Source organism: Triticum aestivum, chromosome 6B, assembly GCF_018294505.1.
Source record: "Triticum aestivum cultivar Chinese Spring chromosome 6B, IWGSC CS RefSeq v2.1, whole genome shotgun sequence".
Classification (NCBI taxonomy): Eukaryota; Viridiplantae; Streptophyta; class Magnoliopsida; order Poales; family Poaceae; genus Triticum; species Triticum aestivum.
In genome coordinates, this window is record NC_057810.1 from 183,771,407 (window position 1) to 183,843,495 (window position 72,089).

The 72,089-nt window shown below is 44.2% G+C and overlaps 1 protein-coding gene and 1 long non-coding RNA gene across 2 annotated transcripts; one reads left to right on the forward strand and one right to left on the reverse strand.

The window, feature by feature from the left end:
* Positions 1-41,157: 41,157 nt before the first annotated feature.
* Positions 41,158-42,343, reverse strand: LOC123133910 (uncharacterized). Its single transcript, XM_044553294.1, has 3 exons — positions 42,149-42,343; positions 41,734-42,047; positions 41,158-41,633 (listed from the first exon to the last, which is right to left on the reverse strand). Exons 1-3 carry the CDS (start codon positions 42,226-42,228, stop codon positions 41,359-41,361), a joined length of 669 nt encoding a protein of 222 aa, XP_044409229.1. The 5' UTR covers positions 42,229-42,343; the 3' UTR covers positions 41,158-41,358.
* Positions 42,344-43,666: 1,323 nt separating this feature from the next.
* On the forward strand, positions 43,667-47,542 carry LOC123133911 (uncharacterized). The gene is made up of 3 exons (XR_006465430.1): positions 43,667-44,163; positions 44,231-44,285; positions 44,653-47,542. It is a non-coding gene; the product is annotated as an uncharacterized lncRNA (long non-coding RNA).
* The last annotated feature ends 24,547 nt before the right edge of the window (positions 47,543-72,089 follow it).

A 72,089-nucleotide genomic window follows, 5' to 3' on the forward strand; every position in this document is an offset into this window, starting at 1 on the left:
GGGGTTGGTCGTGAGGGCATTGAGGGTGAAGCACTTGGCTTGTGAGTAGGCTTCTTAGCCATGGCCTTCTTCGGCTTGCTTGCAGAGGCCTCAGCAGCGGTAGCAGCAGCAGCAGAGTCTTCATTGAATTTCCTCACTGCTTCTTTTGCCTGTTTGGCCAGTTTGGCCTGGCGCTTTGCCCATTCATCAAGATAATCCTCACTGCGCTTGAGGCTGGTGGGATCGGCCAATTGTCCAGGTGCCAACGGAGGTCTTGGGCATGGAGGGTTGAGAGCGAATTTCTTCATATACTTGGGAGTAACATATCTGTACTCCCTCCATTCCCGTGCCCATCTCCTCTCTAACCTTTGTATGCGCACCTTGCGCTGATTTTTGTCCTCCTTGCCAAATTTGTCCTCATCAGGAGTGCAATAATCCTTGTATATGTCATCAGGGATCTCGAAAGCAGTATTGACCTCAGGCCTCTTTCCACCCTTCTATGGCTTCTTACCATCAGCCATTTTCTTCAGCTGAGGAATTTGAACAATGGAATTCTCTGAAGATGTAGGCAACTTTTCTTCGAGGAACGCTGCAAATGAGTTAAGCTGATGAGAACCTAGTGATTCGGCAGCAGACATGAGTACCTGTGAACAGAGTATAGTTGCAAGGAATTTGGAGAGGTCTTATGCGTTCTCAGAAGGTTTTTCAAAAAAATAAGTTTGAGGAATTTGTATGAGTCTTGAAGAATTTCACTAAGCGTTCTTTGTCTTAGGTTCCAGAGTTGTACAGATCGAAGATCCACACAATTGAGGAATCTTGGAGAAAAATTATTGGTTAGAGAAATGAATCAAGAGCAGATGACATGTGAGGTGTTCAGTGTGTGAAGATTTGAAGAATAAACACCTTTGAAGATTTTTAAGAAAACATTTGAATCAAAGAAGGCAGTAAAAGTAACTTTTAATTACCCTTGATGAAGAACATGATGAACTGAGAAGTGTAGATGTGAAGCTCGTCAGTTTAGATCTTCCACGCCCTAACTCGGCAGAGGAAGACAGCTACGGCGGCGGCAGAGTGAATAAATCCACATTCGGCGCGAGTACGACGGTGACGAGGTCGAGGCAGTGAAGCTCTTCCTCACCAGCGATGATGAAGTAGCGGCGGCGCTAGGGTTTGAGAAGCTCGAGCGGGAGTGAGAACGAGCAGAGTAAAAACGAAGTGAGGAAGGGGAGGGGGTATTTATAGTCGGAGTGAAAAACTGTACGCCCGAGGAAATTGGACGAACGTGCCCCTGACCCTTCTCATTCGCTTGACATGTGTCACCCATGTACTGAGAGCTGGAGATCGTGTGAGATCGTGGGTGAATAGATAAGTATTATCGTGGGATGCGGAACGGTTTGAGCGGCAAAGCCGAAAATTTAGATAAGATAAGTTAAAAGTTCCGTTCGCAAATTCTTCAGTTGTCAAGGACACAGTGAAGATTTTGAACAAGTTTCAAATAGAATGCACATGAAGAATTTGTGAAAGGATTGGGTTGAGTTTAGCATAGAGGGGGAAGGGTCCGATCACATTCACTTAGCAGAAAAAGACAGCTTGAAGAAATAGCAATAAGTGAATGTTGTAGAGGACATAAACTCATATATATATATAGAGAGAGAGAGAGACAATGAAGAAAAATGATGGACACAGGGAAGACAATGCAAAGTTGAAGAATTTGAACAACTGAGGAATTTCAAAAACTGAGGAAAAACTCAAATTGAAGATTTTCAACTTTTGGTGGCATGACCCACCGTATAAGAATGATGATTTCAGACACCGCATACAATTGTTGTAGGGCTCTGAGAACCAAATTCTTCGTTAATTTCTTCACACTTAGAGTGTTAGTCTTCATTGATTGAATAAAAACTTTTCTTCGTATGTTGCACATCTAAGTCATCAATTTTGCATAAGTGTTAGGATGAGTGTCCTTCTCAAAGAACATTCAAAGATTCTAGGATATTTAGCTCACACCTCAACTTGCTAAATCTCTTCTTGTCCAAGGGCTTTGTGAAGATATCGGCTAGCTGTTATTCAGTCCGTACATGCTCAATAGAGATGTCGCCCTTCCACACATGATCACGAAGAAAATGATGATGAATTTGGATGTGCTTTGTCTTCGAGTGCTGAACTGGGTTTTGAGCAATCTTGATTGCACTCTCATTGTCACAGTAGAGAGGCACATTCTTCATGTTGACGCTGTAGTCCTTGAGAGTTTGCTTCATCCACAACAATTGAGCACAGCAAGAACCAGCAGCAATGTACTCAGCTTCAGCTATAGATAGTGATACGCAGTTCTGTTTCTTCGAGGACTGTCGGTGTCAAAACCGGCGGATCTCGGGTAGGGGTCCCAAACTGTGCATCTAGGCAGATGGTAACAGGAGACAAGGGACACAATGTTTTACCCAGGTTCGGGCCCTCTTGATGGAGGTAAAACCCTACGTCCTGCTTGATTGATATTGATGACGTGGGTATTATAAGAGTAGATCTACCACGAGATCAAGGAGGCTAAACCCTAGAAGCTAGCCTATGGTATGATTGTTGTTCGTCCTATGGACTAAAGCCATCCGGTTTATATAGACACCAGAGAGGGCTAGGGTTACACAGAGTTAGTTACAATGGTAGGAGATCTACATATCCGTATTGCCAAGCTTGCCTTCCACGCTAAGGAAAGTCCCATCCGGACACGGGACGAAGTCTTCAATCTTGTATCTTCATAGTCTTGGAGTCCGGCCGATGATGATAGTTCGGCTATCTGGACACCCCCTAGTCTAGGACTACCTCAGTAGCCCCTGAACCAGGCTTCAATGACGACGAGTCCGGCGCGCATATTGTCTTCGGCGTTGCAAGGCGGGTTCCTCCTCCGAATAATTTATAGAAGATTGTGAACACCAGGATAGAGTCCGGCTCTGCAAAATAAATTCCACATACCACCGTAGAGAGAATAATATGTACACAAGTTCAATCTGCTGACGTATTTTGTGGCGTGACATCACACCACAACCAAGCCTTTACTTGAATCGTTTTTATTATACCACCTCCGCGCGTCCAGCGAAGTGGTTTCCTTGGCACGTCTTGTCGAAGCAGAGATCGTGTTCCCCTTATCCCAGGATTCTCATCAATACGGACGTGGGTAACCCAACCGCGCCATTGATTGCGGCGCTTGGGAGATAAGCGAGTTTTATCAGGCTGGTGGGGACGCATGGTTTCGTCCGCCCATATAAGGGGATAAAGATCTACCCTTTTACCTACGCCTTCTTCCTCCTTTGCCTATCCATCTCTGCGAACTCGAGCTCCAGCGCCCAAGTCCGCACATCTCACCTCAACCTTCTCCAACTATGTCCGGAGCGGGAGGCAAGTGGATGGCCTCCTCCGTTACGGAGGGGCACATCCAGAAGCTGCGCAGCGCTGGATACCTGTCCAACGGCATTGCGCACCAGCTCTCCGACGAGGGGGAGCTCATCCCCACCCCCAGGCCCCATGAGAGGGTAGTATTTCTTTCCTATTTCCTCCGCGGACTGGGCTTCCCAATCCATCCCTTTGTCCGGGGGCTCATGTTCTACTACGGCTTGGATTTCCATGATCTGGCCCCGAATTTCATCCTCAATATCTCGGCATTTATCGTCGTGTGTGAGGCCTTCCTCTGCATTAAGCCCACTTCGGCTTGTGGCTCAAGACCTTCAGTGTCAAGCCGAAGGTTGTGAAGGGCAGCCAAGCGGAGTGCGGAGGCGCCATGGTGGGCAAGATGCCCAACGTTACTTGGCTTGAGGGCACCTTCGTGGAAACCATTAAGGGGTGGCAATCGGGGTGGTTCTACATCACCGAGCCGCGTGACCCTGAATGGGCAGCGGCCCCCGAATTCAGATCTGGCATCCCCATACGGCTCACCTCCTGGAAGGAGAGTGGCCAGATATGGGGCGATTCGGAGGAGCTGACCAGACTTCAAGCCTGCATCCAAAAGCTAGTGAAAAGGAAGCTCAAGCTTGTCAACATAGTCCAGGTCATGCTCATCCGCCGGATTCTCCCGTGCCAACAACGGGACTTCAATATGTGGGAGTTCGATCCGGCGCAGCACCAGACTTTGAGCGGGCTCTTCGACACTACGTACGAAGAGGCCTGGAGGGTGTTGTTTAAGGGCGCCGAGGCTCCCGCATCCGCCACCAAAGATCGTGGATTCAGCTCGCAGCGTCCGGCTAGCGAGGTAAGCGATTTTTCCCTTTACGGGACGCTTGTTTTCCATAATTTGACTCTATGCGGGATCTAAACTCCCTCTCCTTTGACAGGACAGGATGAAGAAGGCCGAGCAGACTATTTGTCCGGCCCCTTTGCCAGAAGACCCAGCGGATGCCCGCTTAACGGGGCTGCTGGCTCCGGCACCCCATGTGGTGCCGGAGAAGAAGGCCAAGAAGAAGCCCACGGGCACTCGAAAGAGTTCCCGTTTTCAGGTGTCATTGGATGATCACACTGAGGCGGACTCCTCCCACGAAGGCGAGGAGGAGAAGAAAGAGGCATCTCCCCCAGCAGGGCGAGGGAAGAAAAGGAAGGCCTCCCCAACGAGGGAGGCCGAAGGGTCCAAGAAGGGAAGGACTCTTCCCCCGGACTGCTCTGCCCATGCCAATGACGACGAGGAGGATTGGCCTCCAAGGGCCAAGCCCCTGGCGAGATCGTAAGTATCCGGACTTTAGAATAACTTCATGATTTTTATTTTTGCCACATGGAGTCTTTCTAATGCCGCATACAATCCTGCAGTCTGCCCAAGGAGGATCTTCCCGCTTCGTCGAGCGGGTCCTTGGGTGCGTCGGATATGGATTCCCTTCCGACCGCCTCCTCCCCTCGTGATGCGGACGATGCCGAGGTGGGATCCCGGGAAGGGACCCGCCAGGAGGAGGAGGCCCTGGAGGTGCCGCAGGGCAACCTCCCAGACTTTGCACCGGACTCCGCACCGGAACCTGTAGTGGCTCCGGAGTCCGGCGGGTGGCCCCATCGTAAGAAGGGCAAGACCGTGACGCCGGTGGCCTCCGTCTAACCGGAGGCGCCGGATAGCTTGCTGGAGGCACTCAACGGCGCTTCCATTGAAGAGAAACACCGCACCGTCATGGGTGCGGTGATTCAGAAGGTTCAGCTCGCCAAGAGCAGGCTGACCGAAGCCTGCAGCAGCCTTCTAACAGGCTTTGAGGTAAGAATTGTGATGTGTGTAAAATAGTACTGCATAGACATTAGCCCCTGATGCTCGGTTCGGTGTTCGGAAAGAAAAACCGGACTAAGGATCTAAAAAGATATACGCAGGAGTCATAAAAATTATGTCAATATGGGATTGTAGGTTGTGCTGCTGACCTCTGCCGCACTGACTGCGGAGGTCAAAAATTTGAAGCAAAGCCTCGAGCGGTCCGAGTACGAACTTGCCCGTGCCAAGAAGCAGCTCGAGGACAAGGAAGGTGACTAACACCTTATTAAAATTGTACCTTACAGAAAAGGATTTGGTTGCAAGAAAAATGACAAGGATAACGTGGGTATTGCAGGGGCCACGAACGAGGTGGCAACCCTGAAGGAGGCGGTGTCCGTGGCCGAACGTAATGCGGCCGCGGAGCACACCGAGCGAGAGAAGCAGGAGGCGCGGCTGGCGGAGGTACAGCAAGAGCTCCAGGCTCTCGTGGAAAAACATGAGAGTTTGGAGCGCGACTCGAAGACTCGAGAGTCCGAGCTTGCATCGGCTCTTGAGAGTGCCAAAGCCGCTAAGGCCGAAGCCTACAAGGCCCTCCAGAAAATCTAGGCGTTGAAGAAAATAGCGGCGGGTAAGGCATTTTTCATGCAGAGTAAGCATGTGAGTGTGAATTACCTGTCACTTACCCGAATTCGGAGCTCTCCAGGAGCGTTCGCAGATCTGCCCCGCAGCGTGTCCGATGCTGTCGCTTTCTATAGGGCCGAGGAGGGGAGCTCGACGGAGAAGGTCTTCTGGTCTCAGTATGTTGAGGCCGGACATCCGGTGCCCCTTAGCGACCAGCTGAAGCAGCTGGTCGAGCTCCACAAGGTGGCCGAACAGGCCATGAAGGGCCTCATAGTTCGGCTATGGCCTAAGGAGGCCATGCCTGGGAGCTACTTCGGCCTGGTGCAGCGGCTGGTGGATGCGTGTCCATGGGTTGAAGTCATCAAGCACTCCGCCTGCATTGAAGGTGCCAGTCGGGCCCTTGCCCGCGCTAAGGTGGACTGGGGCAAGATGGATGCTCAGAAGCTTGTGACGGACGCGCCACCGCTGGGCAAGGAGTATCGCACGCCCGAGATGTATTATAAGAGTGTCCTGAAGGGTGCCCGCATTATTGCGGGTGAGTGCTCCAAAGATGTAATATTTGATTAGACTCGCATTTTGTTATCCTGTGCGCTGAAAACTTTGTTCATATGCGCTAAGAAACGCTTGTTAATTTAAAATATTACCTTCTATGCAGCTGTTTATCAAATCTGAGAGATGGCAAGTCGTCGGCTTCAGCCCCCATGCCACGAGTGCTGGGGTGTTCGGGATAAATTTGAGCACTCTTGTTCCCATTTTTGGGTCCATCCAGGGAGGCGCTCAACACAACGAACAAGGCAACCGGACTTATAATGCTTGAACACTCTCACTTAGCCATAGAATTCTATAATTTTAAATTTCGGCGAAGCCCCTAGTGTTCGGAAGGCCGAATTTGGGGCGCTATCCACGCCTAGGCCGGACAAAGCCGGCTCCTCGCTCTAAGCGGCATAAGTCTTTAGGGACTCGCAAAAAACCTCTCGAACAGCGACCGGCTCTCGCCTCATCATGATGGTTAGTTTTAGCTTTCTCCACTGAGGCGCTCGCCCAGCTCAACTGGGGCGCAATCGCAGTGGTTCTCCCAGTGCTACCTTAGCCGATACAACGGAACATAAGGTACCAAAACATGGGAGCCGGGCAAACCCAACTATTGGCCCAAGACATGATTCGGAGCCGATGCATATAATGCTATAAGTTCGGGGTGCCGCACTGGTGAAAGTGTTCGGACTTATCACACCATGATGCGGGAAACATAAGCCCCTGGTGTTTTTAGCCGTACCAAAGTGTATGTATGCAACATGTCATAAATGAACATATGTATAAGAAAGAAATGCAATTGTAAGCAAAAAGGTGCTGCATTGTTTATTCAAGAGATACTGCTGTGAATGCAGAACGATACAAATGGTGCGATAAGCAAGGGATGGGACTATTAAACATGTCCCCCTCCAGGGGTAGGCTGCGGAATGGTGTATAAAACAGATTTAATGCTCGTAATGGAGACCACCTGGATATTCGTCGTAGCCTTTCTCCTTCCCTGGCTGTTGCGTCGTGAGTTCGGCAGGTCTGCTGCCGGACAGGGCCTCTGATGAACGGAGTCCTCTGGGTAAAAATAAGAAAAAAAAAGAAAGACACACTTGAGAGCCCCTGGTGTGGTTAAGCCGCATTCTGGGCCTATCATGGTCGTGCCCCTCCCCCCATGCCCATGGTATCTCCAGAGCGTAATGATGTATGCAAAGGACCTATCTTGAAATTTTGCAGGGGCTGGGGTTGGGACCGCACTGCTACACGTGCTCGGAACGTGCCAGGTGGTCTTGTTGTAGGTTACTCCGGGCGCGTTTAGCCGTATCCGGTCGCTTAACGGCCAGACTCGAGAATTGCCTTAAGAGGCTGCACTATACTTCTGCCGCGAGAGCCGCTGTATGTTCCTCTGTTTGGAGAGAGCGTTCCGTGTTTCCGTTGACCGTGATGACTCCTCGAGGGCCTGGCATCTTGAGCTTGAGGTATGCGTAGTGCGGCACCGCGTTGAACTTTGCAAACGCGGTACGTTCGAGCAGAGCATGATAGCCGCTGCAGAACGGAACTATGTCGAAGATTAACTCCTCGCTTCGGAAGTTATCCGGGGATCCGAAGACCACTTCCAGTGTAACTGAGCCTGTATAATTGGCCTCTACACCTGGTATGACACCTTTAAAGGTCATCTTTGTGGGTTTAATCCTTGAGGGGTCTATGCCCATTTTGTGCACTGTATCCTGATAAAGCAGGTTCAGGCTGCTGCCGCCGTCCATCGGGACTCTGGTGAGGTGAAATCCATTGATGATTGGGTCTAGCACCAATGCGGCGAATCCGCTGTGGCGGATGCTGGTGGGGTGGTCCCTTCGATCAAAAGTGATCGGGCAAGAGGACCATGGGTTGAACTTCGGGGCGACTGGCTCCATCGCGTATACATCCCTAAGTGCGCGCTTCCGCTTCCTCTTGGGTATGTGGGTTGCGTATATCATGTTCACCGTCCGCACTTGTGGGGGGAAACCCTTCTGTCCTCTATTGTTCGGCGGTCGGGTCTCTTCCTCGTCATCGCTATGCAGCCCCTTGTCATTGTTTTTGGCAATTAACTTGCCTGCCTGCTTGAATACCCAACAGTCCCTGTTGGTGTGGTTAGCTGGTTTGTCGGGGGTGCCGTGTATCTGGCACGAGCGATCGAGTATTCGGTCCAAATTGGACGGACCCGGAGTAGTTCTTTTGAATGGCTTTTTCCGCTGACCGGATTTAGAGCCTCTGAATCCGGCATTGACTGTCGTATCCTCGTTATTGTTGCTGTTAATGCGGCGTTTGTTCTTGTTGCGACGTGACCTGCCATTGTGGTCCTTGATATCCGGACTGCCAGAATTTTTGCTGAGGTTGTTGCTGCGGGCTAGCCAGCTGTCTTCTCCCGCGCAGAAGCGGGTCATGAGTGATGTGAGGGCTGCCATGGATTTCGGCTTTTCCTGCCCTAGGTGCCGGGCAAGCCACTCGTCACGGATGTTATGTTTGAAGGTCGCGAGGGCCTCTGCATCCGGACAGTCGACGATTTGATTTTTCTTAGTTAAGAACCGTGTCCAGAATTATCTGGCCGATTCGTCTGGCTGCTGAATTATGTGGCTTAGGTCGTCAGCGTCTGGTGGTCGCACATACGTGCCCTGGAAGTTATCAAGGAATGCGGCTTCCAGGTCCTCCAAACTCCCAATTGATTCTACTGGTAAGCTGTTAAGCCAATGCCGAGCTGGTCCTTTAAGCTTGAGTGGGAGGTATTTGATGGCGTGGAGATCATCACCGCGGGCCATGTGGATATGAAGGAGATAGTCTTCGATCAAACCGCAGGGTCCGTTGTGCCATCATAAGATTCAATATTCACGGGTTTAAACCCTTCGGGGATTTGATGATCCATTACTTCATCTATGAAGCATAGTGGGTGTGCGGCACCTCTGTATTGGGCTATATCACGATGAAGCTCAAAAGAGTTTTGTCTACTGTGTTCGGCCCGGCCGGACTTGCTGTGTCTGGCGCGACGGTTGTCGTCACGTATCATGGGGCGCCCCCGCGATCCGTAGATCGATCTTGATTGTCTTGCCTTATCCTCCAGTATGTCTCGCAAGTCCGGAGCGTTCCCCTGTGGTCTTGTGCTTTTCGAGCGACACCGAGGTACGGTTCTAATGGAGGGCCTAGAGGCCTCTCTGTCGCGTCCACGGGGTGGCCGGTCAGCCGTATCCTGCTCTGGTGATGCGGGTTTATATGCCTCCTCCTCTAATCGGGGTAGCAGCTTGCGTTTGGGGTAGCTTTTGGAGGGGCGTTCGAGCTCATGCTCTTCGGCCGCAAGGACTTCAGTCCATCTGTCGGCTAGCAGATCTTGATCAGCTCTAAGTTGTTGCTGCTTTTTCTTGAGGCTGTTTGCCGTGGCCATAAGCCTGCGTTTAAAACGCTCTTGTTCGGCGGGATCCTCAGGCACGACAAATTCGTCGTTGTCGTCGAGGCTTTCCTCGTCTCCGGAGGGAGGCATGTAATTATCATCCTCTACCTCTTCGTCTGCCGCTCTCTTGTGAGGGCTGGCGTCTCCATCCTCCTGTGCTGAATCTTGCTGCAGGGGGTTGTCTTCGGCACTGTCTGGGGTGTTATTATCTCTGGTGCCGGAATCTCCATTCTTGCTTTGGCGGGATTTAGAGCGGCGCCACTGACGCCGGCGTTTGGGCTGTTTCTTGGAGGGGTCATCCTCCTCCGTTCCTCCATCGTTCCCATTCTTTGGGATATCCACCATGTATATGTCATATGATGAGGTGGCTTTCCAGTGCCCGGTAGGCGCTGGTTCTTGGTCGTCTCCGGCATCGTCGTCCATACCGTCGATGTCTTCGGAGTCGAAGTCTAGCATGCCGGTTAGATCGTCGACAGTGGCTACTAAGTGGGTGGTGGGTGGGCTTTGAATTTCTTCGTCGTCCGCATCCCAACCGTCCTGACCGCAGTCCGGCCAGGGCTCTCCTGATAACGAGAGATACTTTAGAGAACTCAAGATGTTGCCGAAAGGTGAGTGTTGAAAGATGTCCGCAGCGGTGAACTCCATGATCGGCGCCCAATCAGATTCCATTGGAGGGGGCGCGGGAGGTTCGGAGTTCGGCGAGGAGTCCGGCACCTCGGAGTCATGAGCTTCATGAGGGACAAGGTCAGTGTTCAGCTCTATCACCGTAGAGGTTGCAGCCCCCGAGGCGGTGTCTAGCCACCCGTCCTCGATCTGCGCATCCGGCTCCAAATTGAAGATCGGAGCGGACTCATGTGCGGCCTCCAGGGTACTGTCCGGCTGCAGAGCTAAATCATGCCCGTCGTGACAGTGCGGCGCGCTCGGCTGTGGCTTGAATCCATCGAAGATCAAGTCCCCGCGGATGTCAGCCGTGAAGTTCAAACTTCCAAATCTGACCTGACGGCCAGGGGCGTAGCTTTCGATCTGCTCCAGATGGCCAAGCGGATTGGCCCGCAGTGCAAAGCCGCCGAATACGAAGATCTGTCCGGGGAGAAAGGTCTCACCCTGGACTGCGTCGTTGTTGATGATCAAAGAAGCCATCGAGCCTATCGGTGACGACACAGAGGAACTCTCAATGAAAGCACCAATGTCGGTGTCAAAACCGGTGGATCTCGGGTAGGGGGTCCTGAACTGTGCGTCTAGGCGGATGGTAACAGGAGACAAGGGACACAATGTTTTACCCAGGTTCGGGCCCTCTTGATGGAGGTAAAACCCTACGTCCTGCTTGATTGATATTGTTGATGTGGGTATTACAAGAGTAGATCTACCACGAGATCAAGGAGGCTAAACCCTAGAAGATAGCCTATGGTATGATTGTTGTTCGTCCTATGGACTAAAGCCATCCGGTTTATATAGACACCGGAGAGTGCTAGGGTTACACAGAGTCGGTTACAATGGTAGGAGATCTACATATCCGTATTGCCAAGCTTGCCTTCCATGCCAAGGAAAGTCCCATCCGGACACGGGACGAAGTCTTCAATCTTGTATCTTCATAGTCTTGGAGTCCGGCCGATGATGATAGTTCGGCTATCCGGACACCCCCTAGTCCGGGACTCCCTCAAGGACCAACAGACCCAAAGATTGTCCGAGGAAATGGCATGTGCCAGATGTTGACTTGTGGTCCACACGATCACCAGCATAGTCAGAGTCTGAATATCCAATGAGATCAAAAGCCGAGCCCTTGGGGTACCATAATCCAAGTGTTGGTGTGTGAGCTAGATATCGAAGAATATGCTTCACATCCTTATGGTGTGATTCCTTCGGTGTAGCTTGAAATCGGGCACACATGCAAACACTAAGCATAATATCTGGCCTAGATGCACATAAATACAATAAAGAACCAATCATGGAGCGGTATACCTTTTGATCGAAGTCGATACCATTTTCATCAGTTCATAGATGGACACTTGTGGGCATAGGAATTTTGACCCCTTTGCAATCTTGCATGCCGAATTTCCTCAATACATCTTTGAGGTATTTCTCCTGAGATATGAATATGCCATTGCGTTGTTGACGAATTTGAAGACCTAAAAAGAATTTCAATTCTCCCATCATAGACATTTGGTATTCTTCACTCATCATATAGGCAAATTCATCACTGTAACATTGGTCAGTACAGCCAAAAATGGTATCATCAACATAAATTTGGCACACAAACAATTCACCATCATAAGATTTAGTGAAAAGAGTTGGGTCGAGTGAACCGGGTTTGAAGCCTTTCTTCATGGGGAATTCCTTCAAAGTATCATACCACGCCCGAGGGGCCTGCTTGAGACCATACAGGGCTTTATTGAGTCTGAAGATTTTGTCAGGATGCTTTGGATCTTCAAAACCTGGGGGTTGAGCAACATATACTTCTTCCTAAAGCTTACCATTGAGGAATGCACTTTTCACATCCATTTGTTATAAAGTGATATCATGATGGTTAGCATAAGCAAGTAATATGTGAATAGCCTCAAGTCTAGCAATAGGTGCAAAAGTTTCATCGTAATCAATTCCTTCAACATGTGTGTAGCCTTGAGGTACAAGTCGTGCCTTATTCCTCACCACAATGCCATTTTCATCTTGCTTGTTGCGGTAGATCCACTTTGTGCCAATGATATTTTGCTTGCGAGGATATGGATGTTTGACCAGTTCCCAGATGTTGTTGAGCTTGAACTGATGTAATTCTTCTTGCATAGCTTGAATCCACTCAGGCTCCAGAAATGTTTCATCTACCTTAGTGAGCTCTGTGATAGAGACAAAAGCAAAGTGCCCACAAAAGTTAGACAAATGTGAAGCTTTTGAGCGTGTGAGAGGACCTGGTGCTTCAATGCCATCGATGATTCTCTCAATTTGCACTTCATTTGCAACGCGAGGATGAGTGGGTTGTCGTCGAGGAATTTGATCCGCATTTTCTTCAGGAGCATTTTCCTCAGCACCATTTTCTTCAGGTGCACTAGCTTGGCGTTCTTCACATTCTGGAATGAATTCTTCAGCAGATCCTTCGGTAGGAATGACATCCTCAGTAGCCTTGAACTTGATAGATTCCTCAGGTGTTGGTTCATTTATCACAGAAGGTAGGTGCTCTCTTTGCGAGCCATTAGTTTCATCGAACCACGCATCTACAGTTTTAACAACTTTGTGAAGAACGTTGTTGAAGACTCTGTAGGTGTGTGAGTCCTTTCCATAACCAAGCATAAAACCCTCATGTGCTTTTGGTGCGAATTTAGAATTGTGAAGAGGATCTCTAAGCCAACATTTAGCACCGAAGACTTTGAAATAACTCACGTTGGGCTTTTTGTCAGTGAGGAGTTCATAAGCAGTCATCTTGAAGAATTTGTGAAGATATACTCTGTTGATGATGTGGCACGTAGTATCAATTGCCTCAATCCAGAAACGACGAGGCATCTTATATTCATCAAGCATAGTGCGAGCCATCTCAACAAGAGTTCTGTTCTTCCGCTCCACGACGCCATTCTGCTGAGGAGTATAAGGAGTAGATAACTCATGAGTAATACCAAGTTAATCAAGATAGTCATCAAGACCGGAATTCTTGAACTCAGTGCCATTGTCACTTCTGATGTGCTTGATCTTCAAACCAAAGTTGGTTGAAGCCCTCGAGGAAAATCGTTTGAAGACTTCCTGCACCTCATGTTTGTAAGTGATAATGTGCACCCATGTGTAACGAGAATAATCATCAACAATAATGAAGCCATATAGAGATGCATCATTTGTAACTGCAGAATAATGATTAGGACCAAAGAGATCCATGTGAAGCAATTCAAATGGTCGAGTGGTAGTCATTATAGTCTTCGCTAGATGTTTGGCCTTGGTCATCTTTCCACCTTCACAAGCTCCGCACAAATGATCCTTGATGAATTTGACATTATCAATGCCAATGACATGCTTCTTCTTCGAAAGCGTATGCAGATTCCTCATGCCAGCATGACCAAGTCATCGATGCCATAGCGAGCCTTCTGAAGCTTTTGCAAGTAGGCATACGGCCGGTTGTGGTCCTGTAGAGAAATCAACAATATACAGATCTCCTCTCCTAAAGCCTTCGAAGACTTTGGAATTTTTAGCTTCCATGATCATAACACAATGATATTTTCCAAAGACAACAACCATATCGAGATCACAAAGCATTGAGGCAGACATGAGGTTGTATCCTAAGGACTCGACAAGCATGACTTTGTCCATGTGTCGATCCTTTGAGATCACAACCTTACCCAGACCCAATACCTGACTTTTGCCTTTGTCAGCGAAGATGATATGCTTCAGATGCGATGGTTATAAGGGAGCATACATCAATAGATTCTTGTCACCGGTCATGTGGTTCGTACATCCACTATCGAGGACCCACTCATTGGCTTTGGGCTGATCATCCTGTAGATGAATTAGTTCACCTTACAAACTCATATACTTCATCAGTGAAGAATATGACATCAATATCATCAGATCAATTTCATCAAGCAATAGAACAGATAAAACAGTATGAGGACGTCAAAAATGATAGTTCATTTCTTCATGATTAGCTTGCGTCCTTTCAGGCATTCTTCAGGTCTCCAGCAAATTCTTCAGACGTTTTGAGCATGTCTGGAGACCTGACCCTGCATAAGAGATAGTTCCTTTTCTTCACCACCCACATCTAAAGGGGTGGCAAAGAATTCCTCACTTTGCGAGCACCATACGAGAAAGGTGGCATAGAAGCCAGTCCACTTTGTTTCACATAAGAGGAGCTAGGATAAGCATATGAATAAGCAGAGAAATTCTTCGAGGACATATGAACATAATGGTTAGAAGAATAATGCTCATATTCATAGCCCTTAGATCTTCCCTGTGAAACAGAGGGGTTAGCACGATGATGATCATATGAGGATTTTGATCCTTTTGAGGAATTTGATCCATGTGAGGAATTTGGTCAGTATGAGGACTTGGATCCATATGAAGAATTTGATCTGGAGTTCCTATTCTTCACAGGTTGTGTCATGAGGACATTCACCTGAAGACTTTCAAGGAAACTTTTAGGAACCTAGATTTTCTTCATAGGGGAACCGTTCCTGCAGTTAGTGCCAACATATCTAGCAAATACTTCACCATTCTGATTTTTGAACAGTTTATAGTTGGAGTTAAATGACTCATCAGAAGAATGAGGAGATTCACATGTAAAGATAGATAAATTGGATGGATCAACTGGAGGTCCCTTTGCATCCACCCATGAGATTTTGGGGTACTGCTCAGGCTTCCAATATGTTCCATCAGCATTGAGTTTCCTCTCAAAGGCAATACCCTCTTTCCTAGGGTTCCTGTTGAGGATCTGCTTTTTAAGCACATCACAAAGAGTCTGATGCCCTTTGAGGCTTTTGTACATGCCTGTCATGTACAATTCCTTCAGCCCTGCATCATCAGTGATACTAGCAATGTCCTTAGATGAGGAATTAGTGATAGCAGAGACATATGAAGAATTTGTAGCATTAGAAGCATTTGAGCATTCAGGTGAAGAATTAGCAGATTCACGTTCAATGCACTTCAAACATGGAGGAACAAATTATTCCTGAATAGCGTTGATTTGTTGAGCAAGTAATGAATCGTGATCCTTCAGAAGATCTTCATAACTCACTCTTAGCTTCTCAAGATCTTGCTTCCTTTGAAGAAATTCATAAGAAAGCTTCTCGTGATCAGATAAGAGAGTGTTATGATGACCTTGAAGGTTGTCAAACCGAGACTGAAGTCTCTGAAGATTTTCAGACAAGGTTTTAGTGCGATCCATTTCTTCACCCAACATATCATCACTTTTGTCTAGCATGTTTTGAACCTTTTCAAAAGCCTTTTGTTGTTTCACAGCAATCTTAGCAAGTTTAGAGTAGCTAGGCTTGAGGTTTTCATCAGATTCATCCTCACTAGATTTAGAGGAGGCGTATTTAGTTACCTTGGCACCCTTTGCCATGAAGCAATAGGTGGGAGCGTAGTCATCATTGCCTTCATCAGCCTTGTTGGTGATGACATTTTCTTCAGAGTTGAAGACAGACTTGCTGACGAATGCAGTAGCGAGAGCTAGGCTCGCCACACCAGACTCGGACTCCTCAGATGCCTCCTCATCCTCATGTTCCTCAGATTCATCCTCAGAGTCTATTTCCTTGCCAATGAATGCCCGAGCCTTCTTGGGGCTACTCTTCTTGTGAGATGAAGATTTTGAGGATTTTGATGATGAATACTTTGAAGATTTCTTCTTCTTCTTCGCATCATCAGAACTGTAATCCTTGTACTTCTTCTTCTTTGATTCCTTATCCCACTGAGGACAATCTTGAATGTAGTGACCAGGTTTCTTGCATTTGTGGCATAGCCTCTTCTTGTAGTCACTGGATGAGGAATCATTACTCCTTGAGGATTTTCCAAAGCGACCATGTCTTGAGAACTTCTGAAATTTCTTCACGGGCAGTGCTAGTTCCTGACTCAGTTCATCAGGATCACCAAGGCTGCTATCAGAGTCTTCATCTTCAGACTCAGAGACTGCATTGGCCTTCAGAGCATGTGATCTGCCATAGCTCGAACCATAAAGATCTCTCTTCTCAGCAAGCTGGAACTCATGAGTGTTTAGCCTCTCGAGGATATCAGCGGGATCAAGTGACTTGTAATCAGCATGTTCTTATCAGTGCCAGAGTATCAAATGAAGAATCAAGCGATCTCAGCAATTTCTTCACCACCTCATGGTCGGTGATGTCAGTGGCACCAAGTGCTTGAAGCTCATTTGAGATGTCAGTGAGGCGATCGAAGGTTTGCTGAACATTTTCATTGTCGAGTCTTTTGAAGCGGTTGAAGAGATTGCAAAGAACGTCAACACGAGAGTCATGTTGAGTTGAGACTCCTTCATTTACTTTGGACAGCCTATCCCAGATAAGCTTAGCAGTTTCCAAAGCACTCACTCTTCCATACTGCCCTTTGCTCAGATGGCCACATATGATGTTCTTCGCTTGAGAATCGAGTTGCTTGAATCTCTTCACATTAGTAGCGTTCAGAGAAGGTGTGACTGAGGGAACACCGTTTTCCACAACATACCAGAGATCGTTATCAATTGCCTCAAGATGCATTCGCATCTAATTCCAGTAGGGGTAGTCCGTTCCATCGAAGGTAGGACACCCAGCAGATACCTTGATCATACCTGCGGTCGACATAACTAAAACTCCAGGCGATTAAACCAAAATCACACAGAACAAGGGAGTACATTGCTCTGATACCAATTGAAAGTGCATTATATCGACTAGAGGGGGTGAATAGGCGATTTTTATGAATTCTTCACTTAGGAATTTGCTGGTGAGGAAATTCCTTAGCGAAGAACTACTTGCAGCGGAATAAGTATTCAAAAGTAAACATAACAGAACACAAGCATAGTCATCATGATGAAATGAAGACAAGCACAGAGTACAGAAAGTGTAAACACAGGATAGCACAGGATGAAGACGGACAAACTGAAGAAATTGAAATGAGGAAATTGAGAAAGTCTTCAGTCAAAGTCTTCAAACAGATATGAACAAGCACACGACAACTGAAATGAGGAAATGAAAGAGTTGAGGAAATAGAACCAGTAAGCTTGGTGAAGACAATGATCTGATAGACCAGTTCTAACTGTTGTCTTAGTTGTACGTCTGGTTGGAGTGGCTAGGTATTTAAACCTGAGGACACACAGTCCTCACCGTATTCTCCTTGAGCTAAGGTCACACAGACCTCGCCCAATCACTTGTGGTAAGTCTTCAGGTGACTTCCAAACCTTCATAGACTCGGTCACTCGGCGATACACAATTCCTCTTGGATGCTCTAGACCATGACGCCTAACCGTCTGGAAGAAGCACAGTCTTCAAAGGTAACAAGCGTCGGATCCACGCAGGATCAATCTCTTCAGTGATGCTCAATCACTTTGGGTTTGAAGGTGTTTGGGTTTGGGTTTTCCTCACTCGATGATTTTCGCTCAGAGTCCTCGGAGGATGGGATGCTCTCAAATGACAAGTGTCAGTTTCTCTCAGAGCAGACAACCAGCTAGTCGTTGTAGGGGGCGGCTATTTATAGCCTAGGGAGCAGCCCGACATGATAAGACATAAATGCCCTTCAATGATATGACCGTTAGGTGGGTAGATATTTTGGGACAGCTGGCGCATGGCACAGCAACGGTCGGAATTTTGACTCTCAAATTCCTCAGGGCTATCATGTTCCTCACTGTGTAGGAAATCCGCACTGGCGAACTCCTAACTCCTCAGTCAGAACAAATTCCTCAGCGACCAGAAGAACTTCGTCTCTGTCACTGAAGAAATTGACTGAACTGTATGAGATTTCCAATGGCTTCACTCGAAGGGATTGGTAGGTGTAGGATTTTGAGTTGAGCATCACATGGAAATTTTTCCTTAGTATTTCCTCGACCCCCTTTAATAGTACGGTATTTCCTATGAGTCAAGAAAGAGAAAATGAAATTATGAAAACAAAAGTCTTCATGCTTCATGTTCCTCGAATGAATTCCAAGTCTTCAAGGTCACACCTATTTCTTCACTTTCAAAGTCTTCAGAAAGTCTTCAGAAATCCAAAGTCTTCAGTAGAAGAACCTCATTTTTAGGGGTCGACTTTCTCTGTAAATATCGAACTCCTCATAGACTTATAGACCTGTGTACACTCACAAACGCATCAGTCCCTTAACCTATAAGTCTTCAATACACCAAAATCACTAAGGGGCACTAGATGCACTTACAGCATCTCACGATGGAATTGGACAAACTGTTCAAACATGGCCGGTTCTTGGTGCAGGGACTCAACATTTTCACCTTGATAATCAAATCCTTGGTCGAAGATATTGTCATCATGCTCGTCCTCGACGATCATGTTGTGCATGATCACACAAGCAGTCATCACCTCCCAAAGCTTCCTTTCATCCCATGACAGTGCAGGGTTTCGAATGATACCCCATCGGGATTGAAGCACACCAAAAGCACGTTCCACATCCTTTCTAACACTTTCTTGCATTTGGGCAAATCTCTTTCTCTTCTCACCTTGGGGGTTCGAGATTGTCTTCACAAAAGTTGACCACTGAGGAAATATGCCATCAGCTAGATAGTATCCCTTGTTGTACTAGTGGCCATTGATCTCAAAGTTGACAGGTGGGGAGTGGCCTTCTGCAAGCCTTGCGAAGACTAGAGAACGCTGCAGCATGTTGATATCATTGTGAGAACCTGCCATGCCGAAGAAAGAATGACATATCCAAAGATCCTGCGAAGCCACCACTTCTAATATGACAGTGCATGCTTTGACATGCCCCTTGTACTGGCCCTGCCAAACAAATGGACAGTTCTTCCACTCCCAGTGCATCAATCTATGCTGCCAAGCATGCCTGGAAAGCCTCTAGCTGCGTTGGTCGCCAATAATCTCTCTGTATCAGAGGCAGTTGGCTGCCTCAAGTACTCAGGGCCAAACACCTCGATCACAGCCTGGCAGAACTTGTACATTGACATCAGACATGTTGTCTCACTCATATGCACATACTCATCCATCAGATCGCCTGGAATTCCATATGCAAGCATGCGGATGGCCGTGGTGCATTTTTTGTAAGAGAAGAATCCAAGCTTGCCAAGGGCATCTGTCTTGCACTCGAAGTATGGGTCATGAGCAACCACTCCCTCTCGGATACGATTGAACACATGCCTTACCATACGAAAACGGCGACGGAATTTATCTGGTTTGAAGAGCGGGGTGTTCGCAAAGTAATCAGCATAGAGCAGGGCGTGGCCTCTCTCCCTGTTGCGGTTCAGGTTGGGAGCACGGCCAGGGAGTGACCCCCTGTACCGAGGAAGCTGTCGTTGAATGTGGTCGTGAACCACCAGTGCAACCACCACAAGATCTTCATCATCCGACGATGAATCGTCCAATGAACAAATGAAATGGTGGAAGAAAAACTCATCTCCACTGTCCATACCTTTGTGGGCAAAGTGTCGAACACCTTGCGGTCGTGGTGGCAAAGAGGCCGTGATGATCACCTCGATGCAGGGGTGGTTGGTGGCCGGCTACTGGCCGCTCTGGAGCACTCGTCGGAAGCTGCCGTGGCCGCTGTGGTACGTCACTGGCGGTTGTATCCCCTCTACCGCCGGCTACGACGGCGACGGCCAAACCTCCTCCGATCGACGACCAAAACTACGGCGAAAGCGCGGGCGTGGTGGCGGCCATGTCGAGACGTGGTTTGCTATGGACGGTCGGGGGCTGCGTGGTGAGGAGGCGGCCGGAGAATAGCAGCGGCGCTAGCGGCGGGGCGGGGCGGGAGAGGGGGTGGAGGCATTGGAATCGAATGGGACTACTAGTGTCCCTGACAAGCGGGCCACGGGGGGACAAGGGCGTGCAGCGAGCCCATCGCGCGATGTCCGTTTTACCCCAAACTCGGTGCAAGTTTGGGCCGGGGATGGGTCAAAAACGGACAGAATCCGGACATTTGTCCGTTTAGAAACGCGTGTTGGGTCGCGCTATTCGTTCGTTCTACCTCAAACGGACGCTCCCGGATAAAATGGGGTCGCGTTGTGGAGTTGGCCTAAGCCTGCTATTGTACTTGCTCTGCTCGGTCTATTGAAAAGTTCTCTTTTATTTTCTTAATCTCCACACTCAGATAAAGCCTGAGCACAGCCCCTCGTGTGATTCTTAACCCATCATCACATGTAGCTCCAGAGCGTGAGCACGCGTGGAGGGGCGCAGCTATGTTTCGACTTTAGCAACATGGAAGCCGGGCTCGCCTACAAGAGCCAACAGTGAGCAGGCCTAGTAGCCATGTGGTTTTCATATGATGTTACACACATATTTTTCTTACATTTGTTTATATTTTGAAAAACAATAAATACATATATTACAAAAAATAAATTTTTTAAAATAAAGTGGTCATCACATGTTTAAAAAATGTTCATGCAATGTAAAGAAATTCCAAGTTTTATATTTTTTGTACCATTCAAAAAGAATGTATGTGACATTCAAAAATGTTCACGTGTTTCACAAAATGTACATGACACTTTCAAAAAATATGATATAATGTAAAAAAAATACATTTATAATTCAAAAAAGTGTTTAGTACCATTCAAAAATTACACGTTACATTTGAAAAATGTCCACGAATTTCAAAATTATGTTTGCGTTATTTATTTAAATGTTCCCATAGTTCAAAAAACTAATCCACATTTTTCCAAAAAATCAACATGTTTAACACATATTCGAAAATTTGTTCAAAACAAGGGTTAACATGGATTAGAGAAAATGTTAATAATTTATTTAGAAAATAGTAAATGTATATAAAAATTGTTTTAGATGTATACAAAAAATAAAAAAAATTAGGAAAAATGTAGACATCAAAACATATACTTAAAACAATATTAATCATGTATTTGAACAATGTTAAACACGTATAGACAAATGTTCCTGATGTATACTAATAGTGTACATCATGTATGAAAATATCAGACATGTACTACAAGAAGTTACAAATTAAAGAAAACCAAAGAAAGAAAAAAGGAAACGGAAAAAAATAAGAAAGAAAAATCAAAGAAAGCCACACAAAAACGAAAAAAAACGTTGTAAAACAATGAAAATAACAGATAAAAACAACAAAAATAAAACTCTCGCGCAAATATAGTACTGGGCCGTCTCGGAAGCACTGCTGCAGGCTAGATATATTATGCCCACGAGAGCAATGCCTTTATAGCGAGACAATAGCTGCTCTCTCCTAAGGAATTGTTCTTGTTTTGCGAATCGGCCGGACCAGTTTCTTCTCCTCACTCGCTTGTTCGGTCCGATTTTTTTTCTTTGTTTCTTTTTTGTTTTCTTTTGTTTTTATTAAAGGTTTTATTCGCTTTTATTTTTTTTCTTTCTTTTTTTCATCAGTTATTTTTATTTTTACAGGATTCTTACCTGTTTTCTTTGCTTCTTATGATTTACTTTGGTTTTTTTGTTTTCCTTGTTCTTTCGTCAATTTTCTTCATTTATTTCTTGTTTTCAGTATTTTTTTCCTTTTCTTCCTTTTTACTTAAGTTTTGCTATTTTTATCGATTTTCTTCGGGTTTTCTTGTTTCTTTTTTTCCTTTTCTTTTTTTTACTGGTTTTCTCCGGCTTTCTTGTTTTCATTTCTATTTTTCTTGGTTTTTCTTTTTTTTCCTCATGGAGTTTCATGTTTGGGGGGGGGGGGGGGGGTCATTTTTCTTCGTTTTTCAGGTGTTCCTTTATTATTTTTCTTTGATTTTCAACATTTTTTCTTTGGTTTTGCTTGTTCTTTGTCTTTTTTCATTGGGATTTTTTTTCTCTTGGTTTCACTATTTTTCTATACACAAATTTGGTATATAACGGATACACTTTTATAATACAAGTTTTTAAAAAATCAAGAAAAGATCAAGTTTTTTTGAAGACATGGCCAAGATTTTTTTCTATACACATTTAAGGCCTAGTTTGGCACTACAATTTTTTAAAACTGTGGTAATCCAAAACTTCAGTTTTCTAAAGTGTGCCCAGTGAATACTTTGGTTTCTCAAAACTGTAGTTTTTCTCTATTTTGCCGAAACCAGCAATTCGTTTGGCAAATGATGTTTTACCGTAGTTTGACTGGCTGCACCTAAGGCACCTTACTCAAGGAACCGATCTACATGTAAAAAAGGATGGCTCAATGCATGCCTACAATTACCTCTTGTACAGCAGCCATGCAATGCGAAGTGCAAGCTAATCACCTTGCTCGAAACTCCTAATAATCAGGAGATAGATTGCATCTCTTTTATAATACATATAATAGGCATGGGACGAGTCGGAGGAGGCTGTTGCAATTTCTATCCATTCAATTTAGAAATAAGAGGTGGGACCACTTTTGTAGATACAAAAAAAAGGACATACGAGAGATACCATGGTATCTTAAATTTCAATAGTTCTTTCATCCAAACATCCCAAAGTTTTTTTTAGAAACCGCGGTATTCCACAAAAAACCTGCAAAAATACTTTACATCCAAACGCACTCTAGCATTTTAAAAATGCTTGACTAACATGTTTCAAATATAAGATAAATATTTTTTGTTAAACATGGTTAACATTTTTTCTATGCACATTTAACAATTTGCAAATGTTTGATTATTTTTTATTAAATAAAATTTTCACATTTTCTGAGTACATGGTCAACATTTTTTCTTTATACATTTAACATTTTAAAAATGCTAGATCAACATTTTCAAAAACAAGTGTAACCTTTTTTCAGTACATTGCCAACATTTTATATATACACACATTTGTAATACTTAATTAACGTTTTTCAAATTCTAGATTAACAATTTTTAATAGGTGGTCGACATTCTTTTTATACATATTTTTACATTTAAAAATACTTTATCAACATTTTTCAAATACAAGATTAACATTTTTAATACATAATCAACATTTCTCCTATACACATTTAGTTTTCAAATACATGTTTAACATATTTTGAATACACGGTGAACATTTTTTCTATGCAAATTTAATATTTTTCAAATGTTTGCTTAACATTTTTCTAAAACTTGTTTAACATTTTTTTTCAAATTTTTGGTGAACATTTTTAAAATACATGATTAACTTTTATCCACGCATATAGTATATGTCTGTATACATGAGAAATATTTTAATGTTTTCTGCATTATAGTAATTTAGAATATTTGGATGAATAAACGAAAGTAAGAAAAAAAATAAAAAAACATCAAAAAAAAGGCCGTGGCCTCCCCTACGCCTGGGCCAGCCTATTTAGGGAGGCACCAGACCCTAGAGTGTAGATTGCTTGTTAAAGCAATTTAAAAATGTTGATGGCCACAAAACAAATGTTACGTGTCTAAAAAATGAATGTGATATTTTTCAAAAAAAATCAAAATTTATAAAAAGGTTTTATTAGTTTGAAAAATATATGTGACATTTGAAAAATGTTCAAACATTTCAAAACTATGTACATAACAGTTTCAAGAAATACTATATAATTTCGAAACATAACTCCCAAGCGGGTGGAGGCTGCTACCTTCTCTCACCCGCCAAACCATGTCTCGCCTCAAGGGGGAGCTCCTGTATGGCGCTGCAGGCGCCCCTTGGCGCTACCGGCGCTCGCTAGCGACGCTTAGTGGGCCGGCCCACCAACTAAATCAATAGGGAAAACGCGAAAAAAAACATCAAAAAACAATGCCGTGTCCTCCCCTACGCCTGGGCCAGCCTATTTAGGGAGGCACCAGACCCTAGAGTGTAGATTGCTTGTTAAAGTAATTTAAAAATGTTGATGGCCACAAAACAAATGTTACGTGTCTAAAAAATGAATGTGATATTTTTCAAAAAAAATCAAAATTTGTAAAAAGGTTTTATTAGTTTGAAAAATATATGTGATATTTGAAAAATGTTCAAACATTTCAAAACTATTCACATAACAGTTTCAAGAAATACTATATAATTTCGAAACATAACTCCCAAGTGGGTGGAGGCTGCTACCTTCTCTCACCCGCCAAACCATGTCTCGCCTCAAGGGGGAGCTCCTGTATGGCGCTGCAGGCGCCCCTTGGCGCTACCGGCGCTCGCTAGCCACGCCTAGTGGGCCGGCCCACCAACTGAATCAATAGGGAAAATGCGAAGAAAAAAACGGACACTAATAATAGTATAGCGATGCTAGGAGTCAAACCCTGCACCTAACGTTCACGGTTTAACGCTATAACCACCAGACCATTCTCCCTCATCTGCATATGAAAATATAACCGTACTACTCAATGTTTACTTTAGTAAAACATTAATTATTTGGAAAAATGCAAATTATAAATCGAGATCATCGATTTTTAGAAGAAAAAATCGTAAAATTTTAAAAGTTCACCGAATTTAAAAAATATTTCATTGATTTCGGAAAAAAAATGTTATTAAAAAAGTTCACTGATTTACAAAAAGTTTATCGACAATGAGAAGAGTTCATCGATTATGAAAAAAGTTCATCGGTTTTAAAAAAGTTCATCTGTTTTAGAAAAAAGTTCATCTATTTTACAAAAGGGTTCATCGATTATGAAAAGAGTTCATCGATTATGAAAAGAGTTCATCGATTATGAAAAGAGTTCATCAGTTCTGAAAGACAGTTCATCGATTTACAAAAAAAATTATCTATTTTACATAGAAGTTCACCGATTTTGAAAAGAGTTCATCGATTTTACGAAAAGAGTTCATCAATTTTGAAAAAAGTTCATCGATTATGAAAAGAGTTCATCGGTTTTGAAAAAAAGTTCATCGGTTTAGAAAAAAGTTTATTGATTATGAAAAGAGTGCATCGGTTTACAAAAAAGTTCATCAATTTTACAAAAAAGTTCATTGATTATGAAAAGAGTTCATCGGTTTTGGAAAAAAGTTCATCGATATACAAAAAAGTTCATCGATTATGAAAAGGGACTCATCCAAATTAGCAAAGGAGAAAAAGAAAAAGAATAAAAAACAAAAAAAAACCGTTCCAAATAAAAAATAAAAAATAAAAAGTGAAAAAACAGATCAAAACACTTCTGAATAAAAAAAGAAAGACGAAAAAGGGAAAAGAAAAAGAAATAGAAATAGAAAAAGGAAAAAAAGAAAAAGACGGATAAGTAGAAAAAGACGAAGAAGCACTAGCTGAACAATAGTAGTTAGACGGCTCCACTGGTTATTGCATAGCGTGAATAATCGGGAGGTTGCTGGATCGAACCCTGCTGGACGCGATCTTCTTTTTTTCTGTTTATTACAATAGAAAGGGGAAGATAAGATGGGCCGAGCCCAGCTAGCGCGGCTGCAGGCGCCGGTTTGCAAAAAACAATAATAACCGGCGCCTGCAGCGCCAAATAGGGATTGCCGCCTCAAGGCGCCCTTCCGTCGCCACTTATTGGGCTAGGCCTAGTAGCTTCTTCTCTGCTTCTAAATTTGTACGTGTTTCTTTCTTTTACGATTGGGCCGACCCAGTAATGAAACTCCATGAGGTGACGCTATCTTTCATGTCACGGTAAGATATTTTTAAGGGTCACCGCCACACTTTACTTAGATATTAATAGGGAAATGCTAACGCCCACACGTGTGGGCGTTCACCATCTCGACCACACGCAGGCATCACTGTTGCCAACTTCGTGCATGAATCTTGGCACAATTCGGTCGGTTTTCTGCGCCACGTAGGATGAGGCGCGTGTGCGGTGTGCGAGACGGTTCGCCCGCACGTTGGTTGCCCTCCCGCGGTCAGCGGTTGCCACTCGGGCGTGCGGTGGAACTGCAATGCGCCCGCACGCCACGCTCCGATCGCGGTTGACGTCAAACACGTCGCACACCTCTGTCCCCTCTCCCCTCACGGTTCCATTTACTCACCCCGCACCGCATTTACTGGCAGAACCCACTCGCAGTTCAGACCATTGGAGGAGAAGGCAAGGGGAGAAGGCGACGACGGAGGCGAAAGAATCGACGGTGTTCGCGGCCGTCGGTGGTGCTCGCTGGAACGGAGAGGCTTCGTCGAAGCTCCTGCGGATTGAAGGTAATGCTCGCTGCAACTCTCGCAATCCCTTCCTGCATTCCCCCCCTTCCCCCTTGTTCGATTCCTCGATCGAGATTCGTAGAGATTCAGGCGATTCGGTGATGCGTCGGCGTTCCCGCCGGCGGCGAAGTCGCCTGCTAGCCGTTTTTGGTGGCACTGGGCAGTTTCGTCACCGTCTCGGCGGCAGCATCGTCGGTGTGGTTACGCCTGTCCGGAGGCATGCACTAGCCTTGCCTTTGGATTGGGCAGGTATCTCCCGGTTTGTTTGATGCGCATTGGTTCAAATTTGTGTTTGCAATCAGTTCGGGGGAAAATTTTGAGGTTGAATTTGAAGTCGCTGTAGTTACCATTGAACCCTGGATCTAGTTAGTTTGGTTTTGAAACTGTAGTATGAGGGGAACTTGGTAGGTTGATTAACTATCATGATTGTATGGCAACTAACTTCCTGAACAAATGTGATAGTTTCCACAAACGTGTTTTCCCATGCGGCAACAAATTACTGAAATGACTGTGATAGTTGCCACAAATAAGCTTTCCCATGCGGCAACTATTTTTTTGAATGACTATGATAGTTGCCACACACATGCTCTTCCATGTGGCAACTAAATTTGCTGAATTACTATGATAGTAGCCACAAACATGCTTTTTCATTGTGGCAACTAATTTTTCTGAATGATTTGTGATAGTGGCCACAATCGGTAGTCAATGCAGTTTCAGCAGCCAACTACACTGGACGGCAACTAATGTGCACATCAAGTGTGCCTATTGCCACTTGGATAGTATATTCATGTGGCAAATAGAATGTGAACACACTGTCTGTTGCCATTCTGCAGATAGGACAGTGTGGCAAATTGGCTGCATAATGTGGCAACCAAATTTGCATATCAATTGTGTCAGATGCCATACATATGCTTTGCATGTGGCAAGTTTTTGGCTGACCACATCATGTTTATTGCCATTCTACTGTCAGTACAATGTGGCAAATTCATTGTACTGCAGGTGCAAATTTTTTTTTGCCACAAAGACTTTGTGCTATCTGAACACACTGTGGCAATTTTTCAGGTTCTTAATTAGATGTGGTTTCATCGCTTTTGTTGTAGTATGTGTTGCATTTCAGCACGGCAATTTCACCCTAGCACATTTCTGCCGCTGTGGCAGTTATCATTGTGCAAAAAATTCCAGGTTCTTGATTAGATGCTTACCTATTGCATTTACATTTCCACCATGACAATTTGGTCTGTTCCTATGTCAGTAGAATGGCTCGTGGCGATCATCAAAATGATGATGATGATTTCATGGATCCACCACAGCGTAATCGTGCAACTGCACGGAGAAAAGAGGGTGATGAGGTAAATTTCCACACACACCCCTCCTCCTGTTTTATGTTACTAGGTGACACCTCGAGCTTGCAGTCGTCTGACACGAACTAAAATTTCATGACATTGCAAAACATGGCAACAACTGCTCACTTTTTTGCAAAACATGGCAACAACTGATCACTTTTTGTCTGTTTTTTTGCAGAAGAAGAAACGTATTCGCAACAGAGCCTCCCAAGAACGACTGACTGCGTTGACTGACAAATTCACCGACGATCAGAAGGGAGCTGCTGCTGAGATAGGTATGCAGGCTATGATGGATGTCCGGTGCACGAACATTGTCAACCCTGTATGCGACTGGCTTGGTGAGATCTATGACCCCGCCTCCAGGGAATTCGTGATTCCGGGACGTGGAAGACTACCGTTGAACGAGGATTCTGTGTTCTGCACTTTGGGTGTGCCTCGTGGACATATCAAAGTCCCGTACGAGGTCAATAATGAGATCGAGCAAGAGCTGTTCCCCCGTTTGTTTCCCGGGTTGGAATCCATGCCGAACATGTCTGCAGTGGCAGATTCGCTGCAGGCCATGACGACGCATGGAGATGTTTTCAAGATGAAGCTACTCATGTACCTCATCTCAGCTGTTTTCGCGCCGACCACTTCTCTTCGTCCAAGCAACAAATGCTTCCCCATCCTGGTGAATAATCCATCTTTACTACTTTATTTTCCTTCAATCTTTTGGCTCCGATGTCATGTGTAAAGCTAGTGACTGCCAGTGTTTTTCGATGTTTTTTACATTTGATTTCTCATGCAGCAACCTTTTTGCCCTGAACTTTTGTGTGGTGCAGGCGGATCTGAAAAATGTGAAGAACATGAATTGGTGTAAGTTTATTGCCGACTTCCTGCATGATGCATTCTCTAGCAAGATGTTCTAAAAGGTTTGTCGACTGCATTTAATGGTATTTTTTACCAGTTCTTTTCTGTGAACACTGTTTTTTTAACACACTTTTGTTCATACATGGCAACCTGATCATAACAAAATGGCAATCTGATCATAACAAGATGGCAACTGCCATAATGGCACTATGTCAACTGGCATAATGACAATATGGCAACTGCCATCTTATTATTATGGCAACTGCCATCTTATTATTATGGCAACTGTCATCATACTATGATGGCAACTGCCATCATAGCAACATGGCAACTGCTATCACACTATGATGGCAATTAGCACATGTAGATGGCAACTTTTTCTTTCCTTCTCTTCTTCATGCACATCAATTTGATTATCATGTTAACATATATTATCCTGTTTTTTGCACACAGTACCCATGATGGCAACTGACATTTCTTTCTTTTTAAAATTGTTTTGCATCAGCTCATGTACGTCGACTGTCTTGATCTGTCCACCGTGGATTTCACTGGGACTGGAGGCCCGCCGCCTGCGCACAAGTTTGCTGTTTCTGCGTGGACTATCAACGCTGTCAAGGCTGTGCTTGCCGCAGACAAGGCTACTGACACCACATATGGAAAACTGCAGGTTAGTTCTGGTTTCTTTGTCCACACGGCATGCTTACAATTTGGCATGTGGCAACCGTCTGTGGTTCATAAGAGATGACTACCTTTGTTATCCATGGCTGTCTGAGTACTGTATCCATGTTTCACTCCACATGGCAACTCTTTTTCATTCGTGCTGAGACTTACATTCTCTCTCTTACGTCCTAGCTTTTTTTTGTTCTTTCCAGCTGATGGCCTCAAAACTTTGGAAAGTGGATGGACGTGCACTCAGCTCCGTCTTGCCCTGCCGAGGTAATCAAAAGATCTACATCTATGGTTTGCCGTGGAGTATTTTTTGATGTCGTGCAAGTGATTGCAATACGGGTGGTTGTTGATGCTTCTTTGTTTCGTGCACAGGCTAGGGCACCTGTTGAGCATCTAATAGGGCAGTTTGCATCCGGAATGACCGGCTTGCTCGGGAAGTTGGTTGAGGAGTGGACGTCCCTCAGTGGCTCTGACAGCGATGCGGTTGCGAGGCAGTTCACTTCATTTGTCCCAGAACATACACATCGGCTAACCAGTTGCCGTGGCCAGTATGACTACAACACTTTCCAAGAGCCTGCTGACACACAAGATGAACTAGGTGGAGATGCTAGTCTCAGCAAGGATGACGACGGTGACATGGAGAATGTGGAATAGGACACCGATGATGATGAACATGCTGAAGTTCGCGCAAGTGGTAACAAGGGCAAGGATGCAACAGATGTCCCCCAACTGGAGAAAGTCAAAGAACATACGTCTGCGAGAGGCGAGGGGGTTTTGCCATCAAAGAGGGGGAGGGCTCCCGAGGGTGTTGGGCAGGTTTCTCCTGGCAAGAGGTCTAGGACTGATCCCGTAGCTGTCAGGAAGAGGTTCGACTTTTATTTTTAGTTTTTTGCTTTTGTCTATTTTCTTTGAACAGACTCGTCCTTGTTTGCACTTGTTTTTGTCAAGTGCGGCAACGAGTTTGCTGTCTGACAATTGCCACCTTTTTCTTTTTCCTCCATCTCATACGTGCAGCGAGCCGACAGCTGGTGGACGAGCAGTTACGAAAAAACAGGCGCCAACGCCAACCCGTGCTTCTGCTCTGTTGAACAAAGGCGCCCCCATTGCTGGTGACACCCCTTCCACCAGGTCACCTCCTAGCACGACGACGACCAACATCGGGGATCCTGTCGTGTTGCCAGACCTGAGGAAGGCAGTCAAGAAGTAGGTTTTTTCCATGCGCTTTCATTGTCATAGCGCTATATTTTCTTGATTTTCCAATGCATCCGTTTAGCTTGTCACATTGTCTTCTGTCATCGTCCCCCACGTGGCAACTGCTGATTTCCAAATGATTTTTTCCTTCCTTTTTTAAGTGTATGGCAACTCCTATTGGTTTTTACATGGCAACTGGCATCTAGGCCAAATGGTAACTTTACTGTACCTAATGGCAACTGCCATCTTCACCGTTGGCTTGTGAGCTCATCCCACACGTAGGATTGAAATTGCATTCATGGAAGATCAGACATTTTTATCATTCTTCAAGTGGGCCAACATGGCAACTGCTCCTAGATTTTGTATGGCAACTGCTAACTATGACACATGGCAACTCACGTTCCCCTTACATGGCAACTACCAGCTTTTCCACTTGTTTTTCATTTTTTTTAAGATTTCTACCATGGCAAACATATTTTTGTTCATTTTTAATACCTTTTTCATGTGCTCTATTTTTTTTGCAGGATGAAGAAGACTACTACGCGTGGGGCCAAGCATATCAGTAAGGACCCGTTCGAACGCCTGCATTCAAAGTTGTCAACGGGGGCAACTCAGATGTACCTGAGGCGCAAGGCGACAATACTGCTGCTGCACCGTCAACCGCTCCCACCAACTCTGATGCTAGTGGCCGACCATCTCTGCCGGCTGCAGATGTGCAGGCTAGAACAACAGGCATCCGTATATCGGGGAGTGACGAGTCGGTATCCGCCAGGACAGCTAAAATATTGCCAACTCTTCTGGCAATGAAGGATGCTGCTGTGAGCCATGCCACCCCATCAGCAAGCGTTGAAGTGGACGCCCCCGAGACGAACCTAAGCAAGGAAGATTCCCGCTCATCTGACACTGATTCCAAGCGCGTGCGTGTTGGCACTCCTGTGTCCACGACAGAAGTGGCTGAGGCGGCAGTTCACAACGATATGCCATCTACAGGTGAGAGTCCTGGCACAACAGCTCCAGCTCCTGTCGGTGCAGATACTGCTAAGGCGACTGTTTCGCGTGCTGGTCTTCCACCTAGGCGTCGTAGCCCCCGCAAGCAACCAACAGACATACCCAACGCACCGGCTGTAGCTAGGAGCAGGAGAGACGAGTCTTGTTATGTTCCTGCGTCCACACTGTTCCCGCCACCTGCCAGAAGCAATGTGATGGAGAAACCGGAAGTCTGGAGCATAGCTGATGCAGGTGTCAAGCCGGGCACGAGTGACGCACGTGAACGCACGGAGCAGACTGCGCCTTTACCCGGAGTGGAAATCCCCAGCTTAAATTTGCGCACTTCCAGGCTCCCAGTCAATGTGGGTGTCCCCTACAGCCCAAACAAGAAGATTGTCATGAAAGCTGCGACTGATACCTCTCACAACACGCCCTGCCCTGCAAATAAGCCCGATCATTCTGTAGCATCTGATTCAGATATGTTTGTCAATCTTTCACCCTTGGATTCTGCCCCGCAAGTCGTTCGTGGTCCGGCCAGTAGGCATGAGAGGCACCCAATGGCCTTCACCCCACCGAGCTTCAGCCTTGGCATCAGTCAAGATCAACTGGTGGTGCAAGATCCTATGTCAGTTGCCTTTGCTTTCCCGGGAGGCATGCCCGCAATGATGGCGTAGCCAATGGTCGAGGGCAGGAAGGCTGTCAAGTTCGCAGAGCCGATAGTGCAAGGTACATTTATCATGTCCTTATGATTTTCTTGTATACATCTTTGTACTTTGACTTTTGTCGCAATCATATTTTTTGGGGGGTTCTCACTTGTGATGGCAACTGACATGTGATGACATGGCAAACTGGATTTGATGCACCATGTCACCTACATTTTTTTGCTACCATGCTGTATTTCACATTTTTGGGCAACGATGTGACAACTGAAGTTGATTCAACATGTCAACTGTAGTTGCTGTCACATGGCAAATATAGTGCATCACACATGGCAACTCGATCTGCCGCACCATGTCACCTGCATTTTTTGTTTCCATGCTGCATTTTTCCATACGGCAAGCACATGGCAAGTGGAGTTGTCACAACATGGCAACTGTAGTTGCTGTGACATGGCAACTATAGTCCAACTAGATGGCAACTGTAGTTGCTATGACATGGCCACTGTAGTTGTACCACACATGGCAACTGCCCACTTTTTGTGCCTACATCTCACATCATGCACCCTATCTTCTCACAATCCATCTGTTTTTGATTTCTAGGTATCCTAATCCAATTTTTTTAACCTTGCAGCCACCCCCGAGGAGATTTCACCATCACTTGATGAAGCTTACCGCAGGATCGAGGAGGCAGCATTGTAGAGGAGGTCCTCACGAGGGCAAGGGCAATCAAGTTCCAACGTGCCTGCAGATACGGTATCTGAGGATACCATTAGGGGTGCCACCCCTGGTTCTGTGAGGCAGCAGAGGGTAGTTCACCCACCTCCCGCGGAAGACTACGAGCCCTAATTAAGAGCCACTAAGGAACAGACCCAACTGTACGATATTGTCAAGCGGTTTGGAAATGCGAGGGCCAGCAGCAAGCACATGAAGGAGCTGAAAGCGTAAATGGCCACATCCCATAATCTCTCATTTTGCTTTGCTCTTTTCTTACCATTCATTTTCTTCGTACATTCTATACACGATCCGCTTACGTTTTGGTTCTTTCATTTTTTTACTTAGTAGGCATGATTCTTTCATGTTATATCGTTTTCATACAGCTCATGTTTGGACAGAACCAAGGTCATTCAATGCGAAGCGACGTACATCGACCTGGGCGATCTTGCCGAGTCTGTGAGGCCAAACGGTAAAATGTCGACGAATGTAGTTGCATGCGGGATCGACTACATCAACAATCACACCAATGTTGTGTGCCGACAAGATAATCATGCATTATAGTGTGACCTGCAAAATATGGGATGGTGACTTCCACCACAAAATCCTGAGGAAGAATTTTGCTCAACACGGTGAATTCAAGCTCACACTGAAGAAATATGTGAGTACTCCTTCCCTGTTTGCGCTGCTTTTTCACATGGTATGTTTTTTGCCATCATCTGCACTCTGTTTTTGTGGCAGATGTTTTCATGTGGCAACAGCTGTCATGCACACTGACTTTTTGATTTTTGCTTCCCGTGCAAACTATGTGGCAACTTCATAGTAAAATACACGGCAAATTTTGTTCATACATGGATGGCAACTTTTCTTTCAACCACCCCCACTCATAACCAAGCATTCTAAGTGATTCTAATTTTTTTGTCCCTTTGCTATTCTTCATGTGAACTCTGCTTCTCATTTCATTCACTTTTAAATGTAGGTCATGTTCCCCATGTTCCAGGAGCTTGCACCACATGACCCACACGACAAGTGTGGTCACCACTATGCGATCTGTCTTGACCTGAAGAACCAACGTTTTGAGGTGCTTGATTCAATCCGTTCGGAAGCTGATTCAGACCTTACTACGCATGCTGAATTCTTCATCAACAACCTCAAAGAGACATGGAACCGTCACTACGAACACTCAAAGGTCCAGATCAGGCATTTCCCGACTGAGTACGTGGCGACTGTGAAGCAAGGGAACACGTAATTTCTTACCCCCCTTCTTCATGTGCCATTTACATCAAACCAACCCCTCATTTGTTGTCACATCTGAATTGAAGTCTATCTTTGCTATGTCTGTCCTTTTTGCATGTTCACCTGACTCTTTTTCTTGTGCAGGACGGACTGTGGCTTTCACACGTTGGAATACTTTGCAAAGTGGGAAGGTAGACTTGTCCCTGCTGTCACAGCTACAATGGTCGTTGAGCTCCGGAAAATCTACACATGGAACTGGTTGACGAATGAAGATTTCAACAAGCGGTCCGGAGCACGCGAGTTCGTGGAGGAAGCTGTCAAGAAAGTCATCAAGAAGTACAAGTGATCACGTGGCGTTACACACCGGTCGCATACCTTACATTCTGTTGCCGAGGAATGTAAGGTACTATCTCTTTATTCTTGTCGAAAACTATGTTTGTGTGCTATGTTAAGACTGCAACCCCGTGTAGCCTACTATGTAGTGGTGGTGTGTGAGCGATATTTGAATAGTCTCTGTAATATATGTGTGGATGTGAACCTTTTTAGGCGTTACAGCAGATATGTTTTTATGTCTATCATTATTACTATGGTTTCACCGTTTCTAGCACCGGTTTGCTATTTCGAATGCGTCTACGATGTTTTAAAAAAGGTGGCAAATGTAGTTCATCAGACATGGGTAGTGAAAGTCATCGTCGTTTTTCATTTTGGCTGTTTTGCTTCTTCTTTTTCATCGCTAACTGCACCGGCTAGCATGGGTAGGTTGATCATGTAGCCACAACCTTTGCTGCGGTTTATGCACGTTACGCTTTTTCCAACTTGTTTCCCATACATTGCACACAACACACTATGTGTCACTAAACCGCGTTGATTTGTCATGGAAATATATGCCATGCAGAGTCATTACAAATACCATGGCATATTTTCAGTACAGCTAACATGGCAGATACAGTACAAACAACATGGCAGATCCAGCATAATTAACATGGCAGATACAGTGCAACTAACATGGCAGATCCAGTACAACTAACATGGCAGATCCAGTACAACTATCATGGCATATTTAGTATATAATAGCATGGCATATTTAGTATAAAATAACATGGCACACTAACTACACATAACATGGCAGATTAACTACACATAACATGGCATATTAAGTACCCACAACATGGCAACTGCATTTATCCATTCAATGAATTTTCCTTCCACTTCTGATGCCCCTCTAGAGTCATTATCCCAATTATTTTTAAAACAAAAATTCTCATCATCTAGGGGTACAAAACAAAATATCCACAAGGACCATATCACATCGCCCCAATTTTTGCTTATGGATTGCCTGCCCCTTTCTTCGTTTTCTTGTGTTTTGCTTGAATCTCCAATCCCGACTTGTACCTTATTTCTCTTGGACGACCCTTTGTGATGGAACGGGGTGGGTTCCTGACCTGGGTCTGTGTGCTTGCTGTTCCAGATCCTATCTCCAGGTTTTTAGATGATGGCCTCGTGGATGAAGGCACACTTGATGTGCGGGGGAAACGGTGTAAGGCTTCCTCAACTTTCCTCTTCTTGATCTCATCAAGCTCTCTTTTCAGTGCCTTCCTGTGTTTTTCTGCGACTCTCGCTGTCTCATCACTCTTGCACGCTTCATCAATTAGCTCAGCATAGTTCTTTGTCAGCACAACGTGCCTCACGGCTTCCATGGTTGCCTCAGGTCTCTCGTCATGCACAGCCAGAACTGCGTTTGTTGTCTGGGGCGCAAACGCGTCGTCAGCGTCCCAAGTCCATCGCCGCCTTATGAAATGGAGGGGCATCCATGTCACAGCGTTCATGTCCATTACTTTTAGTATGTGACAGCACACAATGTCGTCCCGTTCGAACTTGCAGCATTGGCAGTGGTATTCGCCTTGTTCTATCGAGGCTTTCATGAAGTAGTTCCTTCCTTTGTCCGGGTCTTCAGGTTCTGAATCCGACATGCCCAGAATGGAACACACCTTGAAAGTATGTTCGTCCACCTGGAAAGCCGTGAACATGCTGGCACGCTTTATTTCTTCCTGGAATCTGCAAGTTCTGTTTGTTTTTCTGTTACACGTGGCAACTATAGTACATAACACATGACAACTGTAGTACATAACACATGGCAACTGTAGTACATAACACATGGCAACTGTATTACATTAGACATGGCAACTGTAGTACATTTAGACATGGCAAATGTAGTACATTACACATGGCAACTGTAGTACATTAGACATGGCAAATGTAGTATATTAGACATGGCAACTGCATTGCACTTCCAACTGGCCATTGTCATTTCCATACAAACATCCCAAATAGAAGCACAATGCTTACAACATGGCTACTGCATTCATTAAACATGGCAACCTCAGTTGAGCAAATATGGCATTTTTGCATTTCAGGAAACATGTCAACTTGCATTTCAGAAAACATAGCAAAATGCAGTTCAGTAAACATGGCAACTACACAACATTTTCATTTTGGCATTGGAATTTTGCATACAACATGCCTAGTGGAATTACAGTGCATTAAACATGGCAATTGCATTTCATTGAACATGGCAAGTGCATTCCATTTGAAGATGGCAAACTGCAGCTGAGCAAGCATAACAAAAACAGTGGTTCACTAAACATGGCAACTGCAGTTGAGTAATCATGTTAAACATTAGTTCATTAAACATGGCATCCTCAGATCATGGCAACTGCATTGCATTCTACATGGCCCCTACTGTATTCATTCTTGTGCAAATAAGACTATAACGCAACTTACTTACTTGTTAAAGATCTTGTTTGTGTATATCTTGCTCATTTGCCTCTCCATCGGTAAACACGTTAGCAATCTCGGCTGCTTTAGTGCGGTGGTAGCTTCTTGCTGTAGCTCAGATCCTAGAATTTTTTGTTGCAAAGCTGTGTACTGTTTGGCAAACTGTAGTAATGAGTTGCCAGGGCTCACGTACCGCTTCAAAACAGCATTGAACCCCTCGCTGCGCTGCGTAGTCTGCAGAAAGGGGAAGAAGCACTGCATGAAGTAGGCCGGCACCCAGTACATTCGCTTCTCCCACAGGCTAGCAAGCGTCTCGTTGTCTTGGACTTGATATGTTTCTATCATGGCCATCCAGCTCCTTTCAAACTCCTCCACCGTCAAGCTGTGGTCCACGCACAGCTCGAATGCCTTGTGGAGCTCTGGACGGTCAGCAAAGAACGGTCCTAGCGTCTCCTCAGCCTTCTTTATAATGTGCCACCTGCAGTGCCTGTGCACTGCCAACGGAAAGACTCCCTCTATGCCTGCACGCATGCTGAAATCCTGGTCTGTTATTATGTTCATCGGAGCAAGTCCATCCATGCACTCCAAGAAGGTCTTGAACAGCCAAACGTACCCATCCGTGTCTTCGTTCCAAACGAGCCCGCAGCCGAACTGCAATGACTGATTGTGGTTATTTATTCCTATGAACGGAGCACATGGCATCTTGTACATATTGGTGAGGTACGTCGCGTCAAATGAAATGCAATCTCAGAAATGTTTATAGGCTCTCCTTGCAGCACCATCCACCCAATACATGTTCCTGACACGGTCCTCATCGTCCAACCTTATCCTGTAGAAGAAATCTGGATCTTCCTTCACTTTCTCATTGAAGTAGGCCATTGTGGCCTCTATGTCAGCCAACTTGCTCTCTCTATGGTATTTGGCCTGTAGGTTTGTGACGTCAGCTGGTATGTATGGCATGCTACTCAGAGTCCCCTTTTTGCTGTGGATGAGCGATAGTATCTGGAACATTCTTGATGGACCGACGTTACAATCGTGTAGCAGCTTTACGAATTGCCTTTCTACGGGGGTGAACCCTCTGTGGGCGGTCAGAAATTTTACCAGGTCGAACTTCTTTATGAGTTTGTGGCTGTTCTCGTCAAAATATTCAGTGACCACCCACTGTGTACCATCTATGTTTAGCTTACACCGGACAGGGCACTCAGTCTTGAGAATGATACCTCTCTTTCATTCCGGAACGACAGGTGCAACACCTTTCACCTTCTTGTTCCTTCGTGCCTTGTGGCACCTCATCTCACCTCTGCTGTACTCGTTAGTTTTCTTAATTTTCCTATGGTATTCGGTGTTGACCGCAAATCCATGGAACTTTGCATATGTCTGGTAGAATTCCTTTGCTTCTTCGAATGATTCAAATCTCTGCCCAACGTACGGTGGCTGAGGTACCACGATCTCTGATTGCCCACCATCTTCATCCCCTTGTGCGTCGTCGTCAGTTTCATCATTCACTTCAGTATCGGCGGCAGTTCCATCTACTTGAGTGTTGCCAGTGCTTGTGTTCAAAGGGGTGCTTGTCGGCATTGCTGGAATGATTGCCATTTCCGACTCCGACTCGAAATTGTTTGCGGCATGATTGTCTGCTGGCTGGTGGAACGCGTCTTCCGTGCGCTCAGAGCTCCCCGCAGTAGATGTCCCCGCGCCGCTGTTCATTGTAGTTGTAGGCCCTGTAATAGAAAAAACAGGTACGAGAGTAAGATTTTTGTTTGAATAACATGTTTATCGCAACGGATCACATCAAATTCGAGTGATTTGGCATGACATCATTTCAAACAGCAAACCGTAAGTCTGTGCGTGGACATGTATGGTAACTATAGCTGTCCAGTCATGGCAGCTACGGTTCAACAAACATGGCAACTATTGTTTGCCAATGCACGACAACAAGCTCCTTTATTTTAGTACGAAAACTTGGGTTCTATATGCATGGCAGCTGCAGTCTTGCATACATGGCAAACACTGCAACCAACAAATGGCAACCACTGTGTTCTAGCAACAAAACTACTGCATTATAAGATTGATCTCACTAGGTTAAATGCGTTCAACCATTAGTGATGCAGACATGCTTTTAGCAGTTGGCAATTTTTCAAAGACAATACATGACTCATTTACACGCAACCACTTGTCAGCGTTTTATGCTTGGTTTTTGTCCACCATCACTGCTTCAATTCTTTTTTCTCGGCACGTGCGGTTTTTTTTGCCAGAAAAACAAATGTAGTGCTGTTTTGTGGTTCAGTTTTTTTCCTTACCTTGTTGTGCTGCACGTGACCATCTTGTGTGGTCTGTGACACCAAAATGACATGCTCCACCTGCAATTTGTGAAGCTTGCCACGAGACGTTTGCCGGGTTACCACCACCGTAATAACCTGTAAGCATAGTAGTGGTTGGTCAATTCATGGCAAATGCAGTTTTGTGCTAGCACGGCAACTGCAGTTGCCGCCTGACGTGGCAACTGCAGTTTTCCTGGCATGGCAACTGTAGTTGTACCGGTATGGCAACTGCAGTTGTTCCTTCATGGCAACTGCAGTTGTCATGGCATGGCAACTGTAGTTGCACTTGCATGGCAACTGCAGTTTTTCCTCCATGGCAACTGCAGCTGTCCAGGGATGGCAACAACAGTTGTCCAGGGATGACAACTGCAATTGTTTACACATGGCAATTGTAGATGTCCAGTCATGGCAATTGCAGTTGTCAACTATGCTCCTTCTGCTAAGTGCGCATCCGCAACTTCACTTTTTATGTACTCACCTGTGTATGACGTCGATGGCAGGTACATGGGTGCTGCCTGATGCCACGTGCTGCATGAAGGCTCTGCATTTTCACCCGTGATAACTCGTGAGTCCTTTTGCCATTTTTTTGCATGTTCATTTTTCATGTCCACACCAGTATGTGCTCTTTTTTCGTTTGCGTTACCTTGATTAGCCATATTAGCTAGTTGAAGTTGGCTACCCATACATTTGTCAGTGTTAGCGCCTTGCGACTGAACTTGCCACGGGGCCCCCCTAAGAGTGTTTTGGTCATAAGAACCTGCAAAAAAAATGACAGTGTACGACATAAGTAGAATGTCATCTTCATCGTTGCCAAGATGGCAACCGTTCTGTTCTTTTGTTATCACGCATCATACCAACGCCTGCATATTGTTCTAGTAGTGGCAGCAACGGCCCTGCAGAGATGAGTTGACTGTACTCTGATGCATTCCAAGGGGGCGTTTCTGGCCTTTGAGAACCCCAAGTATCAGTGCCATCTTCGTGATTCATTCTTTCTGTGTCTCGCTTCTTTCCAATGTGTTCTCAATCGCTGCATGAACAAGAACGCATCAACAATCCACAAGAATTGTATTCTTTCGCTGCTTGCACATAGAAGATAGGGATGGCAAGCAACAGGTCAACTAGATGGCAGTTACTGACAACGAAAGGTGGCAACTGTCGTTATACACAAGTGGCAATTAATTTTTACCACCCCCTTCATTCCAAAATTGTCCTTCCTCTCCTTTTTTTAGGGATTCCCACTCATCCATTTTCATGCCCAACTACTTGCGTCAATCAAACTAGGAACTTAAGTTAATCACAAACGTATTACATGGCAGATCTAGTGTATTCCGCCTGGCAATTGCGAATATACACTGAACCATGCAGTGTTCTACCCCTATAGCATGGATCCAGTACCAGATCGTGAGATTTTCAGCCTTAAGGATGAGAAGGATGAGATCGGGAGATTTCACCTGGTTTTAGCTGATCGTCTCTGGAGGGCTGGGTTGGAGTGGGGTGGTGGGGGTGGGGAGGGTTGGGGTGTGGTTTGCGGTGGGAGTGCCCTATGGATCTGCCCTGGTTGCCATGGCAACCATAGATGGCCGGCGACGGAGGTCGGGGTTCGAGAGGTGGGGGACGATGGCTGCAGACGAGAGAGGGGATGGATCGGAGGCCGGGAACGGCTGGGTCGTGCGGGCAGCGGGTTGTCTGGCCCGGACGGGGCAGTGCGGGCGGGGTTGCCACACACCGGACGTGCGGGCTGTGCAATTGCGCGCCCGGACGCGGTCGTGCGGGCGGGTTCTTGTTCACGCCACACGAGGCGTGTGGGCGGGTTCGCATACATGCCACACATGTGGCAGTTATCGCGACCCTATTAATAATGTCACCAAGCCAACTCACCATCTATTATATAATTATAAGACAAGAGGCAAACAAGCCATCACGTTTACCCACACAGGTTGAATTATCTCAACCATTATCTTTTTAATATAAACGGCCGAGATCTAAAGATGTAACGTAACAAACAAATTAAATCACGTACATATATGATGGAAAGTGCAAGCATAGTCACGTACATCAGAAGGCAAATAGAAGTTTTACTATGCCACCATAGCACGCTGTACGTGGTAATAAGGGACACGTTAATAGGCAGGTAATCAGCTTCACAACAGAATATACACATAATCTGGTCCGATTTGAACTCTAACCGAAGAAAAAACAACAAGACAGCCACGCTATGTGTTGGCCGACCTGGCCCCTATCGGCCAGATTCATGGAAGAGAAAACGGGCAAGCAAAAAAAATAAAGAAATTAGCGACATAGTCTCTACCTAATAATAAAGCGGCTAGCGTTTTTGGTCGTCCGTCGTCGTGGCTGTTTTGCAAAAAAGCCCTTCAGTTTTCCAGAAATTGCACCGCGGTCTCTCTTTAAGTGAGGAACGGCGGCTCTGCTCGTTCTCGAGCAGCGCAGGGGAAGAAAATGCGGCGGTGTCAGGCTGCGGGACTTGGCGTGGCGATGAAGATCCGGCGGATCCAGTCGAGGACGTGGCCGGAGGCGGGCGGAGAGTTTGAGGAGGCGACGTTCATGCTGGCGGCGACCTCCTGTGGTGTGCAGTGGGAGAGAGCTTTGAGTAAAGGTGAGAGGAAGGAGAAGAAAGAAGAGAGACGGGGCGAAGGGCGACGTGATGTAGGTGCTGCTCACCGGCGGGAGGACGGCGAGGGCGGAGGAAGGCGGCGGCGGACTGGGCCTTGGGCGACGCGGTCGGATCGAGCAGTGCTCGATGCAGAAGCGGGCGCTGGCTCGCTGCTCCTCCCGAGACGAAGCAGGGGTGCGATGCAGTTGACTTGGTGGATGAGGGCCGGCACCTTGACGACTCCGGCGAGGCAGAGAGGACTGGGACGGACACGGGGAAGACGGATCCGTCCGTTTGCCGGCTCGATCTGGAGGTGGGCAAGCCCGGGCGGTGTGTAGCAACGGTTGAAGGTGCCGGCGGCCATGAAGCTCCGATGGTGGCGCTGCACATAGTAAAAAAAACGGAGGGAGCTGAGGTCAGGCAGGAGATGGAGAGCACGGGGACGAGGAGAGGCCGAGGCGCAGCTGTGCGTGCTCTGCTCACCGGCGGCCTAGCCGACGAGGCGGCGGAGCGGCAGTGGACTGGCCGGCCGAGGAATGGCGATGTTTTGGATAAGGGAGCATGCAGTGTGCGGCTCGGTGGGGACTGGGGAGTAGTGCCTGTTGCTATTTTTTTTAATCAAAATCGTTGTTGCTAGATGTACAACGACAGGAAGCTGCTGGATGCAACGATTACAATTTTTTTCGGTGCTCATCCGTTGGATTTATGTGCGATTTTTCATGGCGTTGCAACAAATGGTTTTCTGCTAGGTGTCCACTCCTCACATTGGCTCACTGTGATTATTTGACTGTACCGCCTTACACTCTAACGGCAACAGTTTCAACTTAGTAAGCCATATGCTGATATTCATGTGGCTGTGATCTCAGAAATAAAAGTTTATAGGAAAGGAACAGAAACATTCACTGAACATAGGGTTGTGTTGTACATGTACAGAGAAAGGTTTGTACAATATGAAAATATGTTTCAAGGTGAAACAAATTATGATTATTAGTCATGGCAGTTGTAGGCACAGCTAGAGTCAACTAGGTGTTGTAATGCTGGACTAAGGATGGGCCTTGCTCGGAGAAATCAAAAAAATCCGGGGCCCTCCATGGGATAATATATCCGACATGTTCCCATTGTGCTTTGCAGAATTGTTCTTGAGAGCGTACCGAGCAGACCATATATGCAACAAAGCTCTAAAACGATGCACTCTGTCTTTTCTTGAACATGCACCAGGTACTCCCTCCGTCTCATAATATAAGAGCATTTTTTATACTAATGTAGTGTCAAAAACGCTCTTATATTATGGGATGGAGGGAGTACATGTCAAAACCATTTTCTGTAATTGTGGAACCGAGTTTGGAGCTGAAATGTTCCCACATATAAAAAAGGGCAGAATTGAATGTATGGGCTTGTAACTATGAGCCTTCTTCTGTATAGAGATGTACACTACAACACATATTATAAAAATTGTTAGAAGACAATTCTTCTACTCACTTTGCACCTCACTGTTTTTTTATGAAGATTGTAATATGTATTGATCTTTTGCACATATCATAATTTTTTGTATCGACCAGATAAATTTAAATTTAAAGAGCGATTGAATTTTCACTTGTACATTTTCTTATGGATAGACCATTCTCGATGGTACACTAAATTTTTCTTGCTACCAAAAATCCTAAAAAGATGGAATTGGATGGAACAAAGATAATAAGCTGCTAAGAACTCAGCAGAGCCAGGCGAAGGAGAAAGGAACTAGGAAAAAGTTGAGAACCACATATAAGCTTTAGATTAACTATCCAAACCCGGTATCATGTTTCGAATAATTGATGTGGGTGTCTATTGGCTAGAGGAGTGCGATATGTTTTTCTCCCGTTGCAAAGCACGGGCATATTTGCTAGTAATACTAAAAGGCCGAAACACAGACATCCATCCAACATTGACGGGTAGCTCTCACCAGATAAATTGAATTGTCTCAAAGAAAAAAACAGATCAATATTTTAGTTATTACTAGATCGGAAGCTAAGCCAAAATTCCAGGCAACTCCTAAGGGTCATGGAAACAAGATCATCCCACGATCGAAAAGGAGATCCTCCCATGATCTCATCCATGGCTGCCTCTTCCCGTCAGCGGCATGCCTGCAGTTCTCCGTCGCGTCACTATCCCATCCACGACCATGGCGATATCATCCACCGCCGCATCTTCCGGTGAACCGCATCACTGCCGCCTCTTCTTTCTCTTGGTGTCCAGCCGCTCAAGTACGCTTCCTTGCCGTCCACACATTCTCAGGTCAGACCGCGACTTCTGTGACAGATTAGAGTACAGGGGGACGGGCGACATTGAAGGATGAATATGAAACGCGAGCGAAGCTTCAGTTCAAAATCACTAGAGAAACTTCAGTTCAAAATCACGAGAGAATATTTAGCATGTTCAACCTGGCAATAAATACGCGATGCACATGCCCTGCATGATGAGATATACCTGGAGCTGAGCTTCTCTCCTATGGCCATCAATGGGTATAATTCAGTGCAGGTTAGCCTTTAATTAATCCCCAAGTCTGACTTTGATTTTCTGCACTAACAGGCCAGACCAATCTGGGGATGTCGCAACAAAGTGTTGAGCATAGGAGGCTTGGCAGGTATTGCACTATTTTTCTGTTCTGCTGTAAATTCTAATGCATCTTCTCTCTTTGAGTTATTAGTTCTCTTTCTGAAGCTGGAAGGTCTCCGTGTCGTGAAAATTTGATGCGCTCTTTGATGATTTTTAAAAAATTGCTCAATATCTATAGCCAATATTCGATTTTAATTCAAAGGATTTGATTTTAGTAGTTAGCTATGTCTTCACATATATAAATAATTCATCAGAGGATTGATTTTTTATTTTTTATTTATATGAGTTACAGACAGTGGCCCTGACTATGCAGATACCATGTTCACTGATTTAATGTTCTCATCCTCCATTGATAGTTGTAGGGTTCAGATTTTGATTTTTTTTTTGTTCTGCAGGGTTTTGGACATGTACATTCGAACATTGTTGTACAAACAATAACAGTTTGTAAACATCCAAGTCTTAGTACATATTACTCTACTTGATATTTTTGTTTCATACATTTTACTTGCTCGGTTTGTATGTGTGAGCGAAGTAACTATTGTCGTCTGGACTGTGGGCAGTGGGAGAGCTAGCTTGCAAATCTCAGCCATGGTCCATGAGGGGAAGGTAAGTAGAAGATTAACAAAAGGTAAACATACTGTCGGCATATGACCAAATGCACGATACTTAAAGCAAGACTGATGAACTAGAAAGTATGTTGCGGAACTGAAACTAACTATACAATCAGCAATCCTAGCTTCGTTTCTATGTGTGAACAAGTAGTTGTTGTGGCCTGGACAGAGGACATGGGAGAGCTAGATTACAAATCTGAGCCATGGTCCATGAGAGGAAGGTAAGTGGATGATTCACCAACGTAGACATCCACCATGTGTGTGCCCCGAAAGCAGCAGAAGTTCGGCCCCAACCCCATCAACTTGATCATCGATGTGCTCAACACAGGTATGTGATAATCCAAGCCCTATGCACCTTCTCTATCCTATTCCAATCATCGTCAACCAGTCTGATTCCTTCCTGTGTTCTGTTGGGCGGCGATGAAGTCTGGGTATTTGAAGAATTTTTTTCTTTTGCTGAATTTTCAACCGCAGTGGATGCGTACATTGATTTTATATCATAAGAATTATCATGTTCTTGGCTCTATCAACTTGCAAGAAAAAAATGTTATGCATGGCAGACATGTGTATCAATCTTGGTGTTCTGCTTCTACTATTTGCATACAAGCAGCTATGTATGTGACCTAACTCATGTGCTACTTACAGAAAATGATTTTTATCTCAGGAAGATAGAAGTCATTCTCTTGAACAAGACACCATTCAGGTAGCCAGTATATTTACACTAAATTCCCTTCCATGTTGCTACTTGCATACCAAAGGTTGAAGATCAGCTCATAAGCAGCATCCATATCAGAAAGTAATGCTGAATTTCTTCTAGGGTGTACTAGATTTTCTCAAAAGCTTTGCAATGATGGATGATAAGGAGCTGTTTATGTGCATTTAATGTTGCAATGACCTATGTTCTGAAATAGATATAGCTTAAAATCTGAGACCTGCCATAAGAAATAATCCAAGGTATGAACAGTTCATTCAGTACAACAGCAGAGCCGCCAATGTTTTATTACTGAGAGCGGGATTTAATTAACTGATGGATGCAGTCACATATTATATCTGAAGTTATTTCTTTTTAGGTGTATATTTCAAGTTATCCTGAGAGTTCATGTTTGATGCTGACCAAGGAGTTTGCTCTCTCAAAGTATAGTATACTCATGTAGGCTGTTTTTATATGTTGCTCTTGCATAATGAGCTGTATGCATCCTCTCTTTGCCAACGTTAGCTAGGCTCCATGAGGGTGTCTTTATATGTTAGGATTCTGATTACTAAGAACCATCATACAGTTGCACTTATATTAATGTATGGTCCATGGTATGAGCGCATCCTATCTTTATATTGAATTACTTAGATTTTATATAAATATACAACCTTTCTCTGAGGTGATGTAGGAAATTTTGCAACTGATACTAAAATATGGTTACTTTTTTTCCACTTAGGACACTGGCGTTTTTGTGGAGCTACAGGCCGCTTCTAAGTCAAACTTGGTTATGTTTGACCAACTATATAGGAAAATGTGATAAGATCTAATACAATCCCAAATACCCATAATACAAAAATACATTTCATAATAGATATCATGAGACTAATTTGGTGTTCAAGATGATTATATATTTTTCCTGACCATTAATGTTAAATATTGATGGTCAAGATTTAAGGATGTAAGGTTACATGCAAACATTGTAATGAACAAAGAGTGCAACACGTGACGTACAAATAGAATGGGATATATTCCCGTCTGAGTGGATGCGATGTACCAGTCCAGAGCAATCCCGCTCACACACGTTCATACAAAGCAAGTTGTGCAATCCGTTTTGTATAGCCGCGTAGGCATCCAAAATTACAAACGGTTACATCATCGCCCGTGTCATCAATCATTAATTGATTTAATCCGTTCGCTTCTTAAAGATTATTAGTAAGTACAGTACATTTTTCTACCTAGAAATTAGGTAAGTACTTGATAAAATCATTTTGTGTTTTTAGGAGAAAACTATATATTACATAAAAAGAGTATGCATACATATCAAGATTAAAATAAAAAATCCTATATTTGCTTCCTCGAAAATAGATTTTCATATATGTACTTCATAAATTTCATAAATAGATGAATTTTCGAGTAGTCATATTAAATTTATTATTTCGACTAGGTCAAAGATGAGCGGAGATATAGTTAAATTATCGATCATTGACAATATTTCACTATTACCGCGTGCCAGTAACCAACAATGGAATGATCTATGGACGAAATAAAATGTCCAATATATGCACTACATCTGTTACCTAAGAGGAAAAGAAATAGCAATTCCAATATGGTACAGTCGTGAGTGGTGTATAGCATACAAAAGAATTAAAATGATGTTGCAGCTATGATGGTACATGCTGAAATTAAGCAATATAAATGTCGAGAATGTTATTCCGTTATTATGTCTTAGCTTATAGTCACATGAGATTTGCGCAAATAAAAAATACAATATACCAAAATACACGATATCTAGAAGGTTAGGTGATTTGAGTTTCATATTTCCTCAACGGTCCAGTTGTGGTACCACCAAGTACTCATAATTCATCAACAGTTTGTAGGGAGTGGTTACTTTTTAAGTGACTTAAAAATAGTTATTATATCTGAGTCAACATTTATAGCCCTTTGACGAGGATATTCACAACTCTTTTATATAACAGATATATTCAATTACTCTTTTTTGTATAACTAACTATTTTTTGGCACACCTTGCAAATGAATTCCTCATACACAATCAAGTGAAAGTAATATAAGTTCTCAAAATATAAAATATATTTAAATATATTTTAAATACCAAGATATAGTTACCAAATATAATAATTATAGATAAAAGTCTAGCCGCGCAATTGCGCGGGTAACCCCACTAGTTATTAATAATAGCAGCGACGAACGACGGCCCAGGTAATGCCACCTCCTTACCCTCGCTCCACCGCATCTTCTATCGCCAGCCAATGGATATGCAACTGCGGCCCAGACTTGGTGGCCGAGCAGCAGCGACCTCGACGCGGCGCATGCGTGGTAGCTGATGCACGGCACAACGATCGCGACCAGGACGAGGTGACGGGAGAACGGCGATGACTGCCAAGACCTGGTGTGACGACGATGAAGATAGAAACTCCGACGACTCGCCTCCGTTCAACAGCGCCCTGCTTTTCCGCATCGCCTCCATCAAGCAGGGAAAAAAATTATATGAGACCAGGTCTCATATAAAGCAGGTGAGACCCGTCCTGATGGATGACACGTGGCATTCACAAATCACAAAGCATCTAATCTCCCCCCCTCCCTGATTTCAGGTGGGGGTGGGGGAAATGCTTTGTGATTTGTGAATGCCACGTGTCATTCATCAAGATGGGTCTCACCTGCTAATCCGTGAGACCTGGTCTCATAGAACTAGAGATGTATGCACCCCACCGAACTCGATCCGTAGGCACTACCGAATCGCAAATTCCGAACCCGAATCAGTGGACTGCGAATCCGGTAACTATGGCAGTGACCAACAAGTGGCAACAGACGGGCGGCAGACCGTCTAGTGGCATAAAGGACGATGGGTGGTGGTAGGGCTATGGGAGGGGCAGGTAGACTGAGGAGGTTGCCTGTGGAAATCTGGCATGTGGTGGCATAAAGGTATATGGTTTGATGTTTGTCTTTTACCTAGATGAATACTTATAGCACTGAATTTATGAATGTAGGCGTAAAGGACGATGGGTGGTGGTAGGACTATGGGAGGAGCAGGTAGGGCTATGGCGACATAAAGGTATTATGGTTTGATGTTTCTTTTTACCTAGATGAATACTTATAGAACTGAATTTGTGAATGTAGATTTATAGTATTGTGTTTTTTTATGTTTACTTATTGTCGTAATCTCATGCATAGGCTGTTCTGATTCTTAAATTGCCAAAAGACCCCTTAATAGAAATCACTCAAGTCTGCTTTTTATTGTGGAAGCTCGTTGTATGTGTAAAATTATTTATACTCTTGGTCCTGGAGCACGGAGCCTACAAAACGCCGAATGTTCCTCCTGCTGCTGTAAGCTTTTCATTTGATTATGTTTTCACCTCCTGCTGCTGTGAACATCAAGTATCTTTACTACCGAGTCTATCATATTTTGGTTATGTTGATGGCAGGACCAAGCGGGAAAACACCAGAAATAAGTTCAACTTGGGGGAGAGCATGAAGATGATGAACTAGCTCGACGGCTTGTACCGTGTCTTGTGCTGGAGGAACATAAAAATCTCCGTTTCCTCATTACTTTATTCTGATAGTTTATTTGTCATATGTTAGATTGGCGAGAGGTGGGGTACCAGAAAGAGGCGACGTTAAAATCGGTGCCAGTGACGATGACGGTGGACACGATGAGCTTGGCGACAGCGGCTGCCACAACATTGTTGTACTCGGAGCCCATGCTATCCGAGCGTGACAATGCCAATAGCTCAGTCCTTTTGCATGTTCATTGACAAGTTATCCATACAGTACCTTGGCGTCAACAACCACGGCCATGATGACGGAGTCGTACTGGCCGACTGCCCTGCTTCCATGCGCCGAGCAGTCTACTGGTTTGAGATGACCGTGAGAACTGCTGGGCTCAAGGGGTTGGATCGGGTTCACCACATGTGGTGGCAACCTGGATCAGCTACCTTTTGTTGGACCTTTCTGCTATTTGATATCTCTAGGCTGGTTTTAGTGCTCTGACAGCAATTAGCAATGCTAAACTTGAGACCAAAAGGAGTTGTAAGAAGAAAGGAGTTGCAAGAAGTGTTCCTTAGAAACTGTACACTAAACTGCTTGCACATTTTCATGCATGTTGGCACTCATCTTGGAGCACAATTAAATGGAAATCAGTAGCAAAAATACAATCTCCATAGTGGTAATCTAATCCTAGAATTTGGCTTCATTTATATATTTCGAAGTGGTTCCATGATTTTATATTTTGCGTACTATGTTCAAAGTGTAACTTTTAACCTGGGATTTTAAGTGCGCAAACAGTTGATATGGGTTACAATTGAAGCTTACATTCATTCTACTGAATAGAAGAAGTGGCTTCTGATTGTACTAAAATTTCTTAAGAGCTATAGTAACTTTATTCTGTAGCAATCTGTTAATTAAGAAGTGATATGTTCCCCTTGCTTTGAAGTGAATGCAAGTTTCGGGGTATACTCTTATTCATTGCAAGCATCACTGAGCGCAACTTCTGGAACTTTAATTTAATCAAAAGAATACTGGAAAGAAATACTATTCCCATTAATTTTTCTACTCCCTTTGGTACACCATGTCATATAAATGTGATGCAAATTGTTGTAGGTTCAGTTTTACATTCTCCTCCTGCCCAGATGACAAGTGTCTATTTCAATATATTCCCTTTTTTCTATTTTATAAAATACACTTGTCACCATGGAAGTGACATGTGTTATTCCTGAGAACTGGTTTAGTTTGAGTTGATACCATTTTTTCTTTTCCATTATTTTAACAACATCTCCTTGATTCATAGGTCGTACCTTCTGCTAGACTGTTTTATTTACTTCATTCGAAGACTTATGTAATACTTGATGTATTTTTTTGTAATAGAAACTTCACATTTGCTTATAGTTTTGTTGGTGTTGTTCTGCTCAAGATTCCTTAATTCGAATAGAGAGTTAAAATTAGGATACAATGTGATATCAATCTTTTGGGAATATCAAAAGAGTAACTTTAACTTCTCAGCACACATGCATTTTTGACTGCTCTTTGTAAACCAGAACAGAAGAAAACCAACAGCTAGTTAAAGATTAGCCAGATTAACGCAAGTGATTTTTTGTCCTGTTCAGTGATATGCATTTCATCAACTATTGTTTATCGCCATTGCCGGATTGTAGTGATACTCCAAATGGAAATGAAGTGATCAAAGTGGACAATTCTCGCCATATGGCTTGATTACCGTAAAATTTACTACAAATCTTGACCTCTGTTGTGTTGCAGTAAATTCCTCGAGATTATCTTATTAGCATGCTATCGTTTTTACAACCTACCAAAATAGGTTAATTGTTGAACTTCAGACTGCAATGGAGGTGCACCGGATGAACCGGAGGTGATCATTTTGGATTATGCACGTATGTTCTTTTGTTAGGTCTAATAGGGCCTGCTTAATAGATCAAACAACCACATATAGTATTTGATAAAGCTTTCTTCTTATAAACATTTTATCTGCGTAATCCAAATCCAACCCTTTGTTGTGGCACAAACACACTCACATCCAAAGAATGGATTAAGTGCTAGGGAGAAGGGAGGGCCAAGATGAGTTGTGTAGGTGTCCTTGGTGTAACTAGAGCGTTCTTTAACCTTGTTAGAGACTTAGTGATAGAGCAATAAATTATTTTGTTAGGATAATAAATTGTGTGTTAGGTTATTCTTTTATATGGGTGATTTTAATCCTGAGGTAGGAGTGTTTGTACAAGTGGAACTATGAGCTCTCATGCAATGTTTAGAAAAAAAATAGGCTCCTTTGGGATTTCTGATGTGTAACATTGCAAAAAACAAAATTGGGTATCAGTTGAATTACTCGAATGTTGTGGCGTTCGGTTGCAAGCCATATGAAGTCAGTGACAATGGGAATGACTTTGGCAATCTCGCATACTTGGAGAAAACTCATGCAATTTTGTAGCGGGTCTCGGAATAGCAACAGTAGTTTGCAGGACTTGGAGAAAATATGGAGATTCGGAGCAGGGTGACGACATACCAAAGCGACAGTGTGATGACTCAAGAGCTGTAGCCCAGGGCTCGCCATAGATTCATTTGTTGTCCCGTGGCAATGCACGGGCATTCAACTAGTAGCCCTAAAGGTAAAAATGTATGGAATACAACTATTCCAGTATTAAAGAAACTCTAGCCACCACAAGACCAATTTTCTCTTTGGTCTGCCTCCTATTGTCGTTCCAGCATCGTGAGGCGAAAGAGAGGAGATTATTGTCTCTTATCCTTTGTGTTGTAGACTTGGTCACGATGACGTCACTCCTACGCTATGGTGGTTTCTTCTTGATAAAAGTCCTCCGCCTGCAATCCCCCCCCCCTAGTGATGCTTGGTGCGACATTGCTAAGGAGCATGTGAATTTTTTGTCCCTGTTGTGATTCATGAATAGTGGGTTGGTTACTTCTGTTACCTATGGGTGTGGCTCCTTATGCATTGTCGATAATAACATTGCCGAATTCAACAACCTCTTATTTTGAGCCTTTGCAAGTAAGGACGTCGTCTTGGTCTTGCGATACTAGCATGGATGCCTCCCCAGATCGGGATTATTCCCCTACTGATATGCTTAGCGCAATTACCGATCTCCATTGTACACGCCAATCTACATTAGGGCTATTATACGAGATTTGATCCTCTAAAAGTCTTTGTGAATACTTCAGTGATTGGATTTCTCAATATTGTCCACTGCCAGTGAGAGCTATGGTGGTGCTACAACAAGTTTAGTTGTGACTTTGAAAAAAAATGAGGTAGATACTCACAGTTGTATTCTCCCCTTTGTTTAGGTTTGTTTGTGAGTCTGTGGGTTCAATTACCCTATCTAGCTGTATCCAATGCTCTACTGATCTAATATGAACCAAATTTATTTTTTATAAACTATTACATCGGGCAGTAATTAAAATCTAAATGTTATAAGGTCCATTCCATGTGGGTATTTACCCGCTTGAACACTAATGGTACCGCACACCATTTTCTATAGATGGCAAGGATACCGCCTAGTTTGAGTTTTTCTAGTCGCTAGCATGGAGGATTTCTATACACTGGTACAGCGAGGTGCTATACATATGGTTTTTAACCCTTTTCCACGACACTATTTTAAACTGTCGCCAAGTGAGTGACTGCGATAGGGGGGTCCTTCCCACACGACCCAGAAACCGTCGGGCATAGGCCCTCTTGGCACACACGCACGATAAAATGAGGTCATGTGCGACGGGCGAGCGATCAAATATGGTTATACAAGCCCAAAATCGGTTCCGGTCGTAAGTACACCCCACACAGTCAGTCCCAAACATATGTTTCCGTTTGTCATGTACATTCCACACAGTCAATCCAAGGAATTTTTCGTACTTATGTACATCCCACACAGTCAATCTAGGGAAAACGTTTCCGTTCGTATGTACATCTCACACAGTCAATTCAGGGAAAACATTTTCGTTCCTATATACATCCCACATAGTTTTATGTATAGCCTCGTGTGTGATCAGTGTAACTGTCGCACACGCTCTGCCTCGGTTAACCATTTGCTTTTATTCAACTACATCACACACGATCTGATGAAGAAAAATGTATGGCATTGGGCTATCCATCACACGCGTTTTTACTGCTAGAACAGTCTACAAAGTTCCTTGACCCATTTAGTAGGTTTATTAGTTTACAATTAATAATTCCACCATTACGCAAATTCACATTTCATATCGAACAGCTGTTTGCCAATTTCATATCAGGCACATAAATATATTTTAACATCACAGTACGATAGCTACCTAAAAACAACACAGTACGGCATATAGCTAGTTCACCTCCATAAGAACAATATTAGAACAATATATTCATTTTCCTAATCGAGATCATCCAGGCTCTTCTTATACACCTCTGCTTTCAGCTCAGTAAGAACCTGGTTTGCACTGGCCAACTGGGAAGTGTCTCCTTCTTCGCCAACACCATCTTAGCAAACTCTAATTTAAAAAATCTGAGCTCATTCTCCATCTTCCTATTTTTATCCCACATATTCAAATATTCTTCAGCATTGACAACACTTTCTCTAAGCCTACCTCCGTTCTCTTCCTCATACATGCTCTAGAGCTTTTCTAGGCACATCGTCAAAGACTGTGGCCACTCTTGATCAACCCACTCCAGATAAGAACACTTATGTTCATCCTAGAATATTTAAAACTATATCAGTAACAATTGTAGGGGAAATGGGTTTCTAGCAACATAGAAAATCATCAAATACATATTTTGAAAAACTTAAGAAACGGGTTAATTATGACATATCTTCTCAAAAAGATCAATGTGCAAATGAATTAATTGCTACTGAGACAACAACCAAATTCTGAAACATTAGAAGCTATAATTAACTACAACGACGCTACAAGTTCTTAGTCATGTACTATAAATAACAAATTGAAGATTTTATGAGGAAGCTAAATACAACAATAATAGCATAGTGACAGTGTTTGGATGACAACAAATTGATACTAACAGGTGTGTATATGCACAAATTTGATAACTTAGAACTAATAGCACTAAGGCCATCCACTATGTATGCCAAAAACGGTGTAAAGACAACTGTTGCTACATTTGGCACCGGTGCCCTGCACTGGCGAACCGATGCAGCGAAAAAAATCAGGGACCCGGACTCCGGAGCACCTAGTTGCTCTGATGCCCAGTTCCTTCGTGCCATAAAGATTTAGTATTTTACTGGTTGACTACTCGGATATGTGGATCAAAGTTGGCTGCACAAACTGCTAAAGCGATGCCAAATAATTTTCTAATGGCATCGTTGATGAGATGGCAACATTTTTAGATACTAGGTACAAACTGTGACACTGTCTTAACATCCAGAATAACATAGCACAGTGACAGTGTCTAAATCACATCTAACAAATGATTTGTAACAACGAAAGTGGGGCTAACCTTCTCTGCACATGCCATAAATTTCATCCCACTGTTCCACAGATTCAAACACAACTAACTTCACGCATGGAGATTGATGGTGACAACGAGCAGGCAGATCTTTAGCCACCCCGCTCCATTCATTGCAACTGATGGTCTTAGGGAGGTACAAGAGGAAGAAATGACTCAAATTGACCGTCGGGTTAAAATCCTTCAACCCAAGTCATAACCCGAGAGAGAGAAGAGAGGCATACCCAGGTGCTGGAAAATTTGTCGGCGGAGGAGGAACCGCTGGGGAGGTCATTGAAGAAGACCATGGCGACCCCAGCGGTAGGATGCGAGACGGCAAGAGCGAGGAAGCAAGCGGGGAAGCGGCTATGGCTTCGGAAGGAAGGAAGGAGGAAACAGGGAAAATATGACTTGTGGTCGGGGAGAAAAGGGGGTGGGGTAGATATTTCGGTGGTACGCCAAAAATTTTGAAATGTGGAGGGAAACTTTGCGCGCGGTGCCGCCGGACACCATTCACTTTGAAAGATGTGTGCATCGCAGACGATTTTTCTGCTTTACGCGCATGAGATGAGTTTGATAATTCAAATTTTGGTGGAAATTTCCCTGGGTACTGTTCTCATCCACGTCATTGTATAATTTAACATCGCTTGCTAATTTAGGCACACAAAAGAGCGTACAGCACACAGGCCACACTTACTGAATCGAGCGATTTTAGTAATTAAACAGAGCCAGTTGACCTGAACATTGCTATAACAAAAGACCAGCATTAAACAAAGCCTAAGTACGCATAATATTAACAAAGCCGCCGTCGCGCCAGCCTATGCATCGCCAGTGTGAGATGAGACGTCGATGACTTGTCCTGGCGACATGCCGCCGTTGGTGGACTCCGCGTCCCCCTGCTGAAGTTGACCTCGTCCTCGTCCTCGGCGTCGCCCTCAAGGTTGTAGTGCTCGTAGTAGTGGCTACACCAGAGCTTGCGTTGGTACTCCACCGCCAATTCTTCGACGGACAGACTCATCTCTACCTCGACCTCGGCCACGCGCAACTCCTCCAGGCACTCCTCGATCTACGCCGCCTCCTGCATCTCCAGCTCCTGTTCGGTGATCTCATGAGGAAGCAGGTGCTCCATGGCCACCGCCACCTTTTCGGACATGAGTTGCATGCCGGATTCCGAGGTGGCTTGGAATATCTTGGCGTGTGCGTCCTTGATATTTGCATGGATGGCCTCGACCCGAGCCATGGCGACATCGGCGGCACGGATGGCAGCTCGAGCGCTCTCGGCGTTTGCAGCCGCCATCGCAGTCGTCTCGGCTGTTGTAGCTGCCCTATCGGCTGCCGCAGACGCCCTCTCGGCGGATGCAGTCGCGCTTAATGCGGATGCGGCGGCACTCTCGGCATAGGCGGTCGCACTCTCGGCGCAGGCGGACGTGCTCGGGGAGGACGCGGCCACTGTACGGGCCCTCACGAAGCGTTTCCACGGTGTCATCTTCGCAAGAAGGGGTTGAGGCAAAGGAGGTCAGGATTCGTGGATTCGGCAGTTGCCGACACTGGAGCAGACGAGCCGGTGAAGCTTAAGGAGGAAGCTTAAATAGACCCATGAATTTTTGTCGCAAACGGTTCCTACAAAAAAATTGTGTGTGATGTTGTTGATATTTTTTATTCGCTATGAAAGACGAATTTGCAGTAAAGTGGCAACGGATGGTGTTTTAAATGTACGAGAAAATATGAGTGCTAATACAATTGTCATGTCAAAATTTGGAAAATTTCAGGGGTCATTTGACCTTTTAAGACATTTAAGTGATTTTCTAGCCATTTAATGACCGTAATTCAAATTTGAACTACATCTACATGCAACCGCTAACTATAACTATTTGAAAAACCATATTTGTGTACTTGTGTGTGAGCTAATTCCATGTGCAGTAAATTGGAAGGAATTTTCAAACATATTGGTGTCACGGCCTAGACAAATGCATGGAGTGTCATGGCATTTAAATTCCAAAAAAATAAAAGAAAAATCAGAAACACATGAAACCTTGCTTGATGTAATGTCATGCCACCAAGATGATGTGGTAAAAAAATTGGCATGTTTGGCGAAAGTTTGGACACACAGACCTCACAAACCGGAGCAACTCACTAGAAGGCTCATGGTTCCGAGAGGGAACAATGCATGTTTGATGACGAACGGGAGATAGCTTCCTCTTACGGCCTTCAATTTTTTTCTACACTTAACGTGCGCTAATACAACTGTCATGTGAAAATTTGGAAAATTCTAGGGGTCATTTGACCTTTTAAAGACATCTAAGTGATTTTCTAGCCATTTAATGGCCGTAATTCAAATTTGAACTACATCTACATGCAACAGCTAACCATAACAGTTTGAAAAATCATATTTGTGTACTTGTGTGCGAATTAATTTCATGTGCAGTAAATTGGAAGGAATTTTCAAACATATTGGCGTCATGGCCTGGACACATGCATGGAGTGCCATGGCATTTAAATTCAAAAAAAATAAAAGAAAAATCAGAAACAAATGAAACCTTGCTTGATGTAATGTCATGCCACCAAGATGACGTGGTAAAAAAATTGGCATGTTTGACGAAAGTTTGGACACACCCCCATCACAAAACCGGAGCAACTCACTAGACGGCTCGTGGTTCCGAGAGGGAACAATGCATGTTTGATGATGAACGGGAGATAGCTTCCTCTTACAGCCTTCAATATTTTTCTACATTTAACGTGCACTAATACAATTGTCATGTGAAAATTTAGAAAATTTTAGGGGTCATCTGACCTTTTTAAGACATTTAAGTGGTTTTGTAGCCATTTAATGACTGTAATTCAAATTCGAACTACATCTACATGCAACTACTAACCATAACAGTTTGAAAAATCATATTTGTGTACTTGTGTGCGAGTTAATTCCATGTGCAGTAAATTGGAAGGAATTTTCAAACATATTGGAGTCATGGCATGGAGACATGCATGGAGTGCCATGGCATTTAAATTCCAAAAAAATAAAAAAAAAGATCAAAAACACATGAAACCTTGCTTGATGTAATGTCATGCCACCAAGATGATGTGATAAATAAAATTGGCATGTTTGACGAAAGTTTGAATACACGCCCCTCACAAACCGGAGCAAATCACTAGAAGCCTCGTGGTTCCGAGAGGGAACAATGCATGTTTGACGACGAACGGGAGATAGCTTCCTCTTATGGCCTTCATTTTTTCTACATTTAACATGCACTAATACAACTGTCATGTGAAAAATTGGAAAATCTAGGGGTCATTTAACCTTTCAAAGACATTTAAGTGATTTTCTAGTCATTTAATGATTGTAATTCAAATTTAAACTACATCTATATGTAACGGCTAACCATAATGGTTTGAATAATCATATTTTTATGTACTTGTGTGCGAGTTAATTCCATGTGCAGTTAATTGGAAGAAATTTTCAAACATATTGGTGTCGAGGCCTGGACACATACATGGAGTTCCATGCCATTTAAATTCCAACAAAATAAAAAATGATCAGAAACACATGAAACCTTGCTTGATGTAATGTCATGCCACCAAGATGATATGGTAAAAAATTGGCTTGTTTGACGAAAGTTTGGACACACATCCCTCACAAACCGGAGCAACTCACTAGAAGGCTCGTGGTTTAGAGAGGGAATAATGCATGTTTGAGGACGAATCGACGATAGCTTCCTCTTATGGGCTTCAAAAAATTTCTATAGTTAACGTGCACTAATACAACTCTCATGTCAAAATTTCGAAAATTTCAGGGGGGGGTCATTTGACCTTTTTAAGACATTTAAGTGATTTTCTAGCCATTTAATGACCGTAATCCAAATTTGAACTACATGTACTTGCAATGGCTAACCACAACGGTTTGAAAAAAATGTGTACTTGTGTGCGAGTTAATTCAATGTGCAGTAAATCAGAACGAATTTTCAAACATATTGCTGTCACAGCTTGGACACATGCATGGAGTGCCATGGCATTTAAATTCCAAAAAATGAAAAAATTATCAGACATTGTAAATATCTGGTGTTTAAAAAAGAAAATGTAAAGATCTGGCAAGAATCGGGCCCCACATGATTGGCACTGCTTATTAATCAGACACGGTTTTGTATTGGAAACCATCAACTATTAAGTTCACACACGGCTTTGTTGCGGGAATCGTGTGTAATTCAAACTATAGTACTCGTAAATTCGGGCGACCGGCATGTGTACTGTTCCCATCGATCTAGATTCAGGCCGCCAATAAATACTACCTTCCTCACGTCGTCCCGCCTGCATTCTCATCTACATCCTCCCTCACTCGCCCTCTCTCTCTCTCTCCCAAATCTCTACCATGCCGTGATTAGCCCACGCGCCGACGAGGAGGAATCGCCCCCCGAGGATGCTCAGTAAAAGAGCAGTGATGAGGGGGGCCCCTACGCGCCGCCGGACGAGATTGCGCCAGACCGCCCAACTTTGGAGTGTTTTTGGGGCCAGTACAATCTTTGTCTGTGGAAGTCGCTGCCGCCGGCTGCGAAAGTCGGGCAAGTGGCGTTCATGAAGGAGATGGCGGAGGATAAAGCTAGGTACCAAGCAACCTGTGAAGCCCGTGATGCCGCCTGGAAAAAGGAGGCGGTGGAGCTTTGGGTGCAGGCGCGTCATCGTGTGGAGGAGGTGTACCAAGACGGGTACTTCGCAAGGAAGGTCAAAGGCGCTACGCGCCTCATCACTGAGTGGAGGTGGGTCGATAAGCTCATGCCACCGACGAGGAGCTCCGGTGGACGCCCAACGAAATTGCAAGATCGTTCGCGCTCATGCGCCAGCAAGAGGCAGGTCGGTACATCAAGTGCTGCGAGGCGGAGGAGGCGGATTACTACCTCCGCGCTGGGATGACGCCGTGCACCAGGGAGCTGCTGGCGAGGGGCTGCCGGGATACTGCCCCTAGGAGGGATTATTAGTTTTAGTATTGTTCATTTTCAATTCTATGCATTGTACCTAGTAGTTAATTATTATCACGTATATGTGATGATATTATATATATTCTGTGATGAACTAATGAACAATTAATATATATTATGAATTCCATTTTCTATCTATTTTCGTATACTAATTTGTATCTGGCTGTTATCATCCACATATGCAGAATGGAAAGCATATACACACACATTGAAACAGAACATATAAGAACGGAAAACAGAGCACACACATTGAAACAGAGCAATAAACACAATAATATTATGATTGTTGTGAATACATAGCGATCCAAGTCGAAACGACTCAACAAAATTGAAGGAAATATGCCCTAGAGGCAATAATAAAGTTATTATTTATTTCCTCATATCATGATAAATGTTTATTATTCATGCTAGAATTGTATTAACCGGAAACATAATACATGTGTGAATACATAGACAAACATAGTGTCACTAGTATGCCTCTACTTGACTAGCTCGTTAATCAAAGATGGTTAAGTTTCCTAACCATGGACATGAGTTGTCATTTGATTAACAGGATGACATCATTAGGAGAATGATGTGATTGACTTGACCCATTCCGTTAGCTTAGCACTTGATCATTTTGTATGTTGCTATTGCTTTCTTCAAGACTTATACATGTTCCTATGACTATGAGATTATGCGACTCCCGTTTACCGGAGGAACACTTTGTGTGCTACCAAACGTCACAACGTAACTGGGTGATTATAAAGGAGCTCTACAGGTGTCTCTGAAGGTACATGTTGAGTTGGCGTATTTCGAGATTAGAATTTGTCACTCCGATTGTCGGAGAGGTATCTCTGGGCCCTCTCGGTAATGCACATCACTATAAGGCTTGCAAGCAATGTGGCTAATGAGTTAGTTGCGGGATAATGCATTACATAACGAGTAAAGAGACTTGTCGGTAATGAGATTGAACTAGGTATTGAGATACCGACGATCGAATCTCGGGCAAGTAACATACCGATGACAAAGGGAACAAAGTATGTTGTTATACGGTTTGACCGATAAAGATCTTCATAGAATATGTAGGAGCCAATATGAGCATCCAGGTTCCGCTATTGGTTATTGACCGGAGACATGTCTCGGTCATGTCTACATAGTACTCGAACCCGTAGGGTCCGCACGCTTAAAGTTTGGTGACGATCGTTATTATGAGTTTATGTGTTTTGATGTACCAAAGGTAGTTCGGAGTCCCGAATGAGATCGGGGACATGACGAGGAGTCTCGAAATGGTTGAGATGTAAAGATCGATATTTTGGACGACTATATTCGGACTTCGGAAAGGTTCCAAGTGATTCGGGTATTTTTTGGAGTACCGAAGAGTTACGGGAATTCGCCGGGGAGTATATGGGTCTTATTGGGCCATACAGGAATAGAGGAGAGAGGCCAAAAGGAAGGAGGCGCCCCCCCTCTGGTCCGAATTGGACAAGGGGTGCAGCCCCCTTTTCCTTCTCCCTCTCCCCCTCTTTCCTTCTCTCCTACTCCGAAAAGGAAAGGGGAATCCTACTAGGACTTGGGAGTCCTAGTAGGACTCCCCACCCTTGGCGCGCCCTCCTCCTATGCCGGCCGCCTCCCCCCTTGCTCCTTTATATACAGCGGCAAGGGGGCACCTCTAGACACAACAATTGATCTCTTAGCCGTGTGCAGTGCCCCCCTCCACCATATTCCACCTTGGTAATATCATAGTGGTGCTTAGGCGAAGCCCTGCGTCGGTAGCATCGTCAACACTGTCATCACGCCGTCGTGATGACGGAACTCTCCCGCAAAGCTCTGCTGGATTGGAGTTCGTGGGATGTCATCGAGCTGAACGTGTGCTGAACTCGGAGGTGCCGTGCATTCGGTACTTGGATCGGTCGAATCATGAAGACGTACGACTACATCAACCGTGTTGTGCTATCGCTTCCGCTTTCGGTCTACGAGGGTACGTGGACAACACTCTCCCCTCTCGTTGCTATGCATCACCATGATCTTGCGTGTGCGTAGGATTTTTTTTGAAATTACTACGTTCCCCAACAGCAGTATCAGAGCCAGGTTTTATGCGTAGATGTTATATGCACGAGTAGAACACAAGTGAGTTGTGGGCGATACAAGTCATACCGCTTACCAGCATGTCATACTTTGGTTTGGCGGTATTGTTGGATGAAGCGGTCCGGACCGACATTACGCGTACGCTTACGCGAGACTGGTTCTACCGACGTGCTTTGCACATAGGTGGCTAGCGGGTGTCAGTTTCTCCAACTTTAGTTGAACCTAGTGTGGCTATGCCCGGTCCTTGAGAAGGTTAAAACAACACTAACTTGACGAACTATCGTTGTGGTTTTTGATGCGTAGGTAAGAACGGTTCTTGCTCAGCCCGTAGCAGCCACATAAAACTTGCAATAACAAAGTAGAGGACGTCTAACTTGTTTTTGCAGGGCATGTTGTGATGTGATATGGTCAAGACGTGATGCTATATTTTATTGTATGAGATGATCATGTTTTGTAACCAAGTTATCACCAACTGGCAGGAGCCATATGGTTGTCACTTTATTGTATGCAATGGAATCGCCCTGTAATTGCTTTACTTTATCACTAAGCGGTAGCAATAGTCGTAGAAGCAATAGGTGGCGAAACGACAACGATGCTATGATGGAGATAAAGGTGTCGCGCTGGTGACGATGGTGATCTTCACGGTGCTTCGGAGATGGTGATCACAAGCACAAGATGATGATGTCCATATCATATCACTTATATTGATTGCATGTGATGTTTATCCTTTATGCATCTTATTTTGCTTTGATTGACGGTGGCATTATAAGATGATATCTCATTAAATTCAAGGTATAAGTATTCTCCCTGAGTATGCACCGTTGCGAAAGTTCTTCGTGCTGAGACACCACATGATGATCGGGTGTGATAGGCTCTACGTTCAAATACAATGGGTGCAAAACAGTTGCACACGCGGAATACTCAGGTTAAACTTGACAAGCCTAGCATATACAGATATGGCCTCGGAACATTGAGACTGAGAGGTCGAGCGTGAATCATATAGTAGATATGATCAACATAGTGATGTTCACCATTGAAAACTAATCCATCTCACATGATGATCGGACATGGTTTAGTTGATTTGGATCACGTGATCACTTAGATGATTAGAGGGATGTCTATCTAAGTGGGAGTTCTTAAGTAATATGATTAATTGAACTTTAATTTATCATGAACTTAGTCCTGATAGTATTTTGCAAATTATGTTGTAGATCAATAGCTCGCGTTGTTGCTTCCCTATGTTTTATATGTGTTCCTAGAGAAAACTAAGTTGAAAGATGATAGTAGCAATGATGCGGACTGGGTCCGTGATCTGAGGTTTATCCTCATTGCTGCACAGAAGAATTATGTCCTTGATGCACCGCTAGGTGACAGACCTATTGCAGGAGCAGATGTAGACGTTATGAATGTTTGGCTAGCTCAATATGATGACTACTTGATAGTTTAGTGCAACATGCTTAACGGCTTAGAATCGGGACTTCAAAGACGTTTTGAACGTCATGGACCATATGAGATGTTCCAGGATTTGAATTTAATATTTCAACCAAATACCCGAGTTGAGAGATATGAAGTCTCCAACAAGTTCTATAGCTAAAGGATGGAGGAGAATTGCTCAACTAGTGAGCTTGTGCTCAGATTGTTTGGGTACTACAATCGCTTGAATCAAGTGGGAGTTAATCTTCCAAATAAGATAGTGATTGACAGAGTTCTCTAGTCACCATAACCAAGTTGCTAGAACTTTATGATGAACTATAGTATGCAAGGGATGACGAAAACGATTCCCTTCTTGATGTTGAAATCAACGAAGGTAGAAATCAAGAAAGAGCATCAAGTGTTGATGATTGACAAGACCACTAGTTTCAAGAAAGGGCAAAGGGAAAGAAAGGGAACTTCAAGTAGAATGACAAGCAAGTTGTCACTCCCGCGAAGAAGCCCAAAGCAGAACCAAAGACTGAAACTAAGTGCTTCTACTGCAAAGGAAATGGTCAATGGAATCGGGAATGCCCTGAATATTTGGTGGATAAGTAGGATGGCAAAGTGAACAAGGGTATATTTGATATACAGGTTATTGATGTGTACTTTACTAGTGTTTATAGTAGCCCCTGAGTATTTGATACTTGTTCGATTGCTAAAAATTAGTAACTCGAAACAGGAGTTGCAGAATAAACAGAGACTAGTTGAGGGTGAAGTGACGATGTGTGTTGGAAGTAGTTCCAAGATTGATATGATCATCATCACACTCTCCCTATACTTTCGGGATTAGTGTTAAACCTAAATAAATGTTATTTGGCATTTGCGTTGAGCATGAATATGATTTGATCATGTTTATTGCAATACGGTTATTCATTTAAAGTCAGAGAATAATTGTTGTTCTGTTTACATGAATAAAACCTTCGATGGTCATACACCCAATGAAAATAGTTTGTTGGATCTCAATCGTAGTGATACACATATTCATAATATTGATGCCAAAAGATGCAAAGTTGATAATGATAGTGCAACTTATTTGTAGCACTTCTGTTTGGGTCGTATCGGTGTAAAGCGCATGAAGAAACTCCATAAAGATGGACTTTTGGAATTACTTGATTATGAATCATTTGATGCTTGCGAACCGTGCCTTACGGGCAAGATGGCTAAAACTCCGTTCTCCAGAACAATGGAACGAGCTACTGACTTGTTGGAAATAATACATACCGATGTATGCGATCCAATGAGTGTTGATGCTCGTGGCGAGTATCGTTATTTTCTGACCTTCACAGATGATTTGAGAAGATATGGGTATATCTACTTGATGAAACACAAGTCTGAAACATTTGAAAAGTTCAAAGAATTTTAGAGTGAAGTGGAGAATCATCGTAACAAGAAAATAAAGTTTATACGATCTGATCGTGGAGGAGAATATTTGAGTTACGAGTTTGGCCTTCATATAAAACAATGTGGAATAGTTTCACAACTCACGCCACATGGAACACCAAAGCGTAATGGTGTATCCGAACTTCGTAACCGCACTTTATTGGATATAGTGCAATCTATGATGAATCTTACCAATTTACCACTATCGTTTTGGGGTTATGCATTAGAGACAGCTGCATTCACTTTAAATAGGGCACCATCAAAATCTGTTGAGACGACACCTTATGAATTGTGGTTTGGCAAGAAACCAAAGTTTTCGATTCTTAAAGTTTGAGACTACGATGCTTATGTGAAAAAAGTTTCAACCTGATAAGCTCGAACCCAAATCGGAGAAGTGCATCATCATAGAATACCCAAAGGAAACTATTGGGTACACCTTCTATCACAGATCCGAAGGCAAGATATTCATTGCTAAGATGGATCCTTTCTAGAGACGAAGTTTCTCTTGAAAGAAGTGAGTGGGAGGAAAGTAGAACTTGATGAGGTAACTGTACCTGCTCCCTTATTGGAAAGTAGTTCATCACAGAAATCAGTTCTTGCGATTCCTACACCAATTAGTGAGGAAGCTAATGATGATAATCATGAAGCTTCAGATTAAGTTACTACCGAACCTCTTAGGTCTTCTAGAGTAAGATCCGCACCAGAGTGGTACGGTAATCCTGTTCTGGAAGTCATGTTACTAGACCATGATGAACCTACGAACTATGAGGAAGCGATGATGAGCCCAAATTCCGCAAAATGGCTTGAGGCCATGAAATCTGAGATGGGATCCATGTATGAGAACAAAGTATGGACTTTGGTGGACTTGCCCGATGATCGGTAAGCCATATTAAATAAATGGATCTTCAAGAGGAAGACGGATACTGATAGTAGTGTTACTATCTACAAAGCTCGACTTGACACAAAAAGGTTTTCGACAAGTTCAAGGTGTTGACTACAATGAGATTTTCTCAACTGTAGCGATGCTTAAATCCGCCCGAATCATGTTAGTAGTTGCCATATTTTATGAAATTTGGCAAATGGATGTCAAAACCACATTCCTGAATGGATTTCTAGAAGAAGAGTTGTGTATGATGCAACCAGAAGGTTTTGTCGATCCCAAAGGTGCTAACAAAATGTTCAAGCTCCAACGATCCATTTATGGACTGGTGCAAGCCTCTCGGAGTTGGAATAAATGTTTTGGTAGTGTGATCAAAGCATATTGTTTTATGCAGACTTTTGGAAAATCCTGTATTTACAAGAAAGTGAGTGGGAGCTCTGTAGTATTTCTAATACTATATGTAGATGACATATTGTTGATTGGAAATGATATAGAAATTCTGGATAGCATAAAAGGATACTTGAATAAGAGTTTTTCAAAGAAAGACCTCAGTGAAGTTGCTTACACATTGAGCATCAAGATCTATAGAGATAGATCAAGACGCTTGATAAGATCTTCCAATGAGTACATACCTTGATAAGATTTTGAAGTAATTCAAAATGAAACAATCAAAGAAGGAGTTCTTGCCTGTATTGCAAGGTGTGAAGTTGAGTAAGACTCAAAACCCGACTATGGTAGAAAATAGAAAGAGAATGAAAAGTCATTCCCTATGCCTCAGTCATAGGTTCTATAAATTGTATACCTTGCTCTGAGTTTGGCAAGGGAGTACAATTTTGGTCTAAGAGTAGATCATTGGACAGCGGTCAAGAATATCCTTAGTAAGGACTTAAGGAAATATTTCTCGATTATGGAGGTGATAAAAGAGCCCGTCGTAAACATTTACATCGGTGCAAACTTTTACACCGATCCAGATGACTCTAAGTCTCAATCCGGATACATATTGAAAGTGGGAGCAATTAGCTAGAGTAGCTCCCTGCAGAGCATTGTAGACATAGAATATTTGCAAAATACATACGGCTCTGAATGTGACAGACCCGTTGACTAAACTTCTCTCACGAGCAAAACATGATCATACCTTAGTACTCTTTGGGTGTTAATCACATAACGATGTGAACTATATTATTGACTCTAGTAAACCCTTGGGGTGTTGATCACACGATGATGTGAACTATGGGTATTAATCACATATAGATGTGAATATTGGTGTTAAATCACATGGTGATGTGAACTAGATTATTGACTCTAGTGTAAGTGGGAGACTGAAGGAAATATGCCCTAGAGGCAATAATAAAGTTATTATTTATTTCCTCATATCATGATAAATGTTTATTATTCATGCTAGAATTGTATTAACCGGAAACATAATACATGTGTGAATACATAGACAAACATAGTGTCACTAGTATGCCTCTACTTGACTAGCTCGTTAATCAAAGATGGTTAAGTTTCCTAACCATGGACATGAGTTGTCATTTGATTAATGGGATGACACCATTAGGAGAATGATGTGATTGACTTGACCCATTCCGTTAGCTTAGCACTTGATCGTTTTGTATATTGCTATTGCTTTCTTCAAGACTTATACATGTTCCTATGACTATGAGATTATGCAACTCCCATTTACCGGAGGAACACTTTCTGTGCTACCAAACGTCACAACGTAACTGGGTGATTATAAAGGAGCTCTACAGGTGTCTCCGAAGGTACATGTTGAGTTGGCGTATTTCAAAATTAGAATTTGTCACTCCGATTATCGGAGAGGTGTCTCTGGGCCCTCTCGGTAATGCATCACTATAAGCCTTGCAAACAATGTGACTAATGAGTTAGTTGCGGGATGATGCATTACATAACGAGTAAAGAGACTTGCCAGTAACGAGATTGAACTATGTATTGAGATACCGACGATTGAATCTCGGGCAAGTAACATACCGATGACAAAGGGAACGAAGTATGTTGTTATGCAGTTTGACCGATAAAGATCTTCGTAGAATATGTAGGAGCCAATATGAGCATCTAGGTTCCGCTATCGGTTATTGACCGGAGACGTGTCTCGGTCATGTCTACATAGTCCTCGAACCCGTAGGGTCCGCACGCTTAAAGTTCCGTAACGATCGATATTATGAGTTTATGTGTTTTGATGTACCGAAGGTAGTTCGGAGTCCCGGATGAGATCAGGGACATGACGAGGAGTCTCGAAATGGTCGAGACGTAAAGATCGATATATTGGACGACTATATTCGGACTTCGTAAAGGTTCCGAGTGATTCGGGTATTTTTCGGAGTACCGGAGAGTTACGGAAATTCGCCGGGGAGTATATGGGCCTTATTGGGCCATACGGGAATAGAGGAGAGAGGCCAAAAGGAAGGAGGCGCGCGCACCCCCTCTAGTCCAGATTGGACAAGGGGTGCAGCCCCCTTTTCCTTCTCCCTCTCCCCCTCTTTCCTTCTCTCCTACTCCGAAAAGGAAAGGGGAATCCTACTAGGACTTGGGCGTCCTAGTAGGACTCCCCACCCTTGGCGCACCCTCCTCCTAGGCCGGCCGCCTCCCCCTTTGCTCCTTTATATACAGGGGCAGGGGGCACCTCTAGACACAACAATTGATCTCTTGATCTCTTAGCCGTGTGTGGTGCCCCCCTCCACCATAGTCCACCTCGGTAATATCATAGCGGTGCTTAGGCGAATCCCTGCGTCGGTAGCATCATCGACACCGTCATCACGCCTTCGTGCTGATGGAACTCTCCCGCAAAGCTCTGCTGGATCGGAGTTCATGGGACGTCATCGAGCTGAACGTGTGCTGAACTTGGAGGTGCCGCGCGTTCGGTACTTGGATCGGTCGGATCGTGAAGACATACGACTACATCAACCGCGTTGTGCTAACGCTTCCGCTTTCGGTCTACGAGGATACGTGGACAACACTCTCCCCTCTCGTTGCTATGCATCACCATGATCTTGTGTGTGCGTAGGATTTTTTTTGAAATTACTACATTCCCCAACAAAAATAAAATGCGTCCATGAGACCATGACTAGCAACCCTTGCCTACGATTGCTATTGGCTCTACCTGAACTCGTGCAGGTGTTCGTCCAAGCGACATGCTCGCGGTACATCTGGAGCGTGATCTCGAGCTCCAAGTTGGCTATTTCATTGGAGATCACCAGCTCGAGGATGCGACGACCATGTTCCTCCACTGCGCCCAGGTGGGCACCTGCGCCAAGGAGGCGATCAAGCCTAGCGACCAGTGCGTTGGCATCGAGCGGGCAGCAGACAAGGCGAATTGCTTGACCCATGCGAATAGCGTGGCGGTCATCCGGTGCAAGTACGACACGGCCGGCCTCTGGTGCAAGTACAGTGCCGATAGCCTCTGCCCACTCCTGGTGGGGAATGGGGGTACTGACGGGATGTGTACCAGCTGCGACGCCCTATCGACAGCAGGCAAGCACCGATGGATCCGCTCTTGCTGTGCAGTACGCCGCGCCTCTTGCTCTGTGGCGCTCAACGGTCTCGCTGTGGGGTGAGCCGCAGCCTATCGGCGCAGACGCGCCTAGCTTGCTCTACGGCGCGCCATTGATCATGTTGTGCGGCGAGCTGCAGCCTCTTGGTGCTGACATAGCTATCTTGATCCGCGACGCTGAAGCACCATCACCAAGGATCTGCTCAACCCTGGCAATGACGCGCATCACGGCGTCTCGATCATGTTGCCGGCTGAGGCGATTTCTCGTTTTCCTCGTTGAGGAGGTTGATGGAAGAGGTGGTGCATTGGTGGATTGGCATGCTTGGAAAAGGTGGATGTGCTACAGGCTGCGCTTCGCTACAAAAAAATACACTTCCGTGATGATACGTATTTGTCACAGTAGGTCACATTTTCTTTCATGTATGTACATCCATGATGATTCTATGATAGAATCAAGATAGTCATACATGTGCTGTCGTAGAAGTGTTCCATGAAAATACCAAAATTATCATCATGGAAGTGTTCACTTCCATGACGGAAGTGTGCGTCATGGAAGTGCTCTCGTCAAGGGTAACTGACACGTGGCATCCACCGTAACGGGTCGCCGTTTGATAACCCACAAGTATAGGGGATAATTGTAGCCTCTTTCGATAAGAGTGTCGAACCCAACGAGGAGCTAAAGGTAGAACAAATATTCTCTCAAGTCCTATCCGCCACTGATACGACTCTACGCATGCTTAGTGTTTGCTTTACCTAGAACAAGTATGAAACTGGAAGTACTTTGTAGGTGTGATAGGATAGGTTTGCAAGATAATAAAGAACACGTAAATATAAACTAGGGACTGTTTAGATAAAAAAAAGCAACTAAATTAGTTTTAGTAGAGAGCTTTTTGTCACGAGAAAGTTATTTGTCCAAGGCAATCGATAACTAGACCGGTAATCATTATTGCAATTTTATTTGAGGGAGAGGCCTAAGCTAACATACTTTCTCTTCTTGGATCATATGCACTTATGATTTTGGAACTCTAGCAAGCATCCGCAACTACTAAAGATCATTAAGGTAAAACCCAACCGTAGCATTAAAGCATCAAGTCCCCTTTATCCCATACGCAAACAACATACTTACTCGGGTCTGTGCTTCTGCCACTCACGCCACCCACCATAAGCAAATCATGAACATATTGCAAACCCTCCGCGGGAATCCCTCACGCGTGCGCGACACGGAGAGCACCATAGGACAGAACCAATAATAAAACATGCAACTCAAACCAATCACGATCATCAATTAACCCATAGGACAAAACGGGTCTACTCAAACATCGTAAGATAGCCATACATCATTGGGAAATAATATATAGCGTTGAGCGCCATGTTTAAGTAGATATTATAGCGGGTAAGAGAGAGGTTACACCACTACATAGAGGGGGGGAAGAGTTGGTGATGAAGGCGGTGAAGTTGTTGGTGAAGATCGCGGTGATGATGATGGCCCCCGGCGGAGTTCCGGCGCCACCGGAAGCAAGGGGGAGAGGGGCCCCCTTCTTCTTCTTCTTCCTTGACCTCCTCCCTAGATGGGAGAAGGGTTTCCCCTCTGTTCCTTGGCTCCCATGGCGTGGGAGGGGCGAGAGCCCCTCCGAGATTGGATCTATCTCTCTGTCTCTCTCTATTTCTGCGTTCTCAGATTCTGCCCCTTCACCGTTTCTTTTATATCCGGAGATCCGTAACTCCGATTGGGGTGAATCTTTCGCCCAGATTTTTCTCATAAAATTAGCTTTCTTGCGGCAAAAGAAGGGCGTCAACTTCCTTACGGGGTGCCCAGGAGAGTCTAGGGCGTGCCTGCCCCCCTGGGGCGCCCCCCTGTCTCGTGGCCCCCTCGGGCACCGTCTCGTGTTGATTCTTCCTCCCAAAAATCACAAATATTCCAAAATAATTCTCCGTCCGTTTTTACCCCGTTTGGACTACGTTTGATATTGGGTTTCTGCGAAACATAAAACATGCAACAAACAGGAACTGGCACTGGGCACTGGATCAATATGTTTGTCCCAAATATAGTATAAAAAGTTGCCAAAAGTATATGAAAGTTGAATAATATTGGCATGAAATAATAAAAAATTATAGATACGACGGAGACGTATCAGCATCCCCAAGCTTAATTCCTGCTCGTCCTTGAGTAGGTAAATGATAAAAAAGATAATTTTTGATGTGGAATGCTACCTAGCATAATCTTGATCATATATCTAATCATGGCATGAATATTAAGACATGAGTGATTCAATGTAATAGTCTATCATTTGACATAAAAACAATAATACTTCAAGCATACTAATAAAGCAACTATGTCTTATCAAAATAACATAGCCAAAGAAAGCTTATCCCTACAAAATCATATAGTTTGGTCATGCTTCATTTTCATCACACAAAATGCTCCCATCATGCACAACCCCGGTTTTAGCCAAGCAATTGGTTCATACTTTTTAACGTGCTTCAGCCTTTTCAACCCTCACGCAATACATGAGCGCAAGCCATGGACATATCACTATGAGTGGAGTAGAGTATGATGATGGAGGTTGTGTGGAGAAGACAAAAAAAGAGAAAGTCTCACATCGACGCAGCTAATCAACGAGCTATGGAGATGCCCATCAATTGATGTCAATGCGAGGAGTAGGGATTGCCATGCAACAGATGCACTAAGAGCTATAAGTGTATGAAAGCTCAAACAGGAAACTAAGTGGGTGTGCATCCAACTTGCTTGCTCATGAAGACCTCGGGCGTTTGAGGAAGCCCATCATCAGAATATACAAGCCAAGTTCTATAATTAAAATTCCCACTAGTATATGAAAGTGATAACTCAAGAGACTCTCTATATGAAGAACATGGTGCTACTCTGAAGCACAAGTGTGGTAAAAGGATAGTAACATTGCCCCTTCTCTCTTTTTCTCTTATTTTTTTATTTTTTTATTTTCTCCTTTTTTTTGGTGGGCTTCTTTGGCCTCTTTTTTTATTTGGGATTCTTTGGCCTCTTTTATTTTTCATAAAGTCCGGAGACTCATCCTGACTTGTGGGGGGATCATAGTCTCCATCATCCTTTCCTCACTGGGGCAATGCTCTAATAATGATGATGATCACACTTATATTTACTTACAACTCAATATTACAACTCGATATCTAGAACAAAGATATGACTCTATATGAATCCTTCGGCGGTGTACCGGGATGTGCAATGATCTAGCGTAGCAATGACATCAAAAAATGGACAAGCCATGAAAACATCATGCTAGCTATCTTACGATCATGCAAAGCAATAAGAAAATGAATGCTCAAGT

Coding starts and splice junctions, on each gene's coding strand:
- LOC123133910 (XM_044553294.1), bottom strand. CDS start 42,228: ATGCTCCCTTATCCAAAACATCGCCATTCCTCGGCCGGCCAGTCCACT. Junction 42,048..42,148: donor CCTCGTCGGCTAGGCCGCCG/GTGAGCAGAGCA, acceptor TACTATGTGCAG/CGCCACCATCGGAGCTTCAT. Junction 41,634..41,733: donor CCCTCGCCGTCCTCCCGCCG/GTGAGCAGCACC, acceptor TGCACACCACAG/GAGGTCGCCGCCAGCATGAA.